The sequence below is a fragment of the Chiloscyllium plagiosum genome, chromosome 30, assembly GCF_004010195.1.
Source record: "Chiloscyllium plagiosum isolate BGI_BamShark_2017 chromosome 30, ASM401019v2, whole genome shotgun sequence".
Classification (NCBI taxonomy): Eukaryota; Metazoa; Chordata; class Chondrichthyes; order Orectolobiformes; family Hemiscylliidae; genus Chiloscyllium; species Chiloscyllium plagiosum.
The window spans coordinates 5,580,194-5,652,282 of NC_057739.1; the positions used below are offsets into that span (position 1 = coordinate 5,580,194).

At 41.6% G+C, this 72,089-nt stretch overlaps 3 protein-coding genes across 7 annotated transcripts in view; 1 reads left to right on the top strand and 2 right to left on the bottom strand.

The window, feature by feature from the left end:
- Positions 1-856: 856 nt before the first annotated feature.
- Positions 857-43,117, bottom strand: prpf4 (PRP4 pre-mRNA processing factor 4 homolog (yeast)). Of its 2 annotated transcripts, none has more exons than XM_043719868.1 (14): positions 43,038-43,117; positions 41,017-41,201; positions 30,516-30,702; positions 27,466-27,550; positions 27,225-27,304; positions 26,165-26,258; positions 25,079-25,173; positions 19,908-19,966; positions 16,151-16,274; positions 13,487-13,576; positions 10,853-10,975; positions 4,582-4,689; positions 2,327-2,445; positions 857-1,740 (listed from the first exon to the last, which is right to left on the bottom strand). In XM_043719868.1, exons 2-14 carry the CDS (start codon positions 41,177-41,179, stop codon positions 1,547-1,549), a joined length of 1,521 nt encoding a protein of 506 aa, XP_043575803.1. In that variant the 5' UTR covers positions 41,180-41,201; positions 43,038-43,117; the 3' UTR covers positions 857-1,546. The 2 variants fall into 2 exon arrangements, with proteins under 2 accessions (XP_043575803.1, XP_043575802.1); XM_043719867.1 differs by lacking the exon at positions 43,038-43,117 and adding an exon at positions 42,741-42,787.
- Positions 43,118-43,208: 91 nt separating this feature from the next.
- Positions 43,209-57,400, top strand: cdc26 (cell division cycle 26 homolog). Its single transcript, XM_043719869.1, has 2 exons — positions 43,209-43,393; positions 56,315-57,400. Exons 1-2 carry the CDS (start codon positions 43,313-43,315, stop codon positions 56,486-56,488), a joined length of 255 nt encoding a protein of 84 aa, XP_043575804.1. The 5' UTR covers positions 43,209-43,312; the 3' UTR covers positions 56,489-57,400.
- A 4,671-nt stretch (positions 57,401-62,071) lies between these two features.
- slc31a1 (solute carrier family 31 member 1) overlaps positions 62,072-72,089 on the bottom strand; it is a 77,318-nt gene continuing 67,300 nt past the window's right edge. For all 4 annotated transcript variants that reach the window (XM_043719873.1, XM_043719874.1, XM_043719870.1 and 1 more), the window contains 3 exons: positions 71,464-71,530; positions 67,438-67,606; positions 62,072-66,451 (listed from right to left, as the gene is read on the bottom strand). In XM_043719873.1, the coding sequence (XP_043575808.1) occupies positions 66,250-66,451; positions 67,438-67,606; positions 71,464-71,530 (438 nt within the window). In that variant the 3' untranslated portion in view covers positions 62,072-66,249. The remainder of the gene's footprint in view (positions 66,452-67,437; positions 67,607-71,463; positions 71,531-72,089) is intronic.

A 72,089-nucleotide genomic window follows, 5' to 3' on the forward strand; every position in this document is an offset into this window, starting at 1 on the left:
ATTCATATACCCATCCAGATGCCTTTTAAATGCTGTAATTGTACCAGCTTCCATCACTTCCTCTAGCAGCTCATTCCACACCACTCTCTCCATGAAAATGTTGCCCCTTAGATTCCCTTTTATATCTTTCCTGTCTCACCCTGAACCTATGCTGTCTAGTTCTGGATGCGCCCCCCCCCCAAACTCCGGGAAAAATACTTTGTCTGTTTACCCTATCCATGCCCTCATGATTTTATAAACCTCTATAAGGTCACCCTCAGCCTCTTATGTTCCAGGGTAAACAACCGCAACCTATTCAGCCTCTCCCTACAGCTCAAATCCTCCAAACCTGGCAACATTCTTGTAAATCTTTTCTGAACCCTTTCAAGTTTCACAACATCCTTCCAATAGGAAGGGACCAGAACTGCACGCAATATTCCAAAAGTGGCCTAACCGATGCCCTGTACAGCTACAACATGATCTTCCAACTCCTATAGTCAACACTCTGACCAATAAAGGAAAGCATACCAAATGCCTTCTTCATTATCCTGCGACTCTATTTTAAAGGAATTATGAACCTGCACTCCAAGATCAGGTTTGAAGGACAGAGGCTGAGCCTGAAGACAGAGTGCAATGAATCATATTAGCTGCGTGGGCTCTTACTCATAGAATGACAAATATCATGGAGTGCATTTCAGGTTGCAATCTAATTTGGAGTCTGAATGGTTAGAAATAGTGGGGTTGGAAAGATATAGAACATGTCCAGAAATTAGTTGAATCATATCAAAAGGTTTGGATGGTTTACATGCAAAGTGCTGTTGTGCACATACTGAATGGAAATTATTTAGTCTGATACAGAAATTATAACAACACTTATTTTTCAAAATATTTATTACAAAAGCATTGCTAGAGAACACCATCACCTGTGTGGCTTACACAATACTGCACACGCACAAATTCCAGTCATCACTGACAGTGCTGTGGGCTCAGTGCTATACTGACACTCAAATCACTAACACATTTCATCTCCAACTCTGCAGATTTCACCGGATTCCAACAGCCACACAAAGGTTTGCTCAGAGCTGCTGGGCTCAGCTAATCTTTAATTTCGACTGTAGGTGTGCCAGGATTGAATCAGTTGTTTCTTTGAAGGTGTTGATACAAATGAGAAGGCAGTGAGGAACAGAAAGAACACGATCTTCTCAGAGGTTTGTTCTTGCAAGTAGAGAAGATCTTGTTCAGTGTCGGTTCCACCTCAGAGTTATGCTGTTTCTGTGGAGCAGGGCCAGGTCAATTTAAACTGGTAACAATCAGCTCAGGTTTCACTGGAATTGGGAAGATCCAATTCTCAACAGACCTGTCAATCACCAAGACAATAAGAATACATGACCAAAGTCTCCAGGTGACCATGGCAATGAGTGCTTGATGACTGGATGTGTCATTTCTTGGAGATGTTGAACCTCGTGGCCAGTTGCCAGTCTTTTGGTCATATATTAGTTACTAGAAGGAATTTCTCTCCTCCACCAGAATAGGAGTGGCCTGTAGTCAGTGCTCTGCTCCATTCTGTCTACTCAGATGTCCAGAGTTTGAAGGTCCTGTCATACGAACATGTGGCAATCAGCTGCCCGTTTGGAGAGATGTCCAACCCCATCACCTTGCCCTCATGCCCAGCCATGGTTTTGAGGGGTGACCACCCAGGGTGTGTCCAAATCTTTGCAGTGTTGTCATAGGCACCGGTCAACAGGTAATGTCCATCTGTGGCTGCAGGGAGACATAAATTGGCTGTTAGACAGTGGGAGATTTGGAAAGTAATAAAAGGAAGGCATTTCAGAGATGGAAGTGGATGAGAAATGGCGCACCAAGGAAGGAACTGGTCACGATATCACCTTCTTACATGTACTAGCAAACCCCCACTAAAACAACACCTCATTCCCTCACACCCTGCAATGATTTTACATAGGGTGGGGTCAGACATTCCACATTGGAAACACAAAACATACAAGCCAGCTCCCTTGCTCTATCCTCTCAGGCCTGAGAGCTTTATTTTCTCAATACTTACTGAATTTCTTTCTAAAAACGATTGAAACTACTTCCACCCCCTTTTCAGAGAGTACATTCTAGATCACAACTACCCAACATGCAAAAACAACTCTTATCTTACGCTCGTTATTTGGCCAATTCCCAAAACCTGTAACCTCTGAATTTTGTGGTAGAGCAACAGTTTTTCCTTATTTTCTCTATCTCAAACCCTCCCAAGTCTGAACACCTCTAATCTAACTCATTTTAAGCAGCTCTGCTCTAAGGAGAACAATTGTGCTCCTGCTGGGTTGCTCTGTACAGTACTTACGCTGAAACCTGACTGCAGACAGGAGGTTCTGGTGTGCTGGGATGGTATAGATGCATTTCCGATGGCGAAGGTCCCAAACTTTGCAGGTATTATCTCCACTCCCTGTTGCTGTATGGTACCTACAAAAAAAAAAGTCAATTTGCAATTAAAGAAAAATGGAGATCTGAAATTAGAACAAAACGTACTGGAGAAACTCAACAGGTCTGGCATCATCTGTGAGACAGAAAGGAAGTTAATGTTTCAAGTCCGATGACACTTCTTCGGAACCGAAGGGTCACTTTTAGATTTGACAGTGAGAAATTGACAACTAGATTGTTGTTCGGTACAGGCAGAGACACAACCTCAAACCCAACAAACTGTCTGATCCTGTGTTACAGTGCCAAAAGCAAAGGGTCAATATATCACATGACTCTCAGCAGCTTTGTGCAAAATAATGTGCAGATTGCAGAGCAGAATGTGGAATGAGTCAGTAAAATAACAACGGATGACCACGTCATAACATTGGGCAAAGGCAAACAACTGCTTATATTCCTGATATTGGAAAAGCATCAACACCTGTACAGTCATAGGAGGACTATGTGCCTTCACGCATTCCAGGAAAGCAGATGGGAACCCACAAGTGTTTTTTTTTGGGGGGGGGGGGGGGTGTTGAATTGCTAATGGGAGCTTGTAGCCATTACTGAGGAGATGGACAGTGTCCACTCTGGTTGTGGGATGATTGGAAAGCTCTGTACACATTATGATATGGGGGCATTAACTCTAACCATCCATTTTGCTGAATAAACAGCAGGGTGTATACAAAATGCATTGTAAGAACACTGTTTGGCTACATTACGGGGACAATGGCAGAAAGTATGATTTACAGAGCATAGTCTAAATTGCTTCCCCATGGAAATCACCCAGACACAACCACAGTTATGTACCACTTTTTAATCTGTCTGTTTCTTTCATTTTCTGTGAATTAGCTCTATCCTGCATACTGACTACAGATCATGCTTCACTTCAGTGTAGTACTGAGAAACACATGTATAAAAATCTGCAGAACCCAAAACATGGGACAAGCCTCTCAACCCAGTCTTTTTTTGAAATTTACCTCTTGCAATGTTAACAGCCTATGCCTACATTGCCAATTCTGGAGGTGAATTCAACAGCCTTGCGGCTTTCTGTTCAAGTATTTCTGCTCCAAACCTGTCGTGTTTAATATTATGTGTGACCCTTCATTCTAGACAGCCACTGGAAAAGATCTGCATCTAGCTAACCATGATTCACCTTTTTGTAACATGACAATATTGTAACACGTTTATTAAATAACTCAACAGTCTGTGTTGACGTAAGGGGAGGACGTGCACTCTCTCCAAGTATATCGTGGGAGTCATTCCTCCATGTTAGCAAGGATTCAGTTCCTGACACACCCTCCCCAAACAATGAAAATTAACAAGTGTGAAGCTTGATAAAAAGTGATTAAAAATCATGGATTCACGACTTTTGCCCATGGATAGTGATTTTTGATGTTACTTACATTTTGACACAGATAGGCAAATTCACAATTTCATGCACAGAGAGAATTTATTACATTTGTATTTCGATACCAGATTGCAGCAAATCTGTAATGTTCTCACCCTATTGTGCCTCAATATTTTCTTGTCGCTTGGCATCCAACATTACACATAATGGTCTAATTGAGGAATTATGAAGATTTTATAATTAGATCGTCATGATCTATTTTCTTCCTGATTACATTCTTCCTGTGAAAAAACTCTAGAATTCTATTTGTTTTTCACTTACAGCTTTACAACGTTGCATTGAATGTCCTGCGGACCTGTTCCCTAAATGCCTCTTCTCATCCTGAGAACTGAGCCTATTTATATTCAAAGTACTGTTTGTTTTATCTGAAGCACAAGTTCCCACTCTGACACAAACTTCTTCTGACATCTTGTAGACCATTCCCCATCTCATTAAAATACCTTTAGCCTTTCAAGGGGTTAACTTGTATCTCCTAATTTGGCATGAGCTAAAGATACAATCACATCTTGCCTTGGATTAAAATCAATAACACACACAGACAAGCAAAAATGGCTCCAGATCTGAATCTAAAGGCTAATCATTCTGGAAAAACTGCCCTGATCTCTTCGATTTCTTCATTCTTATTAACTTGTAAGTGAGTTTGCTACCCTCCTTCTAATTTCATACTAAGATTGCACGCCAGTAATTTTCCAAGCAATAGTTTGTCAAAGGGTTTCTGGAAGTTCACTGACCCATTGGGAGAGAAACTGATCCCATAGATCTCCTTCAGATGTCCCTCCAAGAACATGATGCATCGACCCGTCCGTAAATCCCACAGTCGCCCAAAGGCATCCAGACCTCTGTCAGAGGGAGAAACACAAAGTATTAGTCACATAATGACATGCACTGGGATGATGCCAATTCAAACAAAAACAAATAAATCCTGTCATCTCTCCAAATTGTTGACTACTCCATCACTGCTCCTTCTGAGGTTGTTTTTGAACCTTATTATTCTGTTCAGACAAGACATCAACAATAACCCCTTACAAACCCTCTCATAGTTCTGAAGACAAGACCCTGGTTTTGTTAATATTGGTGGAATCCTCCTACTGGTATCCAATACAGCTACATAGGCTGAAAATGGGATTTGAGTCATGCAGCACGGAAACATGCCCTTAAACCCAACTCATCCATGCCAACCAGGTCCCCAAACTGAATTAGTCCTATTTGCCTGCATTTGGCCCATATCCTTCCAAACCTCTTATCCATTAACTGTCCAAATGTTTTTTTTTAAAATGTTGATGTTGTACTCACTTCTACCACTTCCTCTGGAAGCTCGTTTCATATATGCAACATCGTCAGGTCCCTTTTAAATCTTTACCCTCTCAACTTAAGTCTACGTCCTCTAGTTTTGGACTCCCCTACCGTGGGGAAAATACCTTGCGTATTCACCCTATCCAGCCCTCATGATTTTATAAACCTTCATAAGGCCACCCCTCAGCCTCCTACACTCCAGGGAAAATGTCCCAGTCTATACAGCCTCTCAAAATAACTCAAACCCTCCAGTCTTGGTAACACCCTTATAAATCTTTTTTGCACTCTTTCCAGTTCAATAACATCTTTCCTATAGTAGGACTCTCTGATAGCAAGAAAAGAGTTTTCATAATTAGTATATTCTGGGAATTCCAGACTAAAGCTTTGTGAATTCTGTTCATTTGAAGTACTGAGGAAATATCCAAACCAGTTTTACTTTTCAAAAGGCCAGTGAAGGGACATTGTGCACACTTTTTCTTTCCCAAAACCATTAGGTTTAAGGTGAGAGGGGAAAGATTTAAGGAGGACCAGAGGGGCAACCTCATCAGGCAGAGAGTTACTCATATATGGAATGGGCTGCCAGAGAAGGTGGTTGAGGTAGGTACAATAGCAACATTTAAAAAACATTTGGATAGGTACCAAGGTTTTGAGGGATATGGACTAAATGCGGGTAATTGGAACTAGTGTGTGGGCACCATGGTCAGCATGGACCAGTTTGGGCCGAAGGGCCTGTTTCCGTGCTGTATTATTCTATGACTCACTGGAAATCAGAGTTGGGAGGGAATTGCTATGGGAATTCAACAAGAGTGACTTGGTAACAGCACCACCAACCGAGTTGGTCGGCTACTAAAGGACATAGCTGCTAGAATAAGTCTGCGGCAGGTGGAAAAAGAACCAACAAGATGTAAAAACATACTTGACTACATCCTCACCAATCTGCCTGCCGCAGATGCATCTGTCCATGACAGTATCAGTAGGAATAACTATTACATTACTCTTTGTGGAGACAAGGATTCACCTTCACATTGAGGAATATGTTGTGTGGCACTATCATGATGCAAAACGGGACAGATTATGAATAGATCTAGCAACTCAAGACTGGGCATCCATCAGGAACTGTGGGCCATCAGCTGCAGCAGAATTATACTCCAACACAATCTATGACCTCATGGCCTGGCATATGGCCCTCAAGGTACTGTCCTAGAACCAAACAGCTTTAACTGCTTCATCTGTGACCTTCCCTCAATCATAATGTCAGAAGTGAGTATGTTCGCTAATGACAGCACAATGTTCAGCACCATTTGGAATGCCACCAATATTTAAGCAGTCGATGTTCAAATGCAACAAGATCTAGACATTATTCAAGCTTTGGCTGATAAGCTTTGGCATACATCATTCACGCCACACAAATGTCAGGTAATATCTCCAATAAGAATTAATCTAACCACCACACCTTAACATTTAATGTGTCACCACTATCAACATCATGGGGGTTACCATTGACTAGAAAATCAACTGGATTCGCTACATAAACACAGTGGCTACGAGAGCAAGTTACAGGCTAGGAATACTGCGGAAAGTAACTCATCTCCTGACTCCCTAAAGTCTGACCATCATCTACAATGCACAAGTCAGGAGTGAGATGAAATACTCCCCATTTGCTTGGATGAGTGCCACCGCAACAACACTCAAGAAGTTTGACACCATCCAGAACAAGGCAGCCTGCTTGACTGGTACCACATCCACAAGCATCCATTCCCCCCACTACTGATACTCGATAGCAGCAATGTGTAATATCTACAAGATGCATTGTAGAGATTCACCAAAGACCCTTTGACAGCACTTTCCTAAGTCACTTCCATCTCTAAGGACAAGGGCAGCAAATACACAGGAACACCACCACCTGCAAGTTCCCCTCCTAGCCACTTGACACCCTAACTTGGAAATGTATTGCTGTTCCTTCATCGTTACTGGGTCAAAATCCTGGAATTCTCCCCATAAGGGCAGTATGGGTCAACCTACAGCATGTGAACTGCAATGGTTCAGGACGACAGCTCACCACTACCTTCTCAATGGCAACCAGGGATGGGCAATAAATACTGACCAGCCAGCAAACATCTTTTCGAGTTGGATTATTAAGGGCAGATATTTATACTTTCATATTTCAAACTGTATGTTAATCAACCTTGCATCTCTGTCAATTAAATCTTGCTTTTTTAATAAATCAATAATTCTAATGTTTAAAGATGCTGGATCAGAGATCATTATGTGGTGGATCTGGGTGGGATGTTGTTCGGAGGGTCTGTACAGACTTGATGGGCTAAATGGCCTCTAACTGCACTGTAGGATTCTATGACTTTATGGCGATACACTGAGTCTGACTGACAATTTGGTTGTCAGCATAGTTCTTCACCAGTTCAGGATTAACCAGTAAACATTGTCCAATTGCAGAATCTAATGTTGGACATTAAGCCGTGAATACTGCATGCGCTGGCTGGTTGAGCACGGTCAGTATCTTGCGTGTCATGTAGCTGAATGGATACACTGTGAAATATGATGGATCAGTTTTCTGAATGCATAGCCTGCACACCTAGCCGTTTACCAGCAGTGAAATTCATATAGCACATTACTGGTTTGTGAGATAAGCAAAACAACTACCTGCAAGGGAGACAGGTGTGGAGACAGACAAACAGAGAGAGACACACACACATACGAAGAGAGAGAGAGAAAAAGACAGACAGACAGAGAGAGAACGATAATGTGTCTCCCCATTTCATGAGCTTCTCAACATCCACCTTAGATTTGCTTAATACTTTTCACTTTTCCTCCTTAGATTTGCTTAACACTTTTAACACTTTTCATTCGTTATTCCATGGATTTATTAATATCCTTTAGGAAAAGAAAACTGCAAATCTTACTCTTTCAACTCTAAACCACAGTTGACTCTTTACAACCATCTGAAGCACCAGAGAAAGTTGTTACGTGTCAAACTACTGACAATTCAAGAAGGCAATTGCTAAAGGCAAGAGGGATAAACCCTTGCCAGCGACACCTACATTCCAATAATGTTTGATTGCCTACCTGAACACCACTTTCCTCATTTTTTAACTACAAATTGACTTTGCATTCATTATTAACATGTCTCTCCTATATAGGGAGCCCTCCCACTTTTGTTCCATGTAAGCTTTGCATACTGAACAAACTAGATGGAGTGGATGTAACAAGGAAACCAAAGAGCAAATAAAGGAACCTTTGTGTATATCTTTCAAAAATTCTGGACGACATTCAGATGAATGAGGAAATTGCAAAAGATGGTTAAAGATAAGAGTAGAGCCATATAGAGTCAAAATCTCATTTAAGAGGTTTACACATGGAGGCAGGAGGCTAGAAAAAGATGTTAAATCAATATTGCACCAGTCTTTACCTCCAAGGTAGATGCTGCCAGGCCATGGTGATGGGGGAGGAAACTCAGTCACCAGAAACATTTAAAATTGAGGAGAACACATTAGATGCGCTGCTTAAAATTGATAAGGCACTGGGGGTTGATGAAGTGTGTCCAAGGAAACTCAAGAAAGTGATTGCGGAAAGTGCAGATGCACTAACAGTAATCTTTCAATCTTTCCTGGTCTTGGGGGTTGGCCCAGAGGATTGGACAATTGTAAATATTACACCTTTGTTCAAGAAGGCTTATAAAGGTGGGCCTCGCAATTACAGACCAGTCAGTGTAACTTTGTAGTGGGAAAACTATTAGAAATAATTATTCAGTTTAGGATTAATAGTCAAATGGAAAAATATGATTTAATTCGAAAAGCTAGCATGGATGTGTGAAGTGAAAAGTTGTGGCTAGAGGTTTTTTTTTGAAGAGGTAATGGAAAGGGTTGATGAAGTTAATGCTGTTATGTTGTGCATATGGACTTCCAAAAGGCGTTTGACATAGTGCCACACAGAAACTTGAGGAAAGTTATAGCTTAAGGAATAAAAGAGACTGTAGGGGTGCGAGTAGAAAATTGGCTGAGGGATAAGAAACAGACAGGAAATGTCAATGGATATTTTTCAGGCTGGAGAAAGGCCGGTAGTGAAGTTCCCCAGAGGCTGGATTTGGGACTCTTGCTTTTCCTGATATAGATGATCTAGATGTTGGTGTTCTGCAGACAACTTCAAAGCTTGACAATACAATACTTAGAAGAATTGTAAACTGTGAGGTGGATAGCTTCAAAAGGACATTAACAGGTCAAGCTTCCAGCTTAGCGAGCAAACTTACATCCAGAGCCTAAACCTGAGCTACAAATCTTCTCAAAACTCACTAATTGGAAAACATTTTTATGGTAGAGCAAGAGATATGACCGTTACTGAGAATGTGCAGGAAGAGTGGTATCGGTTTATAAGGTTAGAACAAGGCCATCCCTCCTGGGAGCTTGCATGATGATATATCTGATGGAGATGCTGAAACCAGCAATGTTCACCAAAGACATAGATCAGCTCAAAGTCAAAAACATGTGGCGCTGGAAAAGCACAGCAGGTCAGGCAGCATCCGAGTAGTAGGAAATTCAACGTTTTGGACGTAAGACCTTCATCAGGAATGCTCAAGCAAACTGGACCTTGACTGAAATTATCAAACTAGCACATCACACGCAAATGCTATCTAGGCTGCAAAGCAGCAAAGGCAACTTTACAGAAATGAAGAAAGAAATGGAATGACATGGTGGCTCAGTGGTTAGAACTGCTGCCTCACAGCACTACAGATCCAGGTTCAAACCCAGCCTCAAGTGACTGGGTGCAGTTTGCACATTCTCCCTGTATCTGTGAGGGCTTCCTCCAGGTGCTTTGGTTTCCTCCCACAGTCCAAAGATGTACAGGTTAGGTGCATTGGCCACGCTAAGTTGACCATGGTGCCCAGGTATGTACAGGTTAGGTGGATTAGCTGTGGGAAATGCAGAGTTATGGGGATAGGGGATGGGGGAGGGTCTGGGTGGGATGCTGTTCGGAGGATCGGTGCAGACTCCACGGGCAAATGGCCTGCTTCCGCACTTCAGGGATTCTACAATTCTTTGATGCTGGAAATACACAGCAAGCCTATCAGCATTGGCAGAAAATAAATACTGGTCAATATCCTGAATGGAAATGGAAAGGTTCATGAAGGCTTCACTCTCCTTAAGACTCTGCACATTTTCAACATTTAAAATTTTTTAAATTACTCATGCCCTTGAAGTGGAAATACTGAAACTTCAAATCTCAATCTCTAAATGTTTGTTGATTAATCAAAAAGCTGTGTAAGTATTCTATTCCAACTGTGATGGTGAACATGTTGGCCAACTGAAACTCACAATGGATGAGAGCTTATGATTACCAATGATTGTATTATATACATTGGTCACAGGGAAGACCATGTAATCAATACAGTTCCCGGAAGTATTCATGTTTTCAAATGGTCAGTTCCAGATTGGATTCCAAGTTCTGTCCTTCCACATCTGCAAGGGAAATCTTTTCTTCCATGTGGAAGTTGAATGAATGATGCAAAATCCTAGGCTTTATTGTAGTTAAATGTTACTAATATATAATCTATGATTTCAATAAGGACTTGCAGCTCAAGTCGTATTTTTAATAACATTTAACAGAATAGCTGCAGATGGATAATGCAAGATTCTCAGTAGCTGCTCATTTGAGAAGATTCAGTTCCAGTTATACATTCTCCAATAGGTCTGGACTCACCCAGTTCCCACCAATGAGCCATCACGGTGGAAGGCAATGTCATAGACACCCTTGCTATGGCCTTCCTGGTGTAAGATTTCCTCCTGAGCTTCCAGATCCCACAGTCGCCAGGAATGGTCATAACTAAAAGTTAGAAAGAGCAGTCAAAATATCATCACTGAAACATCTTTTACAATGGATACTACATCTTATCTGCGACAATCTATTACCATCTGTCATTGGGGAAATATTGGAGTCTACTATGAAGGATGGAACAGCATAGCATTTCAAAATGCATATAATAAGCAGAGTCAGCCTTGCTTCATGAAGGAGAAATCATAAATGACCAATTTATTAAGAGTTCTCGGAGGTGGTAACAAGCAGGGTAGATAAAGGACAGCCGGTAGATATTATATACAGATTACCAAAAGACATTTGATAAGGCACCATGCATTAAATTACTTAAGATAGCAGTCCACGGTGATGGAAATAGCATCTTATCAAAGATAAAGGATTGGCTAAATAATAGAAGGCAAAGTTAGGAAAAGGGGAGCATTTTCAGGATGGCAGCCTCCAAATAATGAAGTGCCACAACGATCAGTGTTGAGGTCACATTTATTTACAATATCTATTCATGACTTGAGGAAAAGTGATGAGGAAACTGAATGTACTGTTGTTAAGTTTGCAAATGGCACATAGCCTACATAGTAACTTAGCCAGATTAAGTGACTGGGCAAAAATCTGGCAGAAAAAAATATAAAGTGGGAAAATGAAAGAAATTACACTTGGAAGGAGTGAACATTATTTAAATAGAGAAAGATGACAGTAAGGTGTAGCACAGAGCGATTTTGGGGTACTCATGCATAAATTGCAAAAAGCTAGCACAGAAGTTCAGCAGGTAATCAGGAAGGCAACTTGAACATTCATCTTTATTTGAAAAGGAATGGAGTTTAAAAATAGAGAGATCTTGTTAAGATTACCCACGGCACTAGGCTAGATGACACTGAAAATATCCTGAACAATTCTGGTCCCCTTACCTGAGCAGAAATATACAGGCATTAGAGGCAGTCCAGAGTCGGTTCATTAATTTGATTCTGAGCAAGAGGGATTTTCTTATGAGGAGATATTGCATAGGTTGGACTTATTCTCATTGGAGTTGAGGAATAAGAGGCAAACTTATATATATATAAAAAAGATTCTTAAGGGGCTTGATGTGGTAGATGCTGAGAGGATATTTCCCCTTGTGAGAGAATCCAGATAAGCACATAATTTTAGGGTAAGGGGTCACCAAGTTGGAATAGAGGTGAGGAGAAATTTCTTTTGTCAGAGAGTAGTGCATCTGTGGAATCCTTTACCATAAAAGGACTGTAGCGGATAGATCATCAAGTATATCCATGGTTAAGACAGACAGACAGACAGACAGGAGAAAATGAGGACTGCAGATGCTGGAGATCAGAGTCAACAGTGTAGTGCTGGAAAAGTACAGCAAATAAGGCAGCATCCAAGGAGCAGAAGAATGGACATTTTGGGCATAAGCTTTTCATCAGAACTTAGGCTTGTGGGTCGGGGCTGAGAGATAAATGGGAGGGGGTGGGTTTGGGGGAAGGTAGCTGAGAGAGCGATAGGTGGATGAATGTGAGGGAGAAGGTGACAGGTTCTGAGGGTGGTGCCGAGTTAGAAACTTGGGACTAGGATAATATGGGAGTTAGGGAAATGAGGAAGCTGTTGAAATCCACATTTACCCCCTGTGGTTGCAGGGTCCGAAGGCGGAATATGAGTCAAGGGGTTATGAGGAAAAGGCAGGAAAGTGGAGTTGCGATTATTAGATCATCCATTATCTCAACAAATGCCACTGCAGACTTGATGGGCGAAATGACCCTTATGGTTACGGTCCAACCATAGAAATTGAATTTTACCTGCAACCATCTATGGCCAAAGAAACTGCAAATAATATAAGTATCACTGCAAATAATATAAATATAATATAAAGAAACTAGATCTTACTGTGAAATGAAGGAATGCTCACAAGGCAATGGCAGAGCATAGACACTAATGGTAAGTGCATGAACATGGTTTGTATAGAGAGAGGGTAAAGGGAAACACTAATGCAAGAGCATCAGAACACAGGCTGGACTGTACAACACTCGCCACTAGTAAATATATGAATCGAAACAGAACAGAGCAGTCTGGAGGTGGACAGAACGTTGAGAAGTCAAGCAACATCAACAACAAACCCTACATGTTTGAATTTCTGCAACCACTGCACAGATTAGATTAGATTCAAGTCCACACCGGCCCTCCAAAGAGTAACCCACCCAGTCCCATTTCCCTCTGGCTAATGCACCTAACACCATGGACAATTTAGCATGACCAATTCACCTGACCTGCACATCTTTGGACTTGTGGGAGGAAACTGAAGCATCTGGAGGAAACCCACGCAGACACGAGGAGAAGTGCAAACTCCACATAGACAGTCACCCAAGGCTGGTATTGAACCTGGGACACTGGTGCTGAGGCAGCAGTGCTAACCACTGAGCCACCGTGCCACCCAACATGAAGCACAATTCATTTCGAGCTCCTCTTTACTTGTGCAAACTTGCATAATTTGTATATTTCCAATTAACTTGTGTAATATTTGCATTTGATATTACTTACCATGTGGTGCCCAGGAATCTGCCTGAGGGGTGCCAAGCCACTCGAGCAACTCGCATGGTATGTCCTTCAATGTCAGCTACTGGTTCATCACTGCAAAATTCCAAGACTTTGACAGTTCAGACACATGGAGTATATACTTTAGATAAAGAACTGTATTTACATAGCATCTTTCGTGACCTCAGGTGCCCAAAGCTTGTTAAGAACATGAAATGTAGTCACTGAGGTACAAAACACCGCAGGCTCCCACAAACAGAAATAAGAAAACTGACTTGGTAACCTGTTTCAGTTATTGGTTGCAAAATAGAAATTGGCCAGGTCACTGCAAAAATGTGTCACGGAATACTGACTCCACCGATAGGGCAGACAAGACCTCAATGTAATATTTATTCTGAAAGATGACACCACAATCAGTACAGTACTGTTCCAGTATTTCACTGGAAAGCCAGCCTGCATTGTGATTAATTCTCTGGTGTGGAGCTTGAACTGTCAGACTCAGAGACAAGATATAGTTACCTTATGTCAATGCAAACACTGGGGTGGTGTGCTTTGTGTAAACAAATCAATCTGCTAGGCCTAGAAACCCTCAACAAAGCTGTGCATTCCACACCAGCTGGAATCGACAAATTCAAATCTAACGGGTCACTCTAGACTTTGACAACAATGTCAGATTCAAGATAAGCAATGTTATCCAAGTTTGCACTGTCAGAGCATCAGAAGATAACTTACAATAAATAACCTACAGTTTTTCCTACATGGTCTTAACTAAGTAAAAGTTCACAGGCACCATTCTTCACCACTACAGACTGCAGCCATTTCAGTACTAGCAGAGTTTAAATGCAGCAGATACAGAGCTTATTTCATGCTATACTGACCTATCAGAGGAAACACCATCAGATGGGTCATATCTCAACTTTGTAACAAGGCCCTCAAACACTTACCCATTAACAATGATATACAATCACTAACAGCCAGCATCCAAGTGACTATGGGAAAGAGACACAAACAATGAGGACTTGGTATACCACGTCCTTCTTAAATCTGTCCAGATTTTCACGGGAGGACTGACATTCCAAAACACACTGGAACCATTCTGCAACATGAAGACTTGTTTCACTAGAGTGATAGGGCTGGCACCAGACCCACGCATTTTGGTCAATGGGCTGGGTCTGAACAAGGTCAATCAGATGTTTGGCCAGAAATCTCTGTCATGTACAGTGAAGGTTACAGCAAAAAGAACCCAATTGGGGATAGAACCCTGACCCTGACTGGGAACTGAACAACATCAAAGGAAGACCCGGTTTAACTGATGTCAAACTGATTTTTCCCACACAGGTAGGGTTGAATGAAACCTTGAAATTATTCTATATAACAAGAGTTAATCTTCTTGATCTTGTCACTGATCTTTTGATTCATTAGAAATTTAATGTAAAGCCTTAATGCTGCTTCATTTCTAATTTGTTTCTCTCAAGATTCAGGAGCTTTTAAGCAAATGTTATTGGAAAGAATAGATTGTTAAAAAAACAAACACTTCTGCAAAAAGCAGTGAGATTATTGAAAGCAAAAGTTGGAGAATTAGCAAATGTTAAAGAGCTTGACGAAACAGAAACTTGCGAATGGTGTTAGTTGATGAAGAGGTTGTGAACAGAACATAAGGAGGTACAAAGGGATCAAGTTGAGACATATAAAATTCTTAAGGGGCTTCTGGATTCTAGGGAATATAGCACAAAAACACTACTGTTGGTGTTGAAAATGTGAAATAAGAACAGGAATAGCTTATAAGACTCAGCAACTCTCACAGTATCTGTGGACAGAAAGAAAATTAATGTTTCAAATTGAAAACCTTTCATCAGAATACCTCCAATACCCAATTTCTCCTTGTAGGTCAATCCTCTTATCCAAGGACAAGTCTTTCCTTAGGGAAACAGACCAAACCTGCCATAGTATATGATCTCATCAGTGTCTTGTAAGAATTTACTGTCATATTCCAATGCTGTTTAACTGATGTTCTCTGAAATGTTTACTGCAGCTGCAAGGTAACATTCCGTGACTCTTGTGTAAGAACACTCAGGTACTTTCAAGTGCATTTTTCCTGTCCAAGCAGACAGATTCACATCTAATCACACTGTACTGTAACCACCATCATCTTCCTCATTCACCCAACCTGTCTCCTCCTCTCTGCATTGTTTCCTCATTGCTTACCTCCTATCTAACTTTGCATCATCAGTGAACTTAAACAAGTTACATTCAGACTCCTCAAAAACACTGTAGATTTGTAAAGAGCTGACAAATTAGTACCGATCCATACAGTGCCCTGCTAGTTATAGCCTATCAACATGGAAGTGTCCTATTTATTCCTGTCTATTAATATTAATAATCCATACTATTATCCTCCAATGTCACTGTTCTAATTTTGCATAATAAACTCTTGTAGCAATTTTGATTTGAAAATTCAATTACACTTCAACTACTGAATATCCCTTACCCATCTTATTAATTATTCTTCCCAAAATCTGCAAACACATTTGTCAAACATAATTTTGCTTTCATAAATCCACAATGACATTTTGTGCTTTGAAAGAGATTTTAAGTTCTTCACATTTGCCCCAGATATCTTTTCTTCCATCACAACTTTAAGTTTTTGTTCACTTTGTAGTCTTTACAAACCTTTCCAGATTCCAGAGTTTCACTGAGCCATCAGCTGCACACGATGCCATGTTACAGTCCTTCTCATCAAGTGAGATGGTGGCCTGGGGATGAAATACAATGGCACCCACATTTGTGCTGTGACCTGACAAAACAGAAAAGCCAGTCAGCAACTGCCTTAACTTGAGATGTCCATAGACACCTGAGTGAGCACTATCTTGTCTGAGATCAGCTTGGTATACCTGGTCCTGATGCAGTTCAACTCAACCCTCTGGATCAGGAGTAGAGGATTTGGTTACAGTTTAGATCACAGGGTCTCCGAACTGCACTCAGCTCTAGTCAAAAAGCCCACCTAACAAAATTACCAGACTTAGTACAGTTCAGAGTTTAGCCAGTAAAATTGTTGCGAAATTATAATGTTTGCTGGAAATGTTTTCTTTAAATATAGATATATTGGAAAAATACTGGAAGATTTTGAACTATTTCAGACTTCTTATTTCAGAGAGGTGTGATTTCTTGAAAATGTAACCATCGGTTTAATGTATGCTGTAAGTCACCTAGTGTTTTTACTGGAAGCGTTTTCAAGGTTTAAATCCCACTTGTCATAGACATGTCTAGGTCATGTCTGAATGGGAGGATGAAACAAATCTACAAAGGTCACTCTATCCCAATGGGCAGTTGAATGGAATAAGACTGAGTGGGTAGAGGAAGGTTTGCCCGTGCACTTGTTGGTGTTAAGGAAACTATAAAGCTCATTCCGTGTGCAGGGAATCTGCAGGATAACAAAGGCGATACAGATAATTACAGGCATATTAGCCTTACTTGTATTCAATGTAAAATACTGGAAGTGATCAGGAGTAAACTTAAGGATTTATTTATACAATAATAATTGTGGTAGCAGCAGCCAACACAGATTCACAAGAGAGAGACTACACTTCAACAGCATCCTCCACTTCTTTAAGGAACTAACTGGCCTGTACCTGTGCTGTACTGCTCTATGTTCTGTAAAGTTGAGGAAGCAAGGGTCTGGCACAGTCAGAGGTTTATAGGGTAGCTAAGAAAGATCTCAAAAGTTGACTGAGGAGACCTAGAAGGGGGGCACGATTCAGCCTTGGCGGAAAGGATTTGGAAAAACATAAAGGCATTCTATACTTACGTGAGGAATTAGAGAATGATCAGAGAGAGAGGGTAGGGCCGATCAGGGATAGTGGAGGGAACTTGTGCCTGGTGTCTGAAGAGGTGGGGGAGGCCCTAAATGAGTTCTTTGCTTCAGTATTCACGAGAGAGAAGGATCTTGTTGATAGTGAGAACACGGTGGACCAGGTTAATAAGCTTGAACAGATTGATATTAAGGAAGTGGATGTGCTGGAATTTCTGGGAAGCATCAATATAGATAAGTTCCCAGGGCCAGACCAGATATATACAAAGTTACTACGGGAAACAATGAGATCGCTGCGCCTCTGGCTATGATCCTTGCATCCCCACTCCCCACAGGAGTAGTACCAGTTGAGCAAAAGGTGGTGAGTGTTGTTCCACTGTTCAAGAAAGGGAATAGAGAAATACCAGGGAATTACAGACCAGTCAATCTTAAATCTGTGGAAAGAAAGGTACTGGAAAGGATTCTGAGAGATAGGTTTTATAACTACTTGGAAAACATAGTTTGATTAAAGTCAGTCAGCATGGCTTTGTGAGGGGCAGGTCTTGTCTCACAAGCTTTATTGAGTTCTTTGAAGATGTAACGATACTAGTTGACGAAGGTCAAGCAGTGGATGTGGTGTATGTGGATTTCCATAAGGCATTTGATAAGGTTCCCCACAGTCGGCTGGTTCAGAAAGTTAGGAGGTATGGGATACAGGAAGTTTGGCTGGCTGAAAGAAGACAGCGAGTGGTAGTGGATAGACAGTATTCTGCTTGGATGTCAGTGACCAATGGTGTCACGCAGGGACCTGGTCTTGGGCCTCTGCTCTTTGCAGTTTTTCAATAAATGATTTAGATGAAGTGGAAGGGTGGGTTAGTAAGTTTGCCGATGACACAAAGGTCGGTGGTGTTGTAGATAGTGTCAAAGGCTGTTGCAGGTTACAACAAGACATCGACAGGATGCAGAGCTGGGCTGAGAAGGGGCAGATGGAGTTCAACCTGGATAAATGTGAATTTTGGAAGGTTGAATTTGAATACAGGGTTAAAGACAGGATTCTTGGCAGTGTGGAGGAACAGCAGGATCTAGGGGTCCATGTACATAGATCCCTCAAAGTTGCCACCCAAGTTGATAGGGTTGTTAAGAAGGCATATGGTGTGCTGGCTTTCATTAACAAGGGGATTGGAGTTTAAGAGCTGCGAGGTTTGGCTGCAGCTCTATAATACCCTGGTTAGACCACACGTGGAATATTGTGTTCAGTTCCGGTCGCCTCATTAAAGGAAGGATGTAGTTGTTTTAGAAGGTGCAGAGGAGATTTACCAGGATGCTGCATGGATTGGACAGCTTGTCTCATGAATAGAGGTTGGGCTTTTAACACTGGAGAGAAGAAGGAAGAGAGGTGACTTGATAGAGGTGTACAAGGCAATGAGAGGCATAGATAGAGTTGATAGTCAGACACTTTTCCCCAGGGCAGAAGTGCCTGTCGCGAGGGGGCATAATTTTAAGGTGATTGGAGGAAAGTATAGGGGAAATGTCAGAGGTAGGTTCTCTACACAGAGAGTGGTATGTGCATGGAATGCACTACCAGCATTGGTAGTAGAGTCAGAGACATTAAGGACATTTAAGTGCCTGCTGGACAAGCACATGGATGGCAGTAAATTGAGGGGTGTGTAAGTAAGGTTGATCTTAGATTAAGATAAATGCTGAGCACAACATCGTGGGCAGAAGAGCCTGTACTGTGCTGCACTGTTCTACGACTACCCAAATGGATTACGGTCAGCCCCGAAATGTAGCATACCTCAGACTGCATCACATCATCACAATCGTTCAACAGGAAGGAATATTTTATGAAATACATTAGTCGAAAGGAAAATAAACCAATTACTGATGCAAGATGTTACATCAGGATGTATATAAATAATTGAGATTTGGAACCATAAGGTGGGCAAATCTACCTATGGTGCAATCTAATGAGGGCAGGGGAATCAGAAGGGGTAGCTTGGAGAACTAGAGAATCATCTGGGTAAGCCTCAATGCCAGCCTTCTGCCCATTTCCAACTAAAATTGCTCCTTCATTAGAGGCCATACCTTCAAGTTGCCTAGGCCCAAAACTCTGGAATTTTCACCCTGCACCTTTCTGTCCTGCTACTTTGCTGTTGGCCTTTAAAACACTCCAAAGGCTTTCAGTTATCTGACCCAATAGATCCTTCTACGTCATATTTTGTTTTATCGTGACTCTGTGATTTGCATCAATTATGTTGAAAGTGCTACATAAAGTTGTTATACACAGTACATTTCGGATAGAAATGGATGAGAATTGGTTGAATACTCAAAAGGAAAAACTTTACGGGGGAAATGAGAAAAATCAGGGGACCGGAATTCCTTGGGTTCTCTACCAGAGATGGGACAGGCTCGGTATCAAATAGTTTTGTCCCCTGCAGAATCCTTCTATGATTCTATGTCAACATTTTTTTTCTTTCTTCAGAGTAACCAACATCATTTCCTAGGAGATTCATGAAGCTGAAACAACTGGATGCTACAATGGTGGTTGGGGTGAACTTCTTCAGAATCAGAAATTGCTCAAGTTTAACATCAGACCTTTCTCACCTGCAATTACCTTGCAATTCTGTGGGATTACCTTACCTCTCAGTGTACGGATAAGACTGCAGTCAGGAACACCCCAAAGCTTACAAAGCCCACTCCTGTAGATAAACGGGAGAAGTAATAGTGGCTGTCAGTATAAATTATCCATACATGGCAGGAAATCAAAGAATGCCAGAACACTCTGATGGATTAATATCCCACAGCACACGACACAAATTCAGGAGTGAACAGAGTGTTCTAGTGAGGCAGGATTGGGGTGGGAACAGTTTGTTAGGACACTCAGACCAATGTTTCCTCAAATTTATTTTGGCTTTGTGTGGTCTGCTGGTTGTACTGACTGGTCCCTTTGAGATTGCGAGAAGGGTGTGCACACAAGTTCTGAAGAGAATATTTGTTGTGCACAGCCTGTTTGTTCATTGCACAGTGAATTACAAATTGTCTTCAGGTCATCTTCCACACAGTTTATGGTGCAGACTCATTGTTTTGGTGTGTACGATACCTTTATATTCTGAAATAAACAGAAAAGCTTTCATCATGTTGGGATGCAGGCAAGTGGATTTGGTTGGAGCAGGGGGCTATCTACAGTACAGACAGAAGTGAGCGATGGAAAATTGAAACAGCACTGTCACTGCTGGTAGGAGGATAGTGTTACAGTGTGATAAACTTACACTAGCAGCTTTCATGATAACGTGAACATATAAATTAGTGCCCAATCCAATGATGTTAAGAGTACATCTGTTTACACTGAATCAGGATGATCTAAATCCACTGGAGTTTTCATGTACACCAGGGATGTGTTGGGATTAACTGAACCAAAACAGGGAAGAGGCAAAAATAGGAGGAAGGGAAAATAGATAGGGACAGGAGGATCAAATAGGTAAGGATCGTGGAAGACAACAATAGAAAACAAAGGAGAAGACTAGAACAGATCAGGGATAGAGATATGGATGGAAGGATTGGGAGTGACAAATACTTCCGGTATGGGGCATGAAGTCAGAAAAGGCGCTTACCAAAGCACAGGGAAATTGGAGCTGCTAATGACCTCTCGCCCATTTTAAAGCGACGTCAGTAATGTGAGTGGATCCATGGCAAATGCAAGCTCTGGGGATTTCTTTTTCTCTAAAGCGGTTTTTGTTTTTTTAAGCAAAAGAACCAGAATTTCTATCCCTTTCAGGAGATGTTTCCTCTGACATGGCTCTCCTGCCTTTGAATTGAGCACTTTCGTGTTGGAAATCAGGAGGAGTATTGTTTCGGTGAGTGAATCTGTTGTTTCATCCAATTACCAGTGCGGTCAGGATGCAATTACAGCATCAGATATTTGCGCAGGTATTTTCCATTTACAATCTTGAGAGTGCATACCGTAATATGGAAGGTTGGAAGAGCCATATGTAAATCTTCTTTAATCCACAGTACAGTTTAACAAACAGGCCATTCAGTCCAATACGTCCATGCTGACCAGACATCCTAAATTAATGTAGTCCCATTCACCAGGACTTGGCCCATATCCCTCCAAACTGTTCTTATTCATATTTTTTCAATGTTGTAATTGTACCAGCTTCCATCACTTCCTCTGGCAGTTCATTCCATTCACACATCGCCCTTTGCATGAAAACGTTGTCCTTTAGGTCCCTTTTAAATTTTTCCCCTCTCACCCTAAACTTATGCCCTCAAGTTCTGTACTCCCCCACCCCAGGGAAAAGACTTTGTCCAATTACCCTATCAGCCTCCAACATTCCAAAGAAAACATCCCCAGCCTATTCAGCCTCTCCCTATAGCTCAAATCCTCCAACCCTGGCAACGTACTTGTAAATCTTTTATGAACCCTTTCGAGTTTCACAACATTCTTTCGATAGGAGAGAGACCAGAGTTGCACGCAATATTCCAACAGTGGCCTAACCAATGTCCTGTACAGCTGCAACATCACCTCCCAACTCCTTTGCTCAAGGCTCTGACCAATAAAGGAAAGCGTACTAAACCCCTTCACTACCCTATCTACCGGTGACTCCACTTTCAGGCAACTTTGAGCCTGCATTTCAAGGTCTCATTGTTCAGCAACACTCCCCAGGACCTTATCATTAAGTGGGTAAGTCAGCTAAGATTTGCTTTTCCAAAATTCAGCACTTCACATTTATTTAAATTAAACTCAACTGCCATTCCTTGGCCCATCTGATCTAGATCGTTGTAATCGGAAGTAAGCTTCTTTGCTGTCCACTATACCTCCAATTTTGGTGTCATCTGCAAACTTACTAACTATATCTCCTATGTTCACATCCAAATCATTTATATAAATGACAAAAAATAATTGACCCAGCACTGATCCTTGTGGCACACCACTGGTCACAGGCATCCAGTCTGAAAAGCAACCCTCCTCCACCACCCTCTGTCTTCTACCTTCAAGCTAGTTCTGTATCCAATTGGCTAATTCATCCTGTATTCCATGAAATCCAACTTTGCTAACCAGTCTCCCATGAGGAACCTTGTCGAACGCCTTAATGAAGTCCATATAGATCATGTCCACCATTCTGCCCTCATCAATCCTCTTTGTTCCTTCTTCAAAAAACTCAATCAAGCTCATGAGACATGAGTTCCCATGCATAAAGCCATGTTGACTATCCCTAATCAGTCCTTACCTTTCCAAATACATGTAAATCCTGTCCCTCAGGAATTCCTCCAACAACCTGCCTACCACCACCGATGTTTGGCTGATCGGTCGATAGTTCCCTGGCTTTTCCTCATCACCTTTCTTAAATAGTTGCACAACGTTAGCCAACCTCCAGTCTTCATGCACCTCACCTGTGACTATCAATGATCCAAATATTTCAGCAAAGGACCCAGCAATCACTTGTTTACATTCCCACAGAGTTCTGGGGTACACCTGATTAGGTCTTGCGGATTTATCCACTTATGTGTTTTAAGACATGCAGCACCTCCTCCTCTGTAATATGGACATTTTTCAAGATTTTTCCTCAATTAGATTAGACTACCTACAGTGTGGAAACAGGCTCTACAACCCAACAAGTCCACACCGACCCTCCGAAGAGAAACCCCTCCCCCACCTAATATTTACCCCTGATTAATCCACCTAACACTACAGGCAACTTAGCATGCCCAATTCATCTAACCTTCACATCTTTGGACTGTGGGAGGAAACCCGCGCAGACATAGGAAGAATGTGCAAACTCCACACAGACAGTTGCCCGGGGCAGGAATTGAAATGTCACCATCTATTCTCCATAGTAAACACTGATACAAAATACTCATTTAGTATCTCGCCCAACTCCTGCTGTTCCACACATTGGCTGATCTTTGGAGGGGCCCTATTCTCTACCTAGTTACTCTCTTGTCCTTAATGTATTTATAAAATCCCTTTGGATTCTCCTAAATACTATGTGCTAAAGCTATCTCATGTCCCCCTTTTGCCCTCCTGATTTCCCTCTTGCCTTTATGCTCTTCTAAGGATTCACTCAATCTCTGCTGTCTATACCTGACATATGCTTCCTTCTTTTTCTTGACCAAAATCTCAATTTCTGTAGTCATCCAGCATTCCCTACACCTACCTGCCTTGCCTTTCATCTGAACAGGAACATACAGCCTCCGGACGCTCGTCGTCCCATTTCTGAAGGTTTCCCATTTTCCAGCCATCCCTTTACCATGAACATCTACACCCAATCAACTTCTGAAAATTCTTGCCTAATACCGTCAAAATGGACTTTCCTGCAATTTAGAACTTTAACCTTTGCATCCTGTCTATCCTTTTCCTTCTCCATTTTGCTATAATAATGTCACAAACATTTGGACTGCCCAAATAATACCAAGATTCTACAATACTAGCAATACTAGGAAGGATTAGCTCAGCTTTTGTTTTTATTTTGAGCAGGAAAACCATTCTGTAGATTATCCATTCCTCACGACCAGAGAGAGAAGCAAGCACGTCACTGGGTCTCCATATATATTCACTAACTATACCTAAACGCCCTTGAGAAAATGTTAACTGGCTCATAGAATTATTCAAGTCCTTGCAGATCATAGCAATTAGTGGTGGTTTTAATACATTGGAGTGGCCATTTCAGAGGGCAGTCAGGAGTTAACTGGAGTCACACATAAACCAGACCAGGTAAGAACGACATCCTGTTCTCCACAAGTTTGACTTTCTATAACTATCCAGTAGATCCACTACTAATACTACCTTATTATTACAGGTTTTCACAATTTCTGACGTGGGATTTGAATAAATCTTCCAGGTCTGAATGACCAGTTCTGTATGTAGCTGTGCTAGGGAACATGCTCCGAGCTCTTCTCTTTGTGGAGTGATGAAAGGAAAAGAGGAACCTCTCCAAAGAGACCTCAATGCAGCCAGTGTCACACTGTTGTTGTCTCCCATACTTCTACACTCGTGAACCAAGACTATAAAAGATAGAAATTGGAACTTGCAGAAAATCACCATATTGCAAGTCAGTAGCATTAAATGCATTGCATCGATCTGGTCAGGCATCAATATACCAGGTCCATGTAGGAGGGAGATAATTTCGAGCAAATTTAGATAGCAAATAAGGCCTCGGTTTAATGCCTCATCCCAAAAACCACATTTCCAACAGTGCAACACTCTCCTCTGAACTACACAATCTTGATAATTGTGCTAAAGGCTTTGAAGGAGTGGGTCTTGAACCACTGACCTTCTAACTCAGGCCCAAGATTAATAAACAGGAGAACAAAGTGTAAGACTATTGTAAGTCACCGATTGTTCCTTTCCTTCAGTAGTTTCCGACCTTGCCAAATATAGTGAACTGCATTGGACACAGGCAAGCCTTAGGCACCTCAATCAAGTAGTCACATTTTACATGTGAACCACTATTGGTCCCCTCTTACCTTCTGTGAGAACTGGACATTCAGAACAAACTATGTGACCATGCAAAATATTGCAGCAAGGTTCAGATCTTGAGCCCATTGCCATCCACTCGCAGCATTTTCCAACAATGTCAATGAATCACCCGAGGAGCCTTGACTCATTTTATGATGCTCACCCCTAGGTCTAGAAACAGTTTCAGTGTCACTGCTCTGACTGGGTGGAATCAACTAACTCAGTAAAAACCAAGATTTGAAACAGGAACATGTGTCATCTATATGGCTCCGTGACATGCCCTGCCACCCACTGACCTACTTATGAGCCCCAATGAATATTATTACACGGCTTTGATGCCCTTGTGTCTTACCAAGAAGCTGTAACTAGGAGCTTGGAGTTGGGGCTGAACTGGCAGTAGGAGATGGGTCGGTCATCACCAATCTGGCTGCAGAAATTATTTAAGGCCTGCAATGAGAACAGAGTGAGAACTGGGGTGTGTGCATATCTGGGCGTGTGGATGGTCCTCTTAGGTAAACAAACAGAATTTGCATTTAAACTGTACCATGTTTACAAAACAATGAGGTAGTATAAACACAAAAGGGGAAATGCAAAAGTTAACAGTGACACAAAGTCCAATACTGGATTCTAATCATCCAGCCAAACAGAAATTTAAATCTGAAGTACCAGTTTAATTAGGGCCATGCTAGAGGTTATGTACTGTAACTGTTTTCAGTATGACACTCTTACTTCTGATATCTCTGATCCTAACTGGATCAACAGAATTAAAGGCTTTAGTTTCTTTAAGCTATAAGAGTTCCTTGTTAAAAGTGCACTGGGAGAGGCCAGCAATATTAAAATGCCATCACGGCACATTGGAACAGAACATAACAGAAACATAGAGGGAGCTGTTCCTAAGCAATACTTATGAGATGGACAGTAGAAGAATCATTACTTTGTAATGGCTGTGGATATCATAAACAGCTTTACACCTAACACAAGACAGCTTGGCAGTGGTACAAGGTGACAGAGGTCACATATATGCCCATCCCTAGCACTGACATCTGTCACCTTGATAGATAATAACAATTAGATTCAAAGTTTAGTGAAATATAATATGGCTTCATTACAAAGATTGTTCATTTTTCTTAAAAATGGGTTTAAGGGAAATGAGATATCAGAGCTTGGAAAAAGCAATATTTTCTTCCATTTATAATTATTTAGTATTAAATAGATGGATATTTGACTTCTGCTGTGGATGCGAGGGGCCAAAGGGCCTCTTTCGGTGCTGTAAAACTTCAATGACTCTAGCCCACTCTATGCTCCCACATAAAGAATAACACATTACTGACATTTCTCCTCGTACCCAATAACAACTCAGAAATGGTTGTAATCTGCTCTTCACATCAGATATATATTTAGCTCCTGATCCTCAACTGTTCAACTTATTTCTACTTACCCGTAAGCTTTTGTGGAGCTCTTGCTGTCGCGCAGTTCGTGAAGCCTCTGGAATCTCCTTGTTTGCCCGGGCTTCCTCCAGTCGCTTCACAGCTCTAAGAAAGAATAGAAAACTCAGTCAAACAATCACATCCAGCAAACACAATGCATTTTATACAATGTCCTAGTACAGTGATGCTGTTCAGTTTTATCTGCTGACCAGTAAGACTAGGTTAGCATGGTAGACAGCGTTTTAGACACACTGACGCAGTAAGATGGTGTTAATGATGTACAATGTTTTCAAACACACTTATCCAGTAAGATAGTGCCAATGCTGTAGTGTTTCGATGCACTGACTCAGTAAGATGATGTTAACACTATATGGTGTATTAGATGCATTGTGGAATACATAGTCTCACATCAATTATGCAACCTCACACTAATAGAATAAAAATGATCTTAACAAAATAAATGCAAACCAGCACTACATCCCGTCACATCAACTGGATCCTAACCCTAGTCATTCTATCAGGGAAATTCACAGGTTCCTGTTGAATTTGCCTTTTGGTTTATGGGGTTGGTTTGTAGCAGGGAAGTGGGAGGGAGTTGCTGGGGTAGGGGTGGGGAGTTGGCAACACTCCCAACTCTCTCGTAAGGTTTGTCCAACACACATTCCACTATGAACCAAGCTTGTTGGGGGATTATGGGCACCAAGCTACAGAGAAATTGTACATGCAATACTTAGCATAGCCTCTGGGTGGTACAGCTATTGTATCTGCCTCATTCCCTTGCCTATGTGATTTTCTTCACCATTCTCTGTGCTGACTTACTGCAGCTCTTACACCATCACTACCAGTATATAAACCACTCAAAATCTGTGCTTGATTTACAGATATAAATCAAAATCTCAACATTTCGAAAATTATTTAATCTTACTGTTAAGTACAATCTCTGTTAGGACAGAAGCAAATTCAAATGACCCAAAATGTTCATTCGCAGGTTGCCCAACTCTTGAAAAACAAATTAGAGATCCTCCATATTCCTACCCGATTTCAGAGAGCAGCCAGTGTGATGAAACTGACCTTGGCAGAGAAAAGCGGGCAATGTAGACACGAGCGGTCTTTAAGGTACTGGGGCCCTCGTGATACCAGGTTTGCTGATGCTGGGCATAAAGAAATATCAGATTAGTGTTACAGGTTAGCCAAATGGCTCAGCTATGATTTCCCACCTGGGGTCAGGGGGTTATCACCTGCTATCAAATTCTCCTGTGACAATGACTTAGATGCATTGCTAATACACCACAAACAATTTTGCGTGCCATACCTCCTGTCGGCTTTTCTTTGCATCCTCTGTCTTTTCTGTTTTCTTCAAAGCGTCAGCACCCACCACAGATAGTATGTTGCGTAACCTGGAAAAATAATGCACAACTCAGCAGTCTGTAGGCCGACAGCACACCTCCAACAGGATATCTATGGTATATCTCCTTCAACAGTCAACACATCTTCAATCTCAGAATCAGACTCTCTTTGATGGGAATAAAAAGTCATAAGAAAACCAAAGAAGAAAGCTCCAAATGAACTCAATTCTGACTGCGCCATCTGCAGAATTTGAGTATTAGCTTGTATTATGTGGCGATCACTGTGTGAATAAGTGCATTTGAGGGCAGTAGAATGGCAGATGGGGACAGGGTGAGAAGGAGAGAAAACAGGAAAGGGGGCAGGAGGATCTATTGGACTGAGCAAGATGTAAGGACTAATGCTCAAAAATACTGAAGTCTACAATATAAATAGCAGTCATCACCAGTAAAGAGAAAAGATGAGTGAATTTAAGATCTTATATTACTCCCAGAATGTGCAGGAGAGACAACTGTCTTTGAAGGAACATCGATAAACCTCACCTTTGATCAGATGGTCAAATAAAATGGTTCCCATTTGGATTTTTTTAAAAGTACAATTGTTTTTTAACTGTAAGTATTGTGATTGTTTTCTTATTCAGATTTTAGACAAATAGCACCCTCTTGTGCTCAGAAATGGGATTCCCAGTCCAAAGAAAGGATATAGGGACGTTCAGCATCTGGGAAGTGGATGCTGTGCAGTGATTGGCTGATTAGAGAAACAATAGCCTCCAAAATGCTGTTTACCCTGCATGTACATGTGGATATTTTTAATCAACCTGTTCAGAGATGTTATGACACACCTCTGGAAGACGTGGGATGTAAACCCAAACTTTCTGGCCCAGAGGTAGGGACACTACTATCCCGTTGAGCCAAATCCACCAGGTCAACCATAAATCACCAGGTTACCTTTCCTTACAGTGTAGAAGAGCCATTCGGCCCATTGTGTCTGCACTGGTTCTAAGAATGAAGAATTTAGAATTCCAAACTCCAATCTACTCCCCATAACCCTGCACTCACTCCCTTTTCAGAAAACTGTCTAATTCTCTTCGAAATGTTTCAACTAATCTTAACTCCACCACTCTCTCAAGTAGTGCATTCCCATACCTTATCCACCTGCTGTGGAAAAGGTTTCCTCTCATACCATTTTTACTTATTTTATCAATTACTTTGAATCTATGGCCTCTGATTGGCCTCAAACTACCATTCCTTATACTGTAGTTAAGGAACGAATTTACTATTATGGATTCAGCACTGGTTAACAGTTAGAAAGCAGAGAATCGGAATAAATAGGTCATTCTCAGGATAGAAGGCGGTTAGCTGTGGGGTACAGCAAGAATCAGAGTTGGGACCACAGCAGTTCACAATCTATATAAAGAATTTGGATGGGGGATCAACATTATTTGCAAATTTGCTGATGACACAAAACTGCAAGTTGTGAGGAAGAAGGGGGCTTCAAGCAAACTGGGAGAGGTTAAGTGAATGGGCAAGAATATGCCAAATGGAATACAACACAAAGGCGAGGGTAAAGTTACTCACTTCGATAGAAAAACAGAAGAATATTTCTTAAATGGCAAGAGGTTGGGAAATACAGGTGTCCAAAGAAACTTGGATTTCTGTGGTCATGAGTTGCTAAAAGGGAGGATGCAACTACAGCAAGCAATTAAGGCAGCAAATGGAATGATGGTATTCATTGTAAGTGAATAGAGTCCTGTGGTGCAGTGGTAGTATCCCTAACTCAGGGTCAGAAGGCCCAGGATCAAATCCCACCTGCTACAGATATATATCACAACTAACCTGAACTGGTTGATTATCAACTAATTTATTTTTTTTAATCCCAAGGGGATATGAAAACAGGAGACATCTTGCTGCAGTTGAATAGAATCTTGGTGAGACAACATCTGGAGTAATGTGTACAGGTTGGCATTCTTATTTAAGGAAGGATATGACCATTAGAGCAAGCACAATGGGAGATGACTAGATTAATCATTGAGATGGGGTATTGTCTTTTGACGAGAGATTACGGAAACTACATCTGCATGCTCTACAGTTTAAAAAAGACAAGCGGTAATTCTATTGAAACTGACAACATTTTCACAGGATGGAAGTAGACACGTTTCCCCTGCCTGGTGAGTTTACAAACAGGGATATAGTCTCAGGATAAAAGGTGGTCATTTAAAATTCATACGAGGAGGCATTTTTTCACTTAGATGGTAGTGAATCTTTGGAAATTTCCATTACAAAGGTTTGTGGAAGCTTAATCATTGAGGAGATTCAAGACAGAAACTGAGAGATTTTTTTGGCAAACAATGACATTAAGAGATATGGAGATGTGCAGGGAAGTGATGTTAAGGTAGATAACCAGCCCATGATCTAACTGAATGGATGAGCAGGCTCAATGGGCTGAATGGCCCACTCCTGTTTCTATGTTTCTCAGCCAACCTCACCAGACTACCCATGATCCCCAAGTTGCTCACCACAGCCAAACCCATCAGACAATTCCTCAGTCAATACCCTGACCACTGATCACGGTAGCTCAGTACTGTTGCCTCACAGTGCCAAAAGACCTGGGTTCGATTATAGCCACAGGCGACTGTGTATGTGGAGTTTGCACATTCTCCCTGTATCTGTGTGGGTTTCCTCCCACAGTCCAAAGATGTGCAGGTTAGGTGAATTGGCCATGCTAAATTGCCCACAGTGTCCAGGGATGTGTAGGTTAGGTGCATTAGTCAGGGGAAATGTAAAGTAATAGGGTAGGGGAATGGATCTGGGTGGGGTACTCTTCGGAGGGACGGTGTGGACTTGTTGGGCCAACTGTAGGGATTTTATGAATTCTATGATCCTCAAAGCCAAGGCTCCCACTAATACTCTCAGCCAGCTGTAAATATCAATGCTCCTCAAAGCCAAACACCACATGACACAGTCAATTCACACCATACCAGGACTGCTTTTGTTCACAGCAGAGCTATTTAAATATCACCTCTCTCGTCGCTCAGCTGGTCCTTCCCCAAAAAGAGTGATTGGTTCTCCAAGTGCTCGTAGGCAGGCCTTCACTTCTGCGTCATCTGTTGAAACATTAATCTGCCGCGCTCGTTTTCTGCGTTCGAACTCTGCCAGCACCTCTGCTTGCCTCTCACTGACGTGGTCTTCGACCTCATAGAACTCATCTGCAGAAGAGAGGATTGGAATTACACACAACACTGACCACTGCCTACTCACCCTCCCTACTCTAACTCTGATCAATGGAAACAGTTGTATTAGTTTAGAAAGAACTCATTCACCTCAAACCTGGTTCTGTTGGCATTTATACTTCTCATGAGCAGAAGTCCTCGTCCTAAATGCCCCGCCTAACCCAATGTTTCTTTATCAGCCTTCCTTTTTGATTACATTCAACTCATTCTTAAATGCTGAGCTGACCTCTGTTTCAATCCGGTATTACATTCAACATGCTCTCAATCTCTGTGAAAAAAGGTTTATCGCAGTCCTAGTTTTGTGTTTATCCCCTCTTGTTCTAGATTTCTCAATCATTGGAAGAAGTTTGTTTTCACCTCCTAAGTCCCATTCTATCAGAATTTTCAATATCCCTTTTAAATAAGACCCTGATCTGCTGATTTCCAACCAAGCCAACCCTATTTCTTGTGAAATATTTTCTGAGGAAATCTACGCTATTCCCTCACTATTATTCCCATATCCTTCTATTGCTGTGAAGTCATAAATAGCAGAGAGCTCTTTGCAATTTTACTAGGATTTTACATATTCAATAACACGACTTAAAAGTTTGTATTTCTTCATAAAATCTAGCATCCCATTGGCTATTTACACCACTATCCAACGGAAACGTTTTTTTAAAAATAAATCTTTTGAATCTGGATACCAAATGCCTCTGCTCTTCCACATCATTTGGTTTTTCCTCACTGAGTTGGAAGCATGCTCACCTGTGAATCAGGTCGATGGTTTCAGTCCTACTCGAAAGGCTAAACTGACTTTGCAGCACAATAGCAACAATGTTGTACTGTCACTGTAACTTGGCTAAGGTGTTAAACTGAAGTCCTCATTTGCTTCAAATGGATGAAAAAAAATCCAACAATCCTATTTAAGAAGAGTTGGCTGTTAATTGTATATTAATTATGTTTAGTTGGATGAAAGCCATGATGTGGGGATGCCAGTGTTGTACTGGGGTGGGCCAAGATATGAAGTTATGACACTAGGTTATACGCCACCAGGTTTATTTAAAATCAGAAGCTTTCAGAGCACTGCTCCTTCGTCAGGTGAAGGGACTGACGAAGGAGAAGCTCTCCAAAAGCTTGTGATTTTTTAAATTAACTTCAGACATACAAATAATCCACCAGTTAACAACTCAAAAACTAGAAATTTAAACTCATAACAAATAATATTAAAAATATATACAAAAATCCCACAGCTTACATCACACTATGTTTATATTCTATGCTGCTCTTCCATGGGGTGTTCATACATTCTTTGAGGGTGTCTGTACATTCAATATGGATAAAGTTAAATATTTATTCTTCTCAAATGAACATCACAGGGAACACTCAAGACACACCTGGACAAATACACGAATAGGAAGGGAATGGAAGGTTATGATTCTGTAAGTGTAGAGTGTTTTTGTACACAAGGGCCGGAGGGCCTGTGACTGTGCTGCATTTTTCTTTGCTCTTTAAATAAACCTGTTGCACTATAACCTGCTGTTGTTTTTTATTCTGACAGTTGGGTGAGGGTGGTGGGCATTTACTGAAGAATGCTTTTAAAATGTGTAAGTTTGTAAGTTAATGCTGATACAATTCTTAAAGATTGGCTCCAGTTCTACTTATCACTAACTGGTTTTCTGTATTATAACATGGTAGCAGAGAACAATTGCTTAAAGGTGAAAGGAGGGATCTAAGAAAAAGATGGAAACTAAAAGCTGAGTAGAAAATGGGGGAAAAACAAGTGTAAACTGTCAGGAAGCAACTGTAAATCTGTAGAGTATGATTACACCCTCCAATGTTCCAGCACATGAATCAAATGGATATGTGGGCATGGGTTTACGCCCTTGCTAAGGGATAAACAAGGTATGATGAAGGTTTTATTTAAGAGATATACAGTAGCGCCTCGATATACGAACGACCCGTTCACAAACAAATCGGTTTACGAACAGGATTGTACATAAAATTTTGCCTCAAGGTACGAACGCAGAAAGCCTGTGTGTGACCACGTGGTTTCATTGTTCTGCTTTGCTACGCGCTTGTTGAACGCAAAAGCTCTCGGGCCCCGCGTGATCTCATTCAGTTTGTCTTTGGCGCTTGCGCTGTGAACAGCGTTCGTTGCTACTTCCAAGCATTCTTACACTATCCGAACTATGGGAAAAATTGATTCAGTTCACAGAACTTTTCGGTTCGCGAACCGGGTCCCGGAATGGATTAAGTTCGTAAGTCGAGGTGCTGCTGTATTAGTTCTTATAGAACAATAGTCAAGGAGAGGAATAGGAATAGACGGTATGGGAATGTATTTAATTGGAGTAGGGGGAATTACAATGCCATTAGGCAGGAACTGTGGAGCATAAATTGAGAGCAGACATTCTCAGAGAAATGCACAACAGAAATGTGGAGATTGTTTTGGGTGCACTTGCTGCGAGTGCTGGATAGGTTTGTCCCACTGAGGCACAGTGAAAGAACCTTGGGTGACAAGGGATGTGAACATCTAGTCAAAAAGAAGAAAGCTTACTTAAGGTTGAGGAAGCAAGGATCAGACAGGGCTCTAGACAGTTACAGGGTAGCCAGGAAGGAACTGATGAACGTACTTAGGAGAGCTAGAAGGGGGCATGAAAAGGAGGATTAAGGAAAATCTACACTTAGGTGAGGAACAAGAGGATGGTCAGAGTGAGGGTAGAGCTGATCAGTGATAGTGGAGGGAACTTGTGCCTGGAGTGGGAGGTGGTAGGGGAAGTCTTTAATGAATACTTTGCTTCAGTATTCACTAGTGAGAGGGACTTGTCATATGTGAGACAGTGTGAAACAGGCTGATATGCTCGAACAGGTTGATATTAAGAAGGAAGACGTGCTAGAAATTTTGAAAACAGGATAGATAAGTCCCCTGGGCCATACGCGATATACCCAAGGTTACTATGGGAAACAAGGAAAGAGATTGCTGAGCCTTTGGCGATGATCTTTGTGTCTTCACTGTTCACTGGAGTAGTCCAGATGATTGGGAGATGGCAAATGTTATTCCCTTGTTCAAAAAAGGGAATAGGGATAACCCTGGGAATTACAGACCAGTCAGTCTTATGTTGGTGGTGTGCAAATTATTGGAGAGAATTCTGAAAGACAGGATTTATGATTATTTGGAAAAGCATAGCTTGATTAGAGATAGTCAGCGTGGCTTTGTCAGGGGCAGGTCATTCTTCACAAGGTTTATTGAATTCTTTGAGGATGTGACAAAACACATTTATGAAGGTAGAACAGTGGATGTGGTGTGTATGGATTTTAGCAAGGCATTTGATAAGGTTCCCCGTGGTAGGCTCATTCAGAAAGCAAGAGGTATGGGATACAGGGAAATTTGGCTGTCTGGATATAGAACTGAAGGCCGAGAGAGGTTGTAGATGGAAAGTATTCAGCCTAGAGCTCGGTGACCAGTGGCATTCCACAGGGATCTGTTCTGGGACCTCTGACTTGAATGAAGAAGTGGAAGGATAGGTTAGTAACTTTGCCGATGACACAAAGGTTGGCAGAGTTGTGGATAGTGTGGATGGCTGTTGTAGGTTGCAACGGGACATTGATAGGATGCACAGCTAGGCTGACAAATGGCAGATGGAGTTCAAATGGCAAAGTGTGAAATGATTTATTTTGGAAGTTTGAACTTGAATTCAGACTACAGGTTAAAGACAGGATTCTTGGCAGTGTGGAGGAACAGAGGGATCTTGGGGTCCATATCTGTAGATCCCTCATAGTTGCCACCCAAGTTGATAGGGTGTTAAGAAGGCATATGGTGTTTTGGCTTTCATTAACTGGGGACTGAGTTTAAGAGCTGTGAGATTATGCTGCAGCTCTATAAAGCACTGGTTAAACCACACTTGGAATATTGTATTCAGTTCTGGTCGCCTCATTAAAAGGAAGGATGTGGAAACTTTAGAGATGGTGCAGCTGAGACTTACCAGGATGCTGCCTGGAATGTAGGGCTTGTCTTATGAAGGTTGAGAGAGCTAGGGCTTTTTTCATTGGAGCAAAGAAGGACGAGAGGTGACTTGATAGAGGTGTACAAGATGATGAGAGGCTTAGATAGAGTGGATGGCCAGAGACTTTTATTTTCCCCAGGATGGAAATGTCTTTCATGAGGGGGCTTAATTTTAAGGTGATTGCAGGAAGGTTTAGGGGAGATGTCTTTACTCAGAGTAGTTTGTGCACAGAATGTACTGCCAGCAGTGGTAGTACAGTCAGATACATTAGGAACATTTAAGCAATTCTTGGATAGGCACATGGATTCTAGTAAAATGAAGGGTACGTAGGTTAATTTGATCTTAGCATATGATAAAAGATCAGCACTACAAAGGCTGAAGGGCTTGTATTATGATGTACTGTTTTATATTCTATGAATCTACTGAACATTAAGAAGGAATGGTCAGATTTTGAAGAAAATCAGATAGTCATTGCATGGAAATAAAGAACATGGACTGATGATTGGTGAAATTCAGTTTCAGGATTGCTGGATCAGTACATTGATATGTTAGCTAAAGATGCCTCACAGATTCTCCTGCAGCTGGAAAACTATCCCTAAAAACCTTTTCAGATCTTTTTGCCCACGAGTGCAGTCAATTCATATACAAGCTATTCCGGCATCGTGATTTTTTTTTTACAGGGATGTCTTTCTGATATTCCACAAAAAGGGCAGCATATACAGCAGGAAAAACATGGAAACTACATAAATGCATGATGGCCTGAATGATGCCTTTAAGATGCGGTAGCAGTCAATGCAAACTGTTTTCATGAATATAGGTTGCGTTTAATTAAATTTAGATGTTATAGGGGTTTTGTTGCTATCGTTAATAAAGCTCTTGAGCATCTTTGTGATGCATGTTAATCTCTTACTGAGGAATGAGAAATACAATTAAGATTATGATTGAGTTTACATTTGGGGGACAGGCTTGTTGGGCTTTCATCTAGATTGTACTGTGAAGATCTAAAGGAGAAAGTGAGGACTGCAGATGCTGGAGATCAGAGTCGAGAGTGCGTCGCTTGGAAAGCACAGCAGATCTGACAGCATCCAAGGGACAGGAGAATCGACACTTCGGGCATAAAGATTTCTGATATAGGGCATATGCCTGAAACATCAATTCTCCTGCTTCTTGGATGCTGCCTGACCTGCTCTGATTTCCCAGCAACACACGCTCGACTGTGAATATCTAAAGTCAAGATTTGTCCATTAAGGAGTATCTTTTGCTGGGAATTAAAACTTTTAAATTTAAGATAAATGAAACATTTGTTTTAAGAAGAGTGTAAATAAACTGAAAAGTAAATGTAAATCAGGCAGCCTGGGAATCACTCTGACCTAGGAAGAGAATCTACCAGAGGGTGTAAGAGAACTGGAACCAGGAGTAGAGGACTATCAGAAACCAAGCAGGTTTTCCGATTTGCAATCATTAAGCAAGAGCGCAGTGAGGCCCATTTTTGAGCTGGGAGTACACATTCAGGTGGTGTTGAAGGAAAACTGAAGGACTTAACTAGCCAAAGCTACCCCATGTGGAAAAGTGCCCAGGTATGTTCTATATAGAAAAGGCAGCACAAACTGAACTTGATCAAATACCACACCATCAGTCTACTCCCAGTGAAGTCATGGAAGATACCATCAATAGTGCCATCAAGCAGCATCTGCTTAGCAATAACCTGCACAGTGATTCCCAATTTGGGTTCTCCTCCTGACCTCATTACATCTGTGGTTCAAACATGGACAAAATAGCTAAATTCCAGGGATTAGGGGAGAGTGACAGCCCTTGACATCAAGACCACATTTGACAGATTGTGACATCAAGGAACCCTAGCAAAACTGATATCAATGAGTATCGGGGGGAAAACTCTCTGCTGGTTGGAGCTATATCTGGCATATAGGAAGGTGGCTCTGGTTGTTCAAGGTCAGCCATCTCAATTCGAGGACATCTCTGCAGGAGTTGCTCAGGATAGTGTCCCAGATCCAACCATCTTCAGCTGCCTTATCAATAACCTTCCCTCCATCAGAAGGTCAGAAGTGGGAATGTTCATTGATAATTGCACAATGTTTAGCATTATTGTCAGATATTGAAGCAATTCATGTTCAAATGTAACAGGACCTGGACAATATCCAGATTTGGGTTGAAAAACGGGAAGTAACATTCACACCACACAAGTTCCAGGCAATGGCCATCTCCAATAAGCAAATCATTGCTTCTTCACATTCAATGGCATTACTATCACTGAATACTACCAACAGTCTTAGGGGTGGGGGGGAGAAGTTAACGGGTCTATCCATATAAACATGACAACTACAAGAATAGGTTAAGGCTAGGACCAAATAACTCACCTTCTGACACCCCAAAGCCTGATTACTATCTACAAGGCACAAGTCAGTGGTTTGATAGAATACTCCCCATTTGCCTGGATGTGTGTAGCTGCACCATCCATGACAAAGCAGCCTGCTTAACTGGCATTGCATCCACAAACAGTCATTTCCTCCACCACTGATACCCAGTAGCAGGATACCATCCACAAAATGAACTGCAGTAACAGGGCAGCACAGTGACTCAGTGGTTAGCACTGCTGCCTCACAGTACCAGGGACCCAGGTTCAATTCCAGCCTCGGGTGACTGTCTGCGTGCTTGTTAGGTGAATTGGTTATGCTAAATTGCCCATAGTGGTCAGGGTTATGTAGGTTAGGTGCATTAGTCAGGGGTAAATGTACAGTAATAGAGTAGGGGAATGGGAATGGGGGGGGAAGGTTACTCCTCAGAGGGTTGGTATGCACTTGCTGAGCCAAATGGCCTGTTTCCACACTGTAGGGATTCTATGATGATTCAATGAATTCATCAAGGATCTTTAGACAGCATTTTCCAAATCCATCTTCTTCTGGAAGGACAAGGGCAGCAACTACATGGGGGTACTACCACGTGGAAGTTTCCCTTCAAACCACTCACAATCCTGACTTGGAAAATATATTACCCTGTATTAGTATTCCTGGGTCAAAATCCTGGAATTCGCGCTCCCTAATGTCTTTGTGGGTTGACAGCACATGGAGTGTAGTGGTTCAAGGCAGCAGCTCACCGCCATCTTCTCAGGGGCAATTAGGATAGGCAATAAATGCTGGCCCAGTCAGCAATCCCATATCCAATAAATAGATTTTAAAAATGTTGGTGGAAGAACCCCAAGAAATCTTTTACCTTGGAGAATAGTGGAAAACAGAGAATCAAAGTTAATTCTTGACAGCTGCAGCACTTCTAGTTTTTGTCCCACAAAACTAAAGACTCTCAAAATCCTATAAATTAAAGAACTTAAAGATCTTGAATCTTACAATACAGTAGCAGTCCATAAATTTGTCTTCAGGTCACCCCTGTCCTGAAGGTGTTTCCTAACACATCTGAACAGGATGATTAAATTAAAAGAGTTAGACATTAAGAAGCAAGAGGAGTCAAGACTGTCCTATCATCGCTGATCCTCAACTCCTTTTTGTGTCATCCCCATACTGCCCTCAACTCCTTGATTTTTCAAACATCTATCTAGCCCCTCTTTGAAAACAGTTTAGCCATTTTTGATAACTAGACCCCTTCATTCCAGGAATCAGTCTAATGAATCTCTTTTGAATTGCATCCAAAGCCAATATATCCTTTCTTAAATACAGGAACCAAACTTCTTGCCAAAGTGCAAGAACTCTCACTTTCTTACATTAAACTCCATCTGTCAACTTTTTACCATTCACTATATCTATATCCATTTGCAGATTCCAATGTCCTCATCACATTGTTAAAATATTACATGTTAAAATATTACCACCTAAGTGCTTCCCTATAAAAGGCAGAATACAGTATTTATGAAATACCATGTTCAATTTATAATGATCATTTCGTTCAACTTGTACAGTAGTAGTTGTTGCCTAAGTCCTGACATCTTGAGGTATAAGTCTAAGTTATTAATTAGGAGCTAAAACTTCTTGACTTTCCTCACCTGTACTGAAATTTAAGCAATTGTTTAATATATTAAGCAAATTAGTCTTGGATAACATTATCTCCTATCTCAGATGTTACTTCCAGAACCTGTTATCTCTTCTCAACCATCAGAAAGTGCTGGGATTATACCTAAAGATGAGACAGAACACCACAATGCTTGTTTGGTCAGTTGAGTTAGTTGGGACCTGAGACTTGACCAGATGCTACATTTGACATGTTGTAGTCAGGGTCTATGATGGAACAACCTGAAGTTGAGAATGTTTCAAGGGGAAATAAAACATTTTAAAAATTAAATCAGGCGAAATGCATACCAAAGTTCACGTTCTCCATTCATGGGTGACCCAAAACACGTGAAACTAGTCATTTTGGGGAGGCACTAGCCTAGTGGTATTATTGCTGGACTGTTAATCCTGAGACCCAGAAAGCATTCTGGGGATCAAGGTTCAAATCCCACCATGGCAGATGGTGGAATTTGAATTCAATAAGTATCTGGAAGAAAGAGTTTAATGATTGTCAGGAAAATCCCATTTGGTTCACTCATGTCCTTTATGGAAGGAAACTGCCATCCTTACCTGGTCTGGCTGACATGGGACTCCATACTCACAGCAATGCAGTTGACTCTTAAATGCCCTCTGAACAATTAGGTATGGGCAATAAATGCTTCCTAACCAGTGTCACCCTCAATGTCAATGAATAAAGAGAAACAAAAATGTAGCAATGCTAACTTTTCTGGTGGGTATTCCAGAGCATATGACTTCTTAATATTTCTGAGGGGCAGGAATAGAAAAACATTGTTTTTTTGCTTGTGGGGCTCGGAAATTGAAAAGAATTGTTAAAAGGGCTGTTGGATGAGTTGCTCATTTTAAATAAAAGATGGATACATTTTTGTTAAGCAAAGGTATTAAAGGGTATGGGCCAAAGGCAGGTATATGGAGTTAGGTAACACAGATCAGCCATGATCTCTCAGGATGAGAAATAAGCTCAAGGAGCTGAATGGCCTAGTCCTGTTCTTATGTTTGTAAAAGTACACTGGCTGCTTAAGCACTGGTTCGTTTGGAGGCTGTGGAAATGGAATTCTCTTTGTGAAATAATTTAAGGAGACTCTGTACATTGGGCCTACTGAAAATGGTACATCCAGAGAGTGTAGACAATGCTTCACAATGGGATACAAAAGGTGAGAGAGAGATTATGAACTGACCTTGCTGGTTTGAAACAAATGCTGGATGGAAGAAAATAGATCTCTAAACAAACGGGTAGATGCAAATCATAAACCATTTCAGAAAAAGAAAAGCATGTGCAAAGAAATTGTGAAGAACCTCAGAGAAAGGAGGTTTTGAAATGCAAAGTTTTGCAGAGTACTTTTTGATTTAGGCCATTCACTGGTTGTGTGGGATAAGGGATTAGTACCGTCAAAACATATCATATAAGCAACTTCACACTGGTAAGAGATTTATTAAACGTTGCTTTGAACAGCCAGAATATTTTCAATTCACTTTCTTTTGAACATCTGTTAATTGTACATTCATTAATTGCCAGTATTTGGCATTAACTGAGACTTCCCTGTATCCCCCACTGAAGGATCAGATTGAAACTGTGGTTCTTGGGTGAGGACATCTTTGTGTGCAAGTTGAAATTAAATGCTCAGAAATGTCTGCTTGGGTTTCCTCCAGCTGCTCAGGTTTCCTCCCACAATCCAAAGGTATGCAGGTTGGGTGAACTGGCCATACCAAATTTGCCAATAGTTTCAGGGATGTGTAAATTAGTTGCATTAGTTAGAGGTAAATGTAGAGTAATTGGGTTGGGGAATGGGTTTGGGTGGTTTACTCTTTGGAGGATCGGATTAGAGATTAGGCCAAATGGCCTGTTTCCATACTGCTGGGATTCTATGATTGCATCAAGCTCTAATCTTCATCAACTACCTTTGTGGAATACCAACAGAACCTGTTATCTCCTCTCAATCACCAGAAAGTGCTGGCATTGTACCTAAAGATGAGGCAGAACAGCACAATACTTATTTGGTCTCAACTGTATCCAGAACATAATTTAAATTTCTGTGCACAAATGTCTTCATTACAATTGTTACCATTTCCAAAAGTGTTTCAAACGTTAAAGACTTTCTGTTACTTTTGCATCTAAAATACTGCCCAAAATCATCTAAAACTGTTATTTATTGCTATCATTCCCAGCTATCTTTCTAAAATTCTCAGCAATCTTTCAGCAGCTCCACATTTTCTGACTCAATTAGATGGAGTAACTATCCAATTATACAGGTAAAAGAAACTGAAGCATCATCACTTACTGCTGGATACATTAATATGTCCAGCTTCTATCCCAGCTTTCACAGCATCTTTCCCCAGGTATCCTCCATCTCCTTTGGAAATCCTTTCTTTCTCCTTCTCTTCAAGACTTCCATAGTATATCCGAGATTTCTTAGGCAACGGAGCATCATCATCATCAGACATTCTTGTAATATGAAGCAGGAAACTGAAGATGTGGAAAATGCACAATATTAACAAACCATTTTAATCAGAGAAAGGCAGACTGTTGACTCTAGCTCTAATCTGTGTGTGTGTATACGCATCTGCATACTTAAATTCAGGCGTTGCCCAAAGGAATTCTGTTCTTTTGATGCCTTGGGAAATAAATTGGATCAGGAAGAACTGAATGAGAGTTGATTTCTAGCCCAGGAGCAGATACAATGTATAGGATCATGGATTTGCATCTTCAAAGGAACAAGCAGGAAACCAGGAGAATCAAAGACAACAGAATCTCTCCAAATCAAAACCAATGCACATTGGGATAATTGAGCTAGAAACTTGATAAAATTGTTATTTTGTCTAAGTACCAAGAAAATTGGAATGAAGATAGATTATTGGAATTGAGGTACAAATCAGCCATAACGTGTCTGAATAGGTTGATTAAAAGTATCTAAATGCATAGTAAGTGTAATAGGGCTCAAAGGGGAGAATAAAGGGCGGCACGATGGTTAGCACCGCTGCCTCACAGCGCCAAAGACCCGGGTTCAATTCCCGCCTCAGGCAACTAGCTGTGTGGAGCTTGCACATTCTCTCCGTGTCTGCGTAGGTTTCCTCCGGGTGCTCCGGTTTCCTCCCACAGTCCAAACAATGTGGAGGTTAGGTGAATTGACCATGCTAAATTGCCCGTAGTGTTAGGTAAAGGGGTAAACGTAGGGGAATGGGTCTGGATGGGTTGCTCTTTGGAGGGTCGGTGTGGACTTGTTGGGCCGAAGTGCCTGTTTCCACAGCAAGTAATCTAATCTATCTTATTCTTAACTATCTTCTTACAAAAGATTGTCTTGTCAATATATTATAGATATATGGGTTGAGTTTTAGATGTTATTTGATTATTGAAATTGAGTAACATTTCAAAATTTACCAATTATACCAAACTTGGAAAGAGGACTAATGATACCACTATTACCAACTGCGCAGGTTGGCACAGCAGCTCAATGGTTAGCACTGCTGCCTCACAGCACCAGGATCCCAAGTTTAATTCCAAACTTGATCAACTGTGTGTGGAGTTTGCACATTCTCCCATTGTCTGTGTTGGTTCCCTCTGGGTGCTCTGGTTTTCTCCCACAGCCCAAAGATAGGTTGGGTGGATTAGCTATGCAAAATTGCCCAAAGAGTCCAGGGATGTACAGGCTAGATGAGTGAGCCATGCATAATGTAGGGTTACAGGAATCGGGTAGGGATGCTCAGTGTGGACTCCATGGGCCAAATGCTTCCACAGTGTAGGGAGTGTATGACTGCAACTGCCTGTCAGACAACATTGGCTGAGAGATTGGGATTTAACAAATCATTCATTTTGGATGAAGGGTTTGGGGCAAACAATGTATACTTAATTTCCCAGTCCTAAACAGCGTGCAGAGAGACAGAGAACAACATGCACCAAACTTTGAAGGTTGCAGGGTACACAGAGCGTGATTAACAAAGCACATGGGAGTCATGAGCTTCAAAAATAGAAATGTTGATGGAAAAAGCAGGGGAATTTACGCCGAACCTTAATAAAGCTCTGGACCACAACCAGAGCATTGTGTGGTTTCGGATCCAGCACAGCCTTCTCCCCAACTCCCTCCCCCTATACATTGGGGCTCATTGACGGCCTCTGGTACAAGCTTTCCCCGCACTGACCAACTTCACCGTCAAACAACGCCCGCAATTCTCAGGCCCGGCTAAGGATAGGAAGGCGACGGCTATACTCAAGGCCTAGCTTTAGACGATCCTCTCTCTCTCTCTCTCTCCCCTGGGGCTGACGCTTCCAACCCCCCGATCCGAACCGACCCCGCAAGGCCCTTACCAGCTCCTACACCATCGTTAGGCTGATGCCAACTGCGTCCGGGTCAAAGGCTGAGGACGCGCCGCGTTGGCTGCCGGGAGTTGCAGTTCTTCGTCTCGAGGCGAAACTGCCCATCGAACAGCGCGCACGGCTTGCTGGGAGTTGTAGTCGTTCCCCCCCACACCTCCCCGAAACTACATGTCCCAGAATGCCGCGCGGGGCTGACGCGAACGCCTTGGCGAGTGCGGCCTGTTGGGTTTGAAGCCTCGAAGTTGGATGTGAGCCGTGCCGGCAGAATGCTGCGGAGGAAGCCCACCCGGCTCGAACTGAAACTGGACGATATCGAGGAGTTTGAGAGTATGAAGAAGGAGCTGGAGGTGAGTGACGAGGCGGCAGGAGTTCGGCCAAGGCTGGTTCCAGGCTCGGGTCCCCAGAGCTCGGCAGAGCCTCTGCCATCGCTTACTCAAGCTCACCGTTCACTCCAGAGCCAGACCCAGCATCGCCTGGAGACGGCACCGACAAAGGAAACGGGAAGTCGAGAGTGTGGTGCTGGAAAAACACAGCAGGTCAGGCAGCATCCGAGGAGCAGGAGGTTCGAGGCTGAGGCTGATTCCTGATGAAGGGCTTTTGCCCGAAACGTTGGTTTTCCTGCTTCTTATGCTGCCTGACCTGCTGTGTTTCTCCAGCACCACACTCTCGGTTCTGATCTGCAGTCTTCACTTTTTCCTATAGGGAACTGGAAACCGCTTCAAATCAGGCGGGATGAATGACCGTGGGACTGGACCCAGTGGAGAGAGATTTGGACTTGATGGGCTGAATGGCCTGTGCTGTAACATCGGAATTCTTACTACATTAGAGCCGCTGTGTTTTACACTATCGGCCATTCGAGTTCTGCTTATCGAGTCCCGCCTATTCCAAACAAATTTCTAGCATTTGGTCTTGTATTTTAGCCGTCTCTGCTTTAAGGAAAACAACCCCAGTTTGTGTCTCAATATCCTGGTGAATCTCCCTCTCGTGCAAATACATCCTTCCCATAGAGGGGCTACCAGAAATGCACACAGTGCTCCAGCAGTGGCCTGAGTTAATGTTGATCTTGCTTTGCACTCTTCCTCTGCAGTATGCCTCACTCTGGCTAAGCACCCTATGCTCTTTATGCCCTTGCTTACTATACAATAGAATCATGGGATCCCTACAGTGTGGCAACAGGTCATTTGGCCCAACAAGTCCACACCAACCCTCCAAAGAGTAACCCATCCAGACCCATTCCCCTAACTTATTATTCTGCACTTATCCCTAATGCACCTAACCTACACATCCCTGAACACCATGAGCAATTTTTGAGGAGAAAGTGAGGTCTGCAGATGCTGGAGATCAGAGCTGAAAATGTGTTGCTGGAACAGCGCAGCAGGTCAGGCAGCATCCAGGGAACAGGAGAATCGACGTTTCGGGCATAAGCCCTTTTTTTGTGTACCTTCTGAACCACCTCCTGTTGCCTTCAAGGATCTGTGGACAAATCCACATCAAGATTCCTCAGGTTCTATTGTTCATCATGTCCTCAGGCCCTTGCCTTGTTATTTCTCTCAAAATGTATCGCTTCACACTTTTCAGAATTAAATTCCATTTGCAGCTGTTCAACTCATTTGACAGTCCATCTAAAGGCTGGAGGCTAAGGTTTTGCTCTTTGCTTTTTACCATTCCAATAATTTTTGTGTCACCTGTGAAGTTATGGGTCATTTCTAGTCGTCTAATCACCCTGTTCAGTAATTTACTAACATTGACCCGTGAAGTGGTCTATAATTTCAACATTCACTTCACCATACACAGTTGACCAAGGTGTTTCTGATTTGAGCCTATGTACCTAACTTTTATAAAAACTGAATTTAAAAGTTGTATCACAGGGTGGTTAAGAAAGTCATAAGACATAGGAGTGGAACGAAGGCCATTTGGCCCATCAAGTCCACTCCGCCATTTAATCATGGCTGATGGGCATTTCAACTCCGCTTACCCGCACTCTCCCAATAGCCCATAATTCCTTGCGAGATCAAGAATTTATCAATCTCTGCCTTGAAGACATTAATGTCCCAGCCTCCACTGCGTTCTATGGCAATGAATTCCACAGGCCCACCACACTCTGGCTGAAGAAATGTCTTCTCATTTCTGTTCTAAATTGACCCTCTCTAATTTTAAGGCTGTGCCCATGGATCCTAGACTCCCCCCTAATGAAAACAACTTGCCATTATCCACCCTTTCTAAGCCATGCATTATCTTGTAAGTTTCTATTAGATCTCCCCTCAACCTTCTAAACGCTAATGAATACAATCCCAGGATCCTCAGCCGTTCATTGTATGTTAGGCCTAACCTTCCAGGGATCATCCATGTGAATCCCCGCTGGACATGGTCCAGTGCTAGTATGTCCTTCCTGAGGTATGGGGCCCAAAATTGGACACAGTATTCTAACTGGAGCTTTATAAAGTCTCAGAAGCAAATTACTGCTTTTATATTCCAACCCTCTTGAGAAACATGATAACATTACATTCGCTTTCTTAATTATGGACTCAACCTGCAAGCTAACCGTTAGAGAATCCTGGATTAGTGCTCCCAGATCCCTTTGTACTTTGGCTTTATGAATTTTCTCACCCTTTAGAAAATAGTCCATGCCTGTATTCTTTTTGCCAAAGTACAAGATTTCACATTTGCTCACATTGAATTTCATCAGCCATTTCCTGGACCACTCTGCTAAACTGTCTAAATTTTCCCGCAGCCTCCCCACCACCTCAGTACTACCTGCCTGTCCACCTAACTTCGTATCATTGGCAGTCTTCGCCAGAATGCCCGAAGTCCCTTCATCCGGATCATTAGTATATAAAGTGAGCAGCTGCGGCCCCAACACTGAACCCTGCGGGATCCCACTTGTCACTGGCTGCCATTCTAAAAAAGAACCTTTTATCCCAACTTTATAGTTTCTGTCAGACAGCTAATCCTCAATCCATGCCAGTAGTTCACCTCGAACACCTTGGCCCCTCACTTTACTTAGCAGCCTCTCGTGAGGCACCTTATCAAAGGCCTTTTGGAAATCTAGATAGATAACATCCACTGGGTTTTCCTGGTCTAACCTACTTGTTATCTCTTCAAAGAATTCCTACGGGTTTGTTAGGCACGACCTTCCCTTACTAAATCCATGCTGACTTGTTCTAAATTTCTGCACTTCCAAGAATTTAGAAATCTCATCCTTAACGATGGATTCTAGAATTTTACCAACAACTGAGGTTAGGCTAATCGGCCTATAATTTTCCATCTTTTGTCTTGATCCTTTCTTGAACAAGGGAGTTACAACAGCAATTTTCCAATCATCCGGGACTTTCCCTGACTCCCGTGACTTTTGAAAGATCACAACCAATGCCTCAGCTATTTCCTCAGCCACCTCCCTCAGAACTCTAGGATGCAGCCCATCGGGGCCAGGAGATTTCAATTTTTTGACCTTTTAGCTTTTTTAGCACTTTCTCTTTTGTAATGCCAACTGTACTCAACTCTGCCCCCTGACTCTCCATAATTGTTGGGATATTACTCATGTCTTCCACTGTGAAGACTGACGCAAAAGTTCTTCAGCTATTTCCTTATCTCCCATCACTAGCCTTCCTGCATCAATTTGGAGCGGCCCAATGTCTACTTTTGCCTCTTGTTTTGTTTCTTGTGTATTGAAAGAAACCTCTACTATAATTTCTAATATTAATGGCTAGCCTACCTTCATATTTGATCCTCTCCTTCCTTATTCTCTCTTTGTTACCCACTGTTTCTTTTTGTAGCCTTTTCAATCCTCCTGATTTTTCACTGCTCTTGGCCACTTTGTAGGCTCTTCTTTTTCTTTGATACATTTCCTGACTTCCTTTGCCAGCCATGGCTGTCTAACCCCTCCTCCCCCTCCCCCCCCCCCCCCAAAATCTTGCTTTTCTTTGGGATGAACCTCTTTGCTGTGTCCTCCATTACACCCAGAAACTCCTGCCATTGTTGCTCTACTGTCTTCCCCGTTAGGCTATGCTTCCAATCAATTTTTGTCAGTTCCTCTCTCATGCCCATGTAATTACCTTTATTTAACTGTAACACCATTATATCCGATTTTGCCTTCTCTCTTTCAAACTGCAGACTGAACTCTAGCATATTATGATCACTGCCTCCTAAGTGTTCCCTTACTTTAAGATCTTTGATAAAGTATGGCCCATTACATAGCACTAAGTCCAGAATGGCCTGCTCCCTTGTGGGCTCCATCACAAGCTGTTCCAAAAAAGCCATCCTGTAAGCATGAATTCCCTTTGGATCCACCAGCAACATTATTCACCCAGTCCACATGCATAGTGAAGGCCCCCATGATCACTGTGAGCTTGCCTTTCTGATATGCGCTATTTATTTCCCGGTACATCGTGCGCCCCTGGTCCTGACCACTGTTAGGAGATCTGTACATAACTCCCATTATGGTTTTTGCCTTTGTGGTCCCCCAACTCCACCCACACAGACTCCACATCATCTGAACCTATGTCATTCAGTACCATAGATTTAATTGCATTCTTAACTAACAAGGTAACCCTGCCCCTCTGCTCACCTCCCTGTCTTTTCGATAAGTTGTAAATCTTTGGATGTTTAACTGCCAGTCCTGAACACCCTGCAACCACACCTCTGTGATGCCTACCACATCATAATCATTCACGATAATTTGTACCGTTAATTCATCTACTTTGTTATGAATACTACGAGCATTCAGAGCATTTGATACTTGCCTTCTTTGGTCAGACCATTAGGTATCGGAGTTAGATTGTCATGTTGAGGTTTTACAGGTCTTTATTGAGGCTGTTTTTGGAGTACTGTGTCCAACTCTACTTGCCTTGCTAAAGGAAGGCTATTATTAAATTGCACAGGGTTCAGAAAAGATTTACCACGATTTTGCCAAAACTGGAGAGTTTCAGTTATAAGGACAGACTGGATAGGCTGGGACTTTTTTCACAGGAGCATAGGAATTTATAAAATCATGAGGGGCATAGATAAGGTGAAGAACAAAGGTATTTTCTTTCAAGTGTGGGAATTTGAAACTAGGGGGCATATTTTTAAGGTGAGAGGAGAAAGATTTAAAAGGGGCCTGAGGGAAAATGATTTCACACAGAGGATGATTCTTATGTGGAATGAACTGCCAAAGGAAGTGGTAGATGTGGGTACAATTACACCATTTAAAAAAACGTTTAGACAGGTAAACAGCACTTGAGGGAAAAGACCTTTGCTCTTCACCTTATCCATAGATTTTATAAATTCCTATGCTCCAGTGAAAAAAGTCCCAGCCTATCCAGCCTCTCCTTATAACTGAAACTCTGTTTAAACGGCATGGTGGCTCAGTGGTTAGCACTGCTGCCTCACAGCACCAGGGTCCCAGGTTCGATTCCAGCCTCGGATGACTGTCTGTGTGGAGTTTGCACATGCTCCTCGTGTCTGTGTGGGTTTCCTCCCACAGTCCTAAGATGTGCAGGTCAGGTGAATTGGCCATGCTAAATTGCCCATAGTGCGAGGTGCATCAGTCAGAAGGAAATGGGTTTGGGTGGGTTATTCTTCGGAGGGTCGGTGTGGACTGGTTGGGCCGAAGGGCCTGTTTCCACACTGTAGGTAATCTAATCTAATCTAAACAAATAGGCAAGGTTTAGAACAATATGGGCCAAACAAAGGCAAGTAGGTTTCTGTGCTGTATGGCTCTATAACTTTTGAACACTTTCCATTAATCTCATTGTCATATTCATTAAAAGATTCAGGGGTTAACCGCAGACAATGATTAAAAACAGAAAAGGCTGGAAATGCTCAGCAATGCATAAAGGTGTATAAATCCTCAGGACCTGATCAGGTCTACCCTTAGAACTCTGTGGGAGGCTAGGGAAGAGATAGCTGGGGCCCTGGCTGAGATATTTGTATCATCGATAGCCATAGGTGAGGTGCGGAAGACTGGGGATTGGCTAACGTGGTACCACTATTTAAGAAAGATAGAAGGACAAGCCAAGCAACTATAGACCAATGAACCTGACATTGGTGGTGGGTAAGTTGTTGGAGGGAATTCTGAGGGAGAAGATTTACATATGTTTGGAAAGGCAAGGATTGATTAGAGATAGTCAATGTGGCTTTATGCATAGGAAACTGGCTCACGAACTTGATTGAGTTTTTTTGAAGAAGTAACAAAGCAGATAATGAGGGCAGAGCGATGGACGTGATCTATATGGACTTCAGTGAGGCATTCAACAAGGTTCCTCATGGTAGACTAGTTAGCAAGGTTAGATCAGACAGAATAGAGGGAGAACTAGCCATTTGGATACAGCACTTGCTCGAAGGAAAAGACAGAGGATGGAGGTGGAGGGTTGCTTTTCAGACTGGAGGCCTGTGACCAGTGGTGTGTCACAAGGATTGGTGCTGGGTCCACTGCTTTTCGTCATTTATATAAATGATTTGGATGTGAATATTGGTATGGTTAGTAAGTTTGCAGGTGATGCCAAAATTGGAGGTGTAGTGGAAAGCGAAGGAGGTAACATCAATGTACAATAGGATCTTGATCAGATGCTCCAATGGGCCAAGGAGTGGCAGATGGAGTTTAATTTAGATGAATGCGAGGTGCTGCATTTTGGGAAAGCAAATCAGAGCAGGTCTCATACACTTAATGGTTAGATTGTGGGGAGTGTTGCTGAACAAAGAGACCTTGGAGTGCATGTTCATAGCTCCTTGAAAGCATAGTCACAGGCAGATAGGATAGTGAAGAGGGTTTTTGATGTGCTTTCTTTCATTGGTTAGTGTATTGAGTTATTGGGGTTGGGAGGTCATGTTGCAACTGTACAGGACAGTGGATAGGCCACTACTGGAATACAGGATGACCCCCGTATCTGCAGAATCATTTTCCACGGTTTACTGTGGCCCAAACATATTAAAGGGGACCTTCCGGAACCAGGGACCGGGGCTGCTGGAAAGGCAAGTTTCCCATTGAAATGAATGGATTCATTCCTATCCGCGGTTTCAGGCTTCTGCGGTAGGTCATGGAGCGTATCCCCTGAGAGTACGGGGGGATCTACAGTACTGCGTGTAATTCTGGTCTCCCTGCTGTAGGATGTTGTGAAACTTGAAAGGGTTCGGAAAAGATTTACAAGGATGTTGTCCACATTGGATGATTTGAGCTATAGGGAGAGGCTGAATAGGCTGGGGGTGTTTTCTCTGGAATATCGAAGGCTGAGGAGTGACCTTACAGAGGTTTATAAAATCATCAAGGGCATGGATAGGGCAAATAGACAAGGTCTTTTCCCTGGGATGGGGGATTCCAAAACTAGAGGGAATAGGTTTAAGTTGAGAGGGGAAAGATTTGAAAGAGATGTATGGGGTAATATTTTTCACGCAGAGGATGGTGTGTATATGGAATGTGCTGCCAGATGAAGTGGTGGAGACTGGTATAATTACAGCATTTAAAGGCATTGGGATGGGTACATGAATAGGGTTTAGATGGATATGGGCCAAATGCTGGCAAATGGGACTAGATTTATTTAGGGTATTTGATCAACATGGATGAGTTGGACCAAAGGCTCTGTTTCTGTGCTGTATATCTCTATGACTGTATAACCCAGACAGTATAATTGGTCAACATTTCAGGTTGGTTACTTTTCTGTTTGGATGGAAGATCAACTGAAAAATTGACTTAGTTTTGTTCACTGTAAATATTGCCTGACTGTGGAATTATTCCTCGCATTTCTGTTTTTATTTCAAATTTCCAAAATCAATAGTATTATGCGGGATGGTCTCTGTCTCAATCTGCTGGAGTTGACTTTAGCAATATACAGATCCTAAGCTGCTTCTCATTTCTCCATTTCAAACACACAATATACATAACAATAACCTATAGAGCACCTTTTAATCTAATAAAATGTTGTGAGACACTTCACAGATGCATTACGAAAAAAAGAGAACACCAACTCACATTAGATAATTGTCAGATGGCTAAAAAAAGTGGGTTTGAAGAAATGTCTTGAGGAGAATGAGACAAAGGCAGAAAGATTAAGTAAAGGAATTGCAGAGCTTGGAACCCAGGCAACTGAAGGCATAGCCAACACTGGTAGAATAATTAAAATTAGGGATATTGAAAATGCATGAGAGGTGCAGGAGGTCACAGAGTTGGAGAATATTACAAATGTGGGGAGGGTCCAGGTCATGGAGAGATTTGAAAACGGTGATGAAGATTTTCTACAGTCAAGGTGGTGTTTAACTAGTAGTGCATGTGGATCAGCGTGTACAATGGTGATTGGTGAATGCTACGTGTTAGAATGCAGGCATCAGAAATTTTAATTACCTCAACTTCACAGTGGTTAGAATGTGGGAGATCGGCTAGAAATGCATTGAAATAATTAAGTCTGAAGATAACGGCATGGATTGGGTTTCAGCAGCAGAACAGATGAAGCAGTAATGCACAGAGTCGGATAATGCAATAGAGATGGACATAGTCATTTCTCATTCCGACCTAAATACGTGATTACAGCTCACCTGGAGTTAAATGCTACAAGGTTGCACACCATCTTGTTCAGCCAAAAGCAGTTACTGGGGTGGGGGTAAGAATCGATGGCAACAGAACGGGGCTTTTATTAGTTATCAAAAACAGGGGCCTGTCGTCTCTCCAAGTTTAGTTGGAGTAAATTTCTTCCATTTAGTCTTCAGTTTGGATGTCAGAGCAGAAAGCTGATAAAGATGATGTGAGAAGCTGGGGTGGACAAAGTTAAAAATCTCACAACACCAGGTTATAGTCCAACACTATAACCTGGTGTTGTGCGATTTTTAATGATAAAGATGAGACAATGGAGAGTCAAGGGAAGTAGTAGTCAGGTAGATGTGAAAACTGGCACTGAGAGTTGATAATGATGTTGCCAAGGTTTAGTGATAAATAAGAGGGGGCCAAAAATGAATCCTTGGGGGAAATCTGCAATTATGATAAGAATAGAAACAGAAGTCCAATGAATTGTCCAGCTATGATGCGACAAGAGTGGGATCAGGCTAGTGGACTCCCATTCAGCTAGACAACAGGGAGAGGCATTGGAAGAAGATGGCCACCCTGTTGAAGCCTGATTGAAGAGCACAGCCTGGTTGAAGAGATTACCTTTGAATGATCAAAGAAGGTGTTGTTTGTGACTCGAATAAGAGCTGTTGTGGTGTTAATTGGAAGGATTCAAGCACTCAGTTTTGGAAAAGTTGGGCACAGATTTGAGATGCCACCAACACTTAAGGATTTTGGAAAAGGGGGTGGTGGAAAAAGGGCAGCAATTTGCACGCACAGGGAATTCAAGATTTTTTTGATAAGGGGAATGTGATGGCAGATTTGAAGGAGAGAGGCTCAGAACCAGAGGAAATAAGAACCACTAGTAATTTTTAGTTAATGTGTGAGCAAGGACAGGTAAGTTGGTGGTCAGTAATTTAGTGGGAATAGGGTCATGGAGCACCAGATGGGTCTCATGAACAAAGTGAACTCGAATGGTTAGGAAAGAGAGGAGAGAAATTACAATAGAGAAAAGTTTTGACCAAGGGAAAAGGAATTCATAGATTCCAAGATCGATCTTGGGTAAATATTCCTGCACCATAATCTGACTCATTAATTAAACCTAATATGGCCTGCCCCCCTTGTGGGTTCTAGGATATATTGTTGCAAAACAGCTGCCTTGAACACACTCAAGAAATGCGGTAATTTTCTAACATAACCTTACCTGCTTAGCCCAAGCGAGATGGAAGATAAAATCTTCCATTAAAGCCATTCTGCCTTTTGCATGTCTCATCCCTACATTTATACAACTGCCATTTTACAGCTGTTAGTTGGGGAACGGCTATTCACAACTCCCACGTCCTTTTCTGTTTCTTAATGCTAGACATTAGTGTCCTCTGGCTGCTTTCTACATCATGTATCATCTCTTAATATAGAAGTTATTTAATCCTTCCCTATTCTTCCTATAGATCTTAGAACCTGGAAGCTTAGTTCTCAGACCAGACCATTTCAAGGCCATGTCTCGGTAATGTCTATTGTTTACCTGCTAAGTTGAAATTGCCTCAACAATTCATTCAGTTGTTTGTTCATCCTCTGTTTTATTTGGGTCACAAACCATAATCTGTCCTTCCCATTGTGTTTAAATCTGCTGGGATCTCTCGTAACCTAAATCTGTTCAAATCTCAGATTGGATCTGTCTAAACCTGTCCAAATCTATCCAAATCTCTGACCCAAGCCCCCAAACTGTTATGATGGGAGGATGTGATCTGCTTGGCTTATCAGAAGCTGTTCATAGGGTGGCACGGTAACTCAGTGGTTAGCGCTGCTGCCTCATGCGCCAGGGGCCCAGGTTCGATTCCAGCCTGGTCAAATGTCAGTGTGGAGTTTGCACGTTCTCCCCGTGTCTGCATTGGTTTCCTCTGGGTGCTCCGGTTTCATCCCACAGTACAAAAATGTGCAGGTTAGGTGAATTGGCCATGCTAAATTGCCCATGGTGTTCAGGGATGTGTAGTTGGGTGCATTAGTCAGGTGTAAATGTAAAGTAATTGGTTAGGGGAATGGATCTGGCTGGGTTACTCTTCGGAGGGTCGGTGTGGACTTGTTGGGCCAAAGGGCCTGTTTCCACACTGTAGGGATTCTATGATTAAAGATGTTTTCCTCTCACATTTCTTATTTCTCTTCTGGTTTACTTCATTTCAACCATTTAGTCTTTCCCCTTTACCAAGAGCACCTAAAGCACAATTTCTGACTTAATCTATTCTATTTGCTTTTGTTTTGCTTTGAACTTTTATTTACACTTTTCACTGAACGTCCCCCAGGTATTTATTAGTTTAAAGTCTTTCTGACTTCCTGATTTAACATTTCCATGAGGACCCTCATCTTGTCTCTATTCAGGTGGATACCATTCCAGCTGCAGTTTCTTCCTGGCCCAGGATTGATTACAGTGTCGCATGAAATGGAACCTGCCTCTTCAACACCATTTTTTCAACCATAGATTCACCGTTGTAATCTGTTTATCTCTATTAAAGACGTGTGTGAATTTATGTAACAATCCACAGATTAGAAGGTTTGAAGTATTGATTGCAATTTGGCTCTGTGCCTGCTGGTATTCCCAAAACCAGACTTTCTGCTTTCTCTTTCCAATGTTGTCCGCGTAACAATTGGATCCTCTTTCTTCAATATCTTTCATCCAGGCACAAGATGGTGCAGCATGCCATGTTTACAAAATGGATCCTAGCATTATAAAGGAAGTAGCCACAGAGGTAGTGGATGCACTGGTCATAATCTTCGTAATCCTTAGATTCTGGAAAAGTCCAACAGAGTTAGAAAACAGCCAATATAATACTTGTATTTCAGAAGTGAGGGAGACAAAAACAGGTAACTATATGCTGGTTAGCTTAACATCAGTTGTTAGGAAAATGTTAGCGTCTATTATAAAGAATGTAAAAACAGGGCATTTAGAAAGACACAATATAATCAAGTAGAGTCAGCATGACTTCATGAGGGAAAATCGTGCCTGAAAAATTTGTTACAGTACTTTGGGGAGATAACGAGCATGGTGGATAAAAGGAACGAATAGATGTAATATGTTTAGATTTCCAAAATGCACATGATAAGGTACCACATATAAGGCAACTTAATTGATTAGATAGCATATTAACGTGGACGAAGGATTGACTAACAAATTGCAAACAAAGTTATGACGAAGGGGGCATTTTCAGAATGGCAACCTGTAACTAGTGAAGCCACAGGGATCAATGCTTGGTAGGTCACAATTAATCACAACTTGCATTCACTTCCATTATCCAAATTGTAAATATACTGTCGCCAAGTTTTGTGGATGACCTAAAAATGGATGGGATGGGATGTAATGGGGAGGAAGTAGGCCACTGGTATTAATCTTGAAACTCTGGTTCAAATTCTGCCAATGCAGATGGAGACATTTGAATTCAATAAAGAAAATTGGAATAAAGAAACTACTGATGACTGTGAAACCATTGTTGATTGTTGGAAAAACTCACCTGATTCACTAATGTCTTTAGGGAAGGAAATCTGCCATCCTCACCTGATCTGGCCTACATAAGTCTCCAGACTCTTAGTTGTCCTCTGAAATGGCCTAGAAAGCCACTCAGTTCAAGGGTAGCTAGGGAATAAATGCTGGCCAACCAGCAATGCCCACATTCCATGAGTGAATTTTTAAAAAAAAAAGAGGAGGATGACCGAAGGGGGATATACACAGCTTGTGAGAAAATATTTGGCAGTTGTAATATAATGTGGGAAAATGTGAGACTATGAATTTGGGCAGGAAGAAAATAATATTATTTAAATGGGGAAAAAGCTGCAGCACAAGAGGGGTTTAGGAGTCCTCGTGCATGAATCTCAAAAGGTTAACATCAGCTTCAGTAGGTAATGGTGAAAGCATTAGAATGTTGGCTTTATTTCAAAGGGAATGAAACATAAAGACAGGGAGCACTTGCTAAAACTACAAGCACTAGTCAGACCACACCTACAATATAGTGGAACAGTTTTGGTCCCCTTATCTAAGGAAACTTAGACTGGCATTGGAGACAGTCCAGAGGAGGATCACTCGGTTGATTCCGGGTATGGAAGATTTTCTTATGGAAAGATGTTGAGTATATTGGCCTGCACTCACTGGATTTTAGGAGAATGAGAGATGACCCTATTAAAACACAAAATTCTTCAGGGGCTTGAGAGTGTAGATGTGGAGACTATGTTTCCACATATGGGAGATTCTAGACCAGAGATCATAATTCCAGAATAAGGGGTCACCCATTTAAGACAGAGGTGAGGATTTTTGGCTCCGAGGATACTGAATCTGAAATTCTTCACCACAAAAGGCTATTGAGACAGGTTCGCGAAGTATATTCAAGGCTCAGATAGACAGATTTCTGATTATTAAGGGAATCTATGGTTTGAGGATTCAGATAATCTATGATCGCATTGAATGGTGGAGCAGACTTAATGGGCTGAATGACCAACTCCTGCTCCTACGTCTTATGGTTTAGATGCTTACTGTCCCCCTAATTACTAAATCCTCCATAGCTTGAACATACACTTCCCCATGCCCTGTCATGAGGATGTTCGAGCTCCGTAGAGCATTTACCAGTTTTTGCTATGGGGCAGTCCTGAATCTCTGGTGAAACCTCAGGCTGTTGGCCTTCTGGCTCCAATATGTCTAATTTTTTTTTTCTCTCTGTCTGAAGTATTTTAGGAGCTGTGGGCACACCTAGTAAATCCATAATGTGGTCTGGTCTTTCTGCAGAATCGGAAGAAACAGCAGCGTGAGGAAGGGGTCATGGTGAGCTCCAGTGATGTGGACAGTGCAAATGGCGCACGAGATGATGCCAAAGTTAGAGAAAAGATAAATGAGCGAATTGGTTACCGACCCAATGCTCACATCAACAAACCCTTCTCGATGTTCGGGAACCTCCACTGATAGCCCGTTGACATGAACACACATGGAATGTACAGGTTCACCAGGGAGTGAAATCGGACCTGAATATTTTGAGGATTCAAAGACGTGTTGGGTCATGGCAAAATTGGTGCCCAGCTAACCCTCCTGCTGAGGACTGTGCCAAATGTAAGATAAAATGGTGTGAAAATCACTGACCTAGCCATGCACACTTGAGATATTTCCACCAGTGTTTTATAAAGAGGTAACAAGCTGATCCTTTGATTTTTAAGAATGACTGTGTTGTGAATTCCAATGATCATACTATATTGGATTTTACACAATGGATTTATTTTAAGATAATAAACATGCCTCTTATTTTTCCAGTTGAATTGATTCGTAGTTAGAGTGAAGAGAGTTAATTAGTTAAGATTTTCTGATCAGCATCACTTTGATAGCTAGAACACAGTCAGCATTAAAATAACAGCAATCAAAAAATCCTGGGTTTGTTATTCCCTCACATCTCTATTCGGCACAGTCTATGGCTGAGATGGTTAGGACTGCACATAGTGACACAACTCTCCTGAATTCAGTTCAATGTCTGGATCAATTCCCCCATCAATCACAGTCGAGATCACATTGCTGTAAGTGGCTGGGATTGATTTCACATATATCAGTTGTAACTGTTCTCTACCTTTGCTAGTTTTGGTCAGGAGGTTTTGCTGCACTTTTGGTTACTAGTTCTGTTTACAGCAATTCATGGAGATTCATTTAGCAGGGACATGGGAACAGAGGTGGCTGTTCAGCTGCTGTACCATTCAACTAGATCATGGCTAATCTTCACCTGAACACCATTTTCCAGCACTATTCTTGTATTCCTTGCCTTTAACTAGGAATCTATTAGTCTCTGTAAACAGACTTTGTTAATAAATTAATTTGCTTTGCTTTTTACTAATATTCCTGCCCCCTTCCCACATTGGCTTGCATCATGTTAACAGTAGACAATCTGGAATGTTAGTTGGTGGATGATCAGTTTGACCTTTACCTGTAATACTGAACTGTATTATGGAGGTGTACTGAGGTGTAGAAGACTCATTTAATTCTGTCAAAAAGACATGCATGGAAGTTATACAATCCTCCATTGACTCTGACCTGCTACTTTATGGTAAGGTTTGGTTTATTCAGTCCTTTCTAACTGTATCTAAACAGGCTGTACAAGTAGCAGCAAAAACAAAGTGCTCGGGAAATTGAGCATGTCTGGTAGCAATCTGTGACAGAAAAGCATATTGTTGACAGTGTAATATGACTCTTCTTCAGACTGAAGGGAGTAAAATTGACAGTGCTTTCACGTCAATATGCCAGTTTTTAATTCTCGATTGCATTCATTGAATTCAAATTTCACCATTTGTCTTATGGGATTCAAAGCCATGTAGCCTATCCTCTGATATACTGGTCCAGTGACAATACCTCCATAATAGGCTTCCCTTTTAGTAATCTCACCACATCTATGAACATTTCAATCATAAATTTTGATGGTTACCTTTGTTATGTAAATTTGCCACAGTAATTACTTTCTTCTGCTAGTATATACACTAAAGCATTTACATTAGGAATAGAATGTAATTAGATAATAGGTTTATATAGGCAGCCTCCATTATAATGGTAGACTCCCACGCATGCACAGGTAAGTTATTTGATTTTAAACTGAGAGTTGGGCTTTTGTGGTGGTAGTGTTCCTAACTCTGAGGTAGGAGGTTTGGGTTCACGTCCTACCTGCTCCAGAAATGTGTAATAATATCTGAACAGGTTGATTTATTTTTTTAAAATTAAAATGGGTGGAATTACTATACAGAGGAACCCCAATTACCTGAAGGACACGGGCAGGGATAATCAAATGCCAGCTAACAGTTCAACCAAGCATTGGGACCTGTTGATCTTGCTGGATAATCGAAACCCGGATAATGGAGGTTCTTCTATACACCACCTTGCTCCAATTGCTTTGTTCAATTAGGTATGTGGCTGTGCCACATCTGATGGATCCAACTTTGATTGGTCTTGATCATTTTTGTATGTATATACAATATATTTCTGATTATAGAGGCTGGTTACATTCAGTAAACATTCCCAGGAATACAACAAGCAGCGCGGTGGCACAGTGGTTAGCACTGCTGCCTCACAGCGCCAGAGACCCGGGTTCAATTTCCACCTCTGGCGACTCTGTGTGGAGTTTGCACATTCTCCCCGTGTCTGCGTGGGTTTCCTCCGGGTGCTCCGGTTTCCTCCCACAATCCAAAAATGTGCAGGTTAGGTGAATTGGCCATACTAAATTGCCCGTAGTGTTGGATGAAGAGGGGAATGGGTCTGGGTGGGTTGTGCTTCGGTGGGTCGGTATGGACTTGTTGGGCCGAAGGGCCTGTTTCCACACTAAGTAATCTAATCTAATCTGAACAAGATTGAATTCCTATTATTCATGCAATCAGCAATTCAGTGTAACTACAAAAATAATCTTATTTACACAGGCACATGAGTGACCCAGCTGCACGTGATCCATTCTTTTATTTGAGTTGTTGTACTTTCTGCTTGAGACACTTAAAATTAATTTACGGGATGAGAGCATTGCTTGTTGGGCTAGCATTTATTGCCTATCTTTTGTTGCCCTTGTAAAGTTGGTGGTGAGCTGTGTTCCTGAAACGCTGCAGTCCACTCCCAGTGCTATTGGAGGTTCCAGGATTTGGACACACTGATACATTTCCAAGTCAGAAAGCATGAAATGGCAGACACCAGACAGAGGGGTTACTGAAAGCAGCCCACCACCATCCAGAACAAGAAACAAGTGCTTGTGGGTGAGTGCAGCAAGGAGAAGCTCCTCTGCTACCACTGCCTAGGTTTTAAAGCCCCACGAGAGGTCATTAATGGAACCTACATCAACAAATGTGCATTCACTGTGTCAGTCAGGGGCTGAATGCTGACACGTGTCGTGAATAAGTTAAAAGTGCGATAGACCACTGTTCTTTCCGGAAATTTACCTGCTTTTCATTAGAAAGTTCAACCACTTGAAGCAACACAAGAACACATTTGTGCTCCTATTGCCCTACTTTAAGGATATGTAAAATAAAGACAGTTTAGACCATGGGTGTTGGGGGAATGGAGGAGAGTGTGTGTTGGCCTTTCAATGCAGCTGTGCATTTCAATGTCCTCAAGGTCACAAAAGCTTCAGGAGCAAAACAACAATTCCAGAAATTCTGAATAAAGTGAATAGGTCAAAGTATTGGAGGGGAACCCAGATAGTGGTAGTATTCCCTTGTCTCTGCTGCTCTTCTCCTTTTAGATGGAATTAATCACAGGTTTAGAAGGTGCTAAGGAGCCTTAATGAATTTCTACGGTGCATCTTGTAGTAAAAGCAACAGACACCATGCGAGTGTCAGAGATAGAGGGAGGAAGTGTTTGTAAAAGTGATTTTACACAGTTACTCAGAGGATACCAGGAATAAATCAGTTTGAATAGGAATATCAGCCAGGGCAGAAACTGGGTCTGATGGAGAGTTTTCAGAAGATTTGTAGCTCAAGTTGAGGTTCTGGATGTAGGTTGTTCACAGAAGTGGAAGGTTTGTTTTCAGACATTTCGTCACCATACTAGGTAACATCTTCAATGAGACTCCAAATGAAGCACTGATGGTGTAGTCTGCTTTCTGTTTCTTAGGGTTGGTAATGTCATTTCCTATGGTGGTGTCATTTCCAGTTCCTTTTCCTTAGTGGGTAGTAAATGGGATCCAAGTCAGTGTTTGTTGATAGGGTTCCAGTTGGAATTCCATGCTTCTCGGAATTCTAGTGCATGTCTCTGTTTGTTTGGCTTGTCCTAGGATGTGTTGTCCCAGTCAAAGTGGTGTCTTTCCTTATCTGCATGTAAGGATACTAGTGACAGGTGGTTATGTCTTTTTGTGGCTAGTTGATGTTCATGTATCCTGATGGCTAGTTTTCTGCCTGTTAGTCTAATGTAGTGTTTGTTGCAGTTCTTGCTAGGTATTTTGTAAATGACAGTTTTGCTTGTTGTCTGTATAGGATCTTTCAAGTTCATTAGCTGCTGTTTTAGTGTGTTGGTGGGTTTGTGGGCTACCATGTTGCCACAGGGTCTAAGTAGTCTGGCAGTCATTTCAGAGATGTCTTTGATGTAAGGCAGAGTGACTAGGGTTTCTGTACATGTTGTCTGCTTGTTGGGGTTTGTTGCTCAGAAATCGGTGGACTATGTTCATTGGGTACCTGTTCTTTTTGAATACATTGTATAGGTGTATATACATTGTATATATTCCTCTGCTGTGTATAGTTTCTTGGTGCTGCAGTGTGGTGGCTCGTTGAAATGTTCTAATGCAGCTTAGTTTGTGGGTGTTGGGATGATTGCTTCTGTAGTTCAATATTTAGTCCGTATGTGTTGTTACCCTGTAGACATGGTATCATGGTAGCCCACCAACACATTAAAACAGCAGCTAATGAACTTGAAAGACCCTATACAAACAACAAGCAAAACTAATGTTATTGACAAAATACCTTGCAAGAACTGTAACACTACAACATTGGACAGGCAGAAAACTAGCCACCAGGATACATGAACATCAACTAGCTCCACAAAATGACATGATGCACTCTCACTCGTATCCTTACATATGGATGAGGAAGGACACCACTTCTATCGTACAACACATCCATCCTAGGAAAAGCCAAACAGAGACACGCGTGAGAATTCCTAAAAGCATGGCATTCCAATCAGAACTCTTATCAACAAAAAACAAGAGTTAGACCCCATCTACCACCCCATATGAAAAAGAACAGGAAATGACACCAACCCTAGGAAACAGGCTACACCACCAGTAATTCATTCGGAGGCTCACTGAAGATGTTACCTAGTATGGTGATGAAATGTCTGAAAATGAACCTTCCAGCTCAGCGAGCAAACCTACATCCAGAACTGGGTCTGAATTTTTGGAGCATGACCAAACTGATCATGTTTTTCCCTATTTGTCAAATCCCTTATTAAAAGCAAAATGACACATTTTGTTTATATCACCTGCTCTTTGAAGACACCTTCACATTTCCCAGGATCTTGTGCTATAGAACATGTTACCAATGAAGAAAGGTTGGATAGACTGGGTTTGTTTTTCTTGGAACATAGGAGGTTGAAGTTTAAGATTGTGAATAGCTTGGCTAGAGTGGAAAGTATGTGGCTTTTTCCCTCAGAGTGGGGTAGTCAAATTACTAGGGTACACAGGTTGATGGTGGTGGTGTGATGACTTTAAAAGAGATGTGCATGCAAGTGTTTCACACAAAGGGTGGGGAGTGTCTGTAACATGCTGCTAGATGTGGTGGTGGAAGCAGACACAATAGCAACATTCAAGATGCAAAATACATGAGTAGGGAGGGATATGGAGATTGTAAGTGGAGACAGTTTTTGTATGGAAGGGCAAAATCTGTCACCACGGGCTGAAGGGCCTGTTCCTGCGTTGTACTGTTCTTTGTACTCACTGATGTTTCTATTTGGAGTGAATTTATTTTGCATTGCTCCGATCTGGCAGTGTGCTCAATGTTCCCGTAATCAGCTATGTAAGATAGGTTGTCGACACAAGAAATAACAGCATAGTTTGATAAGACAAACTAATAGTTTATTGGAAATAAGCATGATAATATATTATGATTTTCCAGTACCAAAAATTGTATTGTACAATCTCAAAAGAATTGTTTCTGACAGCTCACCAGTAAGGTAACATTGCAACACTGATGTGGAGTGGGAGAAAAGTCATCAACACATAAGAACTGAGAAATCAAATTACAAGACAAAGGCTTAACTAGGGTGACCATTGCTCACGTGTTTTCAGGAGATAATCAAAGGCACTGAATTCCAAATACAAGCTGAGTAAAGCATTACCAAATTTTAAAGGGTGATTTAAAGAAAACAATAAAACACCTTAGATAAGATTGACAACCAAAAATTACAATACTTTCCAATATATCCTTTTACTATCTATATTCAATATGAAATATGATGGCCATTTATTTCAGAAGGAAAATACACTTTGTATCACAGAGAAGTCAGATTTGATGTTCAGCTATATTAATAACCCCATGTCAATAGCAGTTTTGGGAGCGCAAATGTGAAAGTAGCAGCACAAACCAGCAAGAGCACTTGTCATCTCCTGCTCCAACATCTAAATGCATTACAGCCAAACACACAGATCCAATCTGGAGTCAAGTTTTACTTTAAAAGTACCAGTGATTCTTTCTGCTCATCTTGAGTTTAAAATCTGAAATGGAATGCTTTCAGTGGCAAAGCAAATGCTTCCTTCAAATCATGCAATTTTTAAAAGTACCAAAGGACAGGAGCATTTTGTATGCACCTAAATACAGGAAACTGCCATTCAGCGTTGGTTAGTCCAAATGACACTGTACAATATCATGGATCCTCATGTTGGGTTACTGGCTGCAGTACAAATTTGAATGACAATATTCATTGACACCACTACATTAAGTTAATGAATCGGAGACAATAGAGATTTTGCAAACCTGTTTTACTTCAGCAAACACTACGAATGGTGGTAATCTGAAACTAAAAGCAGAAAATGCTGGAAATACAATGGATCAGGCAACTGTGGAGAAAGAAAGAGCTGACCAGATCAGTGATCTTTTGTCAGTTATGAGCATTTCCAGCATTTTCTGTTCTTAGTTTCAGATTACCAGCATTTGTAGTGCTTGCTGATGTAAAACAGGTTTGCTAAGTCTCTTGCCTCCGATTCATTAACTAATATAGTGGTGTCAATGAACATTGTCATTCACATTTGTACTGCAGCCAGTAACCCAAAATGAGTATCCATGACACTGTTTAAAGAGATTCTGCTGTAAAATAAAACAAAATGCTGGAAATACAAAGGATCAGGCAAGCTGTGGAGAAAGAAAGATCTTACCAGATTAATGATCTTTTGTCAGTTGTAAGTATTTCCAGCATTTTGTTTTATTTTACAGCAGAATCTCTTTAAACAGTGCCTATTAACTACAGCAATCAGAATCTTGACAAACTACAGAAAAAAAATCCCAATAAAAGCAGGAGTCCAGGAGAAAGTATTGAGTAGAGGACAGTCCAAACTATACCTGCATCTGCAGGCTTGGTTCATGTGGTCAGGTCGTGTAGTGTCACTGAGCAGCTAATATGAACAAATTACTTTCTGCAAGATGAGGAAGACGACTCCATTCCAAACACAGCCCTCAAAACATTATATTTTAAATTAACTGATTGCAGCTCAGAAGTTTGTCATTCTCACCCCAATACCCCCATTAGCTAGTTTCAAGTATACACCTAGATGATACCATTTTACAAAAACTCTTTAACATTATAGAGAGGGGAGTAGTGTTACTTAGTGGTGCCTCTGGAAATTCTGCCCTGGAGCTATCATTGAACAAGACTGTTGTACCTTTTTAACGTTGATCAGATTCAAGTTGTAACTCAGGTATTAAACAGTAGCACAATCTCTTAATTCCTTCTGTTAATCATGATCTTTACATCAATTTTTTGGGAAATACCAGACCAAAAAAATGTGACATATGAAGTACTGCTAAGATTGGTGGGGAATCAGCATAACATTAGTGAACAAAATTAAAACCTTTGAGATGAGACTCTGTGTGGGATATGTGACCCTCCCAGACAACATCATCCCACATCTCATGGGCTGCTAGAAGCCCAAAGAAAGAGCATGGTCATACAACAGATAGCTACATCTGTATTGACTGTGTCAAGTACAGTGTAAACTTCAGAAAAAGTAAGTTTATTTCAAAACACTGAAGATCTTCTAAGGTGTATCGCATTGACTGACTTGATGACTGAAAGACACCACAGATCCAAATCTTTTGGAATAATCAGGATAGTCAGTCTGGAGTCTTCAAATTCTTTAGATGCTTAGTGTGTTCTTTCTTAAGCAAGGTTTTATAACTGTTTAGTGACACTGGATAAAAGCCATTTCACCCAACCATGTGGTCACTGATTCCAGTTGGTAAGAATAGATGTAGTGCATCCAGTATTGTTGGGGAGGATAATGGAATTGAGCCAAGCAGCTCACTATTCTAGTGGAAAGTGCACATACATAGGTGCTGGATGTAAATAATATTCAGCCTGAACTGTAATAGTCCCCTTGATGGAGCAACCTACAAACTCAATTGCAGAGTCTACTTGAGTACAGGAGACCAGCCAGCACTTGTGGAATCTCAACACATCAAATGATTTGAAACAGACTACAAACACCCATCGCCATCTTGACAGAACAGCAGGTTTCTGTGGAATGATTATCTAAGTTAGGCCAAATGGTCTCCACAATCATACTTTGCTTCATAATCCTTGAATACCAGCTGGAGAAGAGGAATTTAATCATGTTGATCTCACAGACCTTCAAAGCTGCGACTAGAACTTATCAATAGAATTAAGGACTTGATTGAATTAATTTCCTTGCCCCCTCCCCAAAGGTCATCCTTAACTAAACACAGGCAAAAAAAACGCAATTATTTGAAATAATGTAATAGGCCAAAACTATAGTTCCCTCAATTTTTGAGCTGCTCTGGCTTACAATCACCAGTTGATTAAAACCAATTTCTAAAAATAAATTCCGGAGGACCAGTACCTTCATTCCTATTGGTCCTGAGCAAGTTTGTTCCATTCATGTGTATCTGTGCAGGCCCAGCAGCACCCAGAATTAAAATGGAGTCTTTCAATCCTCCAATGACAAAGAGTACAAATACTCTGCTAGTCAATAGTGAGGAAAATTCCTACCATAAACACCAGATAACCGCAGAGAGCTATCTGGAATCAATACATAATTTTCTTTTTAAATTATAATTTCATCCAGCACAAATATAAAACATTTTATGAATCAAGGATCCAAGCATCAATTTTGAGAACCAGGAGGTTGAACAATAAGATGGGGTTGTAGGCAGGAACGCAGATCACAGATGGTACAGATGCACTTCTGCATTCAGACTTTAAAAAAGTGAACAATTACATTTTAAAAATCTTGACATGAACAAAACAAATACAATTTCTTGCTATTAAGATTATGTCTGCCACTGAATATTTTACTGATGGAACAGGTCATTTTAAAAAAAACTATTCATGAAATGATCATGGAGTCTTGGTCCTGATAGTATTCAGCTTTGTATAACACATTTGAAAATTCTATATTTTAAAAAAAAAATCACTTCACTATTCACATATTCAGAGGAGAAAATCATAGAGTGAGTTACATCCTCACTTAATTATGGCATTTCTGTCTACAAACTGATCTGCCATATCAATATAAAAAATATGGTTCTGGCCATAACTGTTTGTCACTTTAATTGTGGGAACTATGGGAAACTACAAATTAAAACAGGAATTCAGTTAGATAGTTTCCTTGATGAGAGCTTTACATAATCCTGTCTGAGTGAAGATAACATTGCAAAGATTTAATGAACAACTCCAGGCAAAGAAATGGCTCATCGTTTAGGATTCCTAGCACACTTCGTTATACATAAAGTTGGAAGTCACCGCCCCAGCACCATTACCCAAGATCATGCCTCAGGTTTCTGTAAAGAAAGTGTAAACCTGCTATTTGGCAGCAATTAAGGCATGAAAAAACCCAATTTGAGCAGCGATCCTTCAACTGGAGTCTGAACAGAGTATGTTAGTAAGTGTATGGGGGTGCCTGCATGTGTGTATACGTGTGTATTTTTAAACTGGCTGAATGGTCATTGCCTGCTTGGCAGATCATTGTGCTGGGGAGTGCAATTTGGTCACTGCTGTTGTTAATGGCAGTGTTCAGTGATGTCCACCACCACTGCTTTCTTCCAGCTGAAGAGGAAGTATCCAGCACCTGCGCCCAATGCCACAGCAATGCAGAGGTAACCGTTGTAAGTCATAAAGACCAACATAAGAAAATAGCTGATGACCACTTGTATGATGTGAAGTACAGTCTGGATGAGGTGGGGCACACTGAACATCTGCTGGCTGCAAACAAAAGGATTAGAGTCAATGAAAAACCCTAGTTCTTCAGGGTCAAATGAACAAGTGATACAGTTTTTTGAGCAGCATATTCAATTGCTGCTTCCACCACCTCAATTATTCAATGTGAAATTACAGTTGGAATGGACAAGAAAGTAATTCAGATTATAATGCAATATGCTATCTGTGGTGTACTTAATAATGGTCAGCTTCTCCTGCATCAAAGTCTGACCACTTCACCAAATTCAAAACTGAAGCCCAACTGGGGCAATTCCCTTAATTAAGTCACATTTCCCAACAACATTTTGCTTTAAATTACAACCAAATTTGGAAAAAGAGATGCAAAAAGATGCACAGATTGGGTTGACAGAATATTTTCCCTAGAGTTGAAATGTCTAAAACTAAGAGGTATGCATTTAAGTTGGGAGGGGCGGAGGGGAAAGAAGAGTTCAAAGGAGATGTGAGGGGCAAGTTTTTTTTGCACACAGTGTGGTAGTGGTAGAGATAGAGGCAGACACAGTTGTTTAAGGGATTTTTAGTTAAGCACATGAATACGCAAGGCATGAAGGGGTATGGACCAAGGGCAGGCAGAAGGGATTAGTTTAATTTGGCATCACGTTCAGCACAACATGGACCGAAGGGCCTGCTCCTGTGTTGCACAGTTCTATGTTCTGGAAGCAATTTACATTAGCACTATTGCACAATAGCTACTGCCCTTTGTTTCTTCCCCATCCCTCCACTGAGGTATTGATCCAAACCTGAACAAACTTAGACCAAAATCAGCCACTGCTCAATATCTCAGCACAGGCCTGTCCACAAATCGATAGGAGGACATGCAGTTTCCAGAAAACTGCAACTGAGCCACCAAGGTTGGGGTTGTTGTGGTACGGGAGGTGCAAAGTCAAGGCTAATTGTAGTACCAGTCTCCCCGTCCCTGAAATTCTGACCTTTCGGGGTGAGTACCAAATCAAGATATGTTTTGCATCACTCACCCAACAGTTTTGTGCGTTTCCATCAGGATTGTCCCATTTGGTCCAGGAACAGGCATGGAATTATAACGAACATTAACCTGCGATTTCCGAAGCAAACATTCTCGACTGATTTTCAGCCCTTCATAAGCCAATGCACAGAGGAAGACAACCACACAAGCACCGACCATCCCTGCAGAAAACAAACAAAGAAAGACAAGGTTAGGATTAAGGAATCTAGAAACGTGGCAATTTGTTGGACCTACATACTTAGGAATGATTTAACAGAGGCATAGACTGTGTCATAGGGTCAGGAATGGAAGAGAGAAAAGTCAGCAGGAGCATCTCAGCTCACACGGTGACAGAACACCAATTCTTGCCTTCAATCTCACTTGTTGCTACTGGACCTAGAAGATGCAAAATGAGTAAAGAGATGTTTTCTGAAAAACTGAATGATAACAGTGACAATTTGGAATGAGGAAAACATCTTGTTCATTGGAAGATTGGTGCATGTGAAATCTAGAAATAGCAAGGCTTTGACTAATTCCAGCTGAAGCCAGTTTACCACAGAGAACCAAGGCCCTTGTGAAGCAGTGGTAGTGTCCCTATCCTTGAATCAAGAGGCCTGGGTTCAAGTCCTACCTTCTCTGAAAGTGTGTAATAACAATTCTAAATAGTTTCATTCGTAAATACCTACAATAGAGAACATTCACATCTGTCAATATTTCCACGTGATGGAAAGTGCTCCTTCAGTTGTTAACACACACTAATACTAATTCCTTGAGTGGCAGTGACCTCTAAATATCTCTCATATGACTATTCTCCACATGTGAACCTGAAATCAGAATCAAGATTAATAGCACATGAGACAATGACCTGGGACTTGAGTCTGTCTGTTCTGCTGTGTCTCAGTTAGCAACACACTTTCCTCAACATCAGAAGGTTTTAGGTTTCAAACATCAACCCAGGTTTTCAAAAATTCATTCAGTGGATGTGCACTTTGCTGGCTGAGCCAGCATTAATTATCCATCTGAAAGTGGAGGGGGTGAGCTGTACTCTTGAGCCACAAGCAGCTCATCTGCTGTTCGGGACTGAGTTCTAGGATTTTGACTCAGTCACACTGAAGGAAGGGCAATATATTTCCAAGTCAGAATGGTGAGTGGCTTGCAGGTGGTATCCCCTTCTACCTGCTGCTCTTGTCCTTACAGATGGGTGCAGTTTGGAAAATGCTATCGGATGGGTCTTGCTGAATCTCTCCAGGGCATCTTGTAGATCTTACACATTGCTGCTAGTGTCACTTAGTGATGATTTAATATTCGCAGTGTCAAAGTGGTGGATGAACTGTCAAGTAGCTGCTTTGTCCTGGATGCTGTCAAGTTTCTTTAGTGTTTTTGGAGCTGCAATCGTCTAAGCAAGTAAGGAGGATTCCATCACACTTCTGACTTGTGCCTTGTAGACAGTGGACAGGCTTTGGGGAGTCAGATGGCGAGTTACTCACTGTAGTATTCATAGCCTCTGATCTCCTTTTGTGACCTCTATTTTCATAGCTAATACAGTTCAGCTTCTGGTCAGCAGTAACCTCCATGATGCTGATAGGGGATTCAGTCATAGCAACGTCATGGATAATGTTTAGATTCTCCTTTTTGGAGATGGTTATTGCCTGGCACATGCCTGCCAAAATCTGCAAATTGACCATTTGGACATGGACTGCTTCAGAATTGAGGAGTCACAAATGGTGCTGAACATTGTACAACCAACAGTAAACATGCTTATTTCTGACCTTACGATGGAGGGAAGGTCATTGCTGAAGGAGCTGAATATGGTTGGACCTGAGACACGACCCTAAGGAACCCCTATATCAGGTATTACTCGAACCAGAAAGGGTTTTCCCACGAATCTTACTGACTCCGGTTTTGTCGGCCCCTTGATGCCACATTCAGTCAAATGTGGCCTTATTGTAGTCACTTTCATCTCACCTTGAATTCAGCTCTTTTAGACCATGTTTGAACTAAGGCTATAATGAGGTCAGAAGCTGTTTTGCTCTGGCAAAACCCAAACTGTGCACATAATGCCAATACTCAAGTGAAGTACTGAGGGAGGGCTGCATTGCAGAAGTAGTGTGTTTCAGATGATGCATTAAGAACCAAAGCAATTGAACAAACGTAGACTGCTTCATCATTCGTTAAGACCATGACAGAACCTCAACATCAATTCCTCATATCGCCCTATTGCCCTGTCAGCTGAACTCCAACAATATAGTGATAATAGTCGCGAAGGGGTACTTATTGACTTAGCATTTACAATATCCTGTGCTACAGAGCATCATGGATTATCGTCTCGATCTAAAATGGCCTTACCCTCACCTTGAAACTATGTTCCAGTGCTAGACTCTAGAGCAAGGTGATCTAGCCTCTCAACAACTATCCAATCAAACTTTTGGAATTTTATACTTTGTGAGACCACCTCTTGTTCTTCTAAATGACAGAGAATATAAACCCAAAATATTCAAACTTTCGTGATAGGATGATCTTCTCAGAAAGCCATTGACAGAACCTTTTACTCACTACATGTATTTCCTTTATAATGCAGGGAATTCAAAACTATAGATAGAACTCCAGATATAGTTTCAACAAATCCCTACTTTTTGTCATTTACATAAATGATTTGTATGCGAGCATAACAGGTACAGTTAGTATGTTTGCAGATGACACCAAAATTGGAGGTGTAGTGGACAGTGAAGAGGGTTATCTCAGATTACAACAAGATCTGGACCAGATGGGCCAATGGGCTGAGAAGTGGCAGATGGAGTTTAATTCAGATAAATGTGAGGTGCTGCATTTTGGGAAAGCAAATCTTAGCAGGGCTTATACACTTAATGGTAAGGTCCTAGAGAGTGTTGCTGAACAAAGAGACCTAGGCGTGCAGGTTCATAGCTCCTTGAAAGTGGAGTCGCAGGTAGATAGGATAGTGAATGCGGCGTTTGGTATGCTTTCCTTTATTGGTCAGAGTATTGAGTACAGGAGTTGGGAGGTCATGTTGCAGCTTTACAGGACATTGGTTAGGCCACTGTTGGACTGGGGTCGGGGAGTCTAGAACTAGAGGGCAGATTTAGGGTGAGGGTGAGGGGGGAAAGATATAAAAGGGACCTAAGGGGCCACTGTTTCCACAGAGGGTGGTACGTGTATGGAATGAGCTGCCAGACAAAGTGGTGGAGGCTGGTACAATTGCAACATTTAAGAGGCATTTGGATGGGTATATGAATAGGAAGGGTTTGGAGGGATATGGGTCGGGTGCTGGCAGGTGGGACTAGATTGAGTTGGGATATCTGGTCGGCATGGACAAGTTGGACCAAAGGGTCTGTTTCCATGCTGTACATCTCTATGACTCTATGAACTGCAGTCCACCATTTTAAAAAGTGAGCATTTAAAGGGGTCTCACAGATGCTAACACTGGCCAGTTCTCTACTACAGCTAGTTAAGAGCTCTCAATCCCAGAATCTCATCTTGTGACATAACACAGAGTTTAGGATATCCTGCAGCACAGGCTTCAACATTTGCCAAACCAGCTGGATGTAAGACTTCATTCATCTTTCCCAATCTAGCATTACTTTGAATATGAAATACCCTTGTGTTCTAATTACAGCCAAGTCCTTGCTCTTCCCCATCTTGTCACCTCTTCCAACCCAACATTTCAAGATCGCCACGTTCTCCATCTCAAATTCTGGGCTCTCTTGGCCCCTCCATTTTAATTGCCATATCAATGGTAGCTGTGCCTACTGATGCATGGGCTCCAAGTTCTGGAATTCCTTCTCTAGACACCTGAGCCATCCTTCATGTTTAAGATGCTCCTGAAAACCTACATCATTGCTAAAGCTCTTGATAACCTGTACTAATATATCATTCTGGGCTCTGCCAAATTTTGTCTGTTAATTATTCTTAAATAATCTTGGGACTACAATGGTGTCGAAGATGCTATTTAAACACAAGGACTGTTGCTCACGTCTCCAACTGCAGATTGTAGCCTCTGAACTGCTATAACATCAGTACTCACCTCCAACGGAATTGATCACTAGCCCAGGGAAGAGCAGCTCCACTTTCTTATACCCAAAGTAGAAGGTCTGAGGGATAAAGGAATAGCAGCATGAGACTCCGATTAGATTGAAACCACAAAATCTAGCTAAACATTCAAACTGTTTTCACTCCCACCACGTCCCAACCATGGTAAAATAACAATATTGTATTCCAGAAAGTCAGATGGTGAAAGAGAGAACTGGAAAAGAAATGTGTGGTTTCATAAGCATTTATTTGCAGGTATAGAAATATACACCTTCCAACCAACTAGTTGAGACAAGCACCAGTGAATTCCCATTATCTACACACAAACATAACTAATATACAATTAATGGTGCTGGACAAATGAATGATTAACAATTAGGAGGTGATTACTCAAATCCTCAATGACGGGAGAGCCCAGCACATTGGGGCAAAAGATGACACTGAAGAATCTGCACCTCTCATCCTGAAGTGCTAAGTGGACAACCCAACGTGACCTCATCCAGAGATCCACAGCATCGCAGATGCCAACATTCAGCCAATTCGATCACTCCATGTGATATCAAGAAACAGCTGAAGTCATTGGACACTGCAAAGGCAATGGGCCCTGATGACATTACAGCA

Coding starts and splice junctions, on each gene's coding strand:
- prpf4 (XM_043719867.1), bottom strand. CDS start 42,772: ATGCTCTGGTTGTGGTCCAGAGCTTTATTAAG. Junction 41,202..42,740: donor TGGTCCAGAGCTTTATTAAG/GTTCGGCGTAAA, acceptor CCACATCTTCAG/TTTCCTGCTTCATATTACAA. Junction 19,967..25,078: donor CTCCTAGTTACAGCTTCTTG/GTAAGACACAAG, acceptor GTTTATCTACAG/GAGTGGGCTTTGTAAGCTTT.
- cdc26 (XM_043719869.1), top strand. CDS start 43,313: ATGCTGCGGAGGAAGCCCACCCGGCTCGAACTGAAACTGGACGATATC. Junction 43,394..56,314: donor GTATGAAGAAGGAGCTGGAG/GTGAGTGACGAG, acceptor GTCTTTCTGCAG/AATCGGAAGAAACAGCAGCG.